This window comes from Podarcis vaucheri (genome assembly GCF_965113315.1).
Source record: "Podarcis vaucheri genome assembly, chromosome: 16".
Classification (NCBI taxonomy): domain Eukaryota; kingdom Metazoa; phylum Chordata; class Lepidosauria; order Squamata; family Lacertidae; genus Podarcis; species Podarcis vaucheri.
This window is the reverse complement of record NC_138754.1, coordinates 2,070,740-2,142,297: the sequence shown is the minus strand read 5'-3', so window position 1 is coordinate 2,142,297 and position 71,558 is coordinate 2,070,740. Positions and strand designations below refer to the sequence as shown.

At 45.9% G+C, this 71,558-nt stretch overlaps 1 protein-coding gene, 2 long non-coding RNA genes and 1 pseudogene across 5 annotated transcripts in view; 2 read left to right on the top strand and 2 right to left on the bottom strand.

The window, feature by feature from the left end:
• Positions 1-15,780: 15,780 nt before the first annotated feature.
• LOC309521418 (uncharacterized protein) lies at positions 15,781-21,031 on the bottom strand. 2 transcript variants are annotated; one of them, XM_082203872.1, is made up of 3 exons: positions 20,882-21,031; positions 17,175-18,048; positions 15,781-17,099 (listed from the first exon to the last, which is right to left on the bottom strand). In XM_082203872.1, exons 2-3 carry the CDS (start codon positions 18,024-18,026, stop codon positions 16,944-16,946), a joined length of 1,008 nt encoding a protein of 335 aa, XP_082059998.1. In that variant the 5' UTR covers positions 18,027-18,048; positions 20,882-21,031; the 3' UTR covers positions 15,781-16,943. The 2 variants fall into 2 exon arrangements, with proteins under 2 accessions (XP_082059998.1, XP_082059997.1); XM_082203871.1 differs by having other exon boundaries at positions 15,781-18,048.
• A 3,988-nt stretch (positions 21,032-25,019) lies between these two features.
• On the bottom strand, positions 25,020-30,956 carry LOC309521648 (major histocompatibility complex class I-related gene protein-like; annotated as a pseudogene). The gene is made up of 3 exons: positions 30,825-30,956; positions 26,205-26,310; positions 25,020-26,098 (listed from the first exon to the last, which is right to left on the bottom strand). The product of its transcript is annotated as a major histocompatibility complex class I-related gene protein-like (transcript).
• Positions 30,957-53,417: 22,461 nt separating this feature from the next.
• On the top strand, positions 53,418-54,325 carry LOC309520816. The gene is made up of 2 exons (XR_014214442.1): positions 53,418-53,662; positions 54,154-54,325. It is a non-coding gene; the product is annotated as an uncharacterized lncRNA (long non-coding RNA).
• Positions 54,326-66,844: 12,519 nt separating this feature from the next.
• LOC309520717 overlaps positions 66,845-71,558 on the top strand; it is a 5,668-nt gene continuing 954 nt past the window's right edge. The window contains exons 1-2 of the long non-coding RNA XR_014214333.1: positions 66,845-67,027; positions 69,266-71,558. The exon at positions 69,266-71,558 is cut by the window's right edge and continues 954 nt beyond it. This is a non-coding gene — a long non-coding RNA (uncharacterized lncRNA). The remainder of the gene's footprint in view (positions 67,028-69,265) is intronic.

The following is a 71,558-nucleotide window of genomic DNA, read 5'->3' as shown; positions in this document are numbered from 1 at the left end:
GAAGAAGAGGAAGAAGAAACTGCATTGGAATGCCTGTGCTCCATCACAATGATGTACCACTTTGCAGAATTAATCTTGGAACCTTTGGATGCAACATAACCTCATGGCATGCCCTAAGATTAGCCACTCCCAGTTAATGGTACATCCATAAATTGGGGCATGCCCATCATCTCTGGAACCCAGGGACCTGAATTCCTGCCTAAGCTCATCCAAGCAAGGACAAAAAGGAGCTAGGGAGGGCCTAGCAGCTTGCTGTGGGAGAGCACATGTTGTGGCACGCAAGGTCTCAGGTTCATCTGAAGTTGAGAGAGGAAAGACCTGTGCCTGAGGCCTTGGTTGGGTACCTAGAGCTGAGTGGGTAGAGCACCTGTCTCATGTTCAATCCCCAACATCTCCAGGTGAGCTGGGAATGGCCCTGTCTGAAACCCTGCCAGTCAGTGTAGACAAAGCCGAGTTAGCTGCACCAATGGCTTAACCTGCTGCAAGGCAGCTTCTTACATCCGTGTTTAAAGTGGTCCAGTATACCTGAAGGAGCATCTCCACCCCCCATTGTTCTGCTCGGACACTGAGGTCCAGCACCGAGGGCCTTCTGGCGGTTCCCTCAGTGCGAGAAGTGAGGTTACAGGGAACCAGGCAGAGGGCCTTCTCGGTAGTGGTGCCTGCCCTGTCAAATGCCCTCCCATCAGATGTCAAGGAAATAAACAACTATCCTATCTTTAAAAGACATCTGAAGGTAGCCCTGTTTAGGTAATAGATAGGTAGCCGTGTTGGTCTGCCATAGTCAAAATAAAAAAAATCCTTCCAGTAGCACCTTAAAGACCAACTAAGTTAGTTCTTGGTATGAGCTTTCGTGTGCATGCACACTTCTTCAGATCTGAAGAAGTGTGCATGCACACGAAAGCTCATACCAAGAACTAACTTAGTTGGTCTTTAAGGTGCTACTGGAAGGAATTTTTTATTCTGTTTAGGTAAGTTTTTAATATTTAATGCTGTATTGTTTTTAACACTCGATTGGAAGTCGCCCAGAGTGGCTGCGGAAACTCAACCAGATGGGTGGGGTATCAATAAATTATTATTATTATTATTATTATTATTATTATTATTATTATTATTATTATTATTTAGAACCATGAGGACTGGAATATTACTCTTTACAGGTCAAGGGCTGTAGCTTAGCAGCAAAGCATCTACTTTGTATGCAGAAGGCACCATTTTCAATCCCAGTATATCCAGGTAGTCTAGAACCCTGGAGGACAACTGACCATCAATGTAGACAAAACTGAGGTGCTGAGAGAACAAGATAGTTGGGTACCTGCATTGCTTTTCACCCAGGAGATACTCAAGAGCATGTAGTACCGGCACCTCTTTTGTTATTAAAAAGTGTGACAGTTACTGTAACAACTTCTTGGTGAGTACCAGAAGCTCTTTTTCTAGAAGAAAAAAACACTGGGTACCTGAGTCTTTGACCTGATCCAACAGGCTCATTTTATATACCTAGGTAGATGGATTTGATATAAAGCATCTGTGTTCCATCCCCGCTGGCTTCAGACTTTATCTAAGTTAAGCATGCAGAACTGAAGCAATCCCTCGCTGCTTCCATGTTGACTCATGGTGACTGGTGCCTACTGGGATTGGTGGGGTAGAAGGCAGGGAGCCCAACGAATTGGTGTAACCAGAGTCAATGAGAACCAAGGAGTTCTAGTTTTGTCCCCATCCTCCCTGTTCAGTTCTACAAGGACAAAATTGAAGCTAGTGGCTGGTGCCCATTATGACAGGTGGGGCATAAAGCAGGGAGACAGTAAGGTAAAGGGACCCCTGACCATTAGGTCCAGTTGTAGCCAACTCTGGGGTTGTGGCGCTCATCTTGCTTTACTGGCTGAGGGGGCTGGTGTACAGCTTCTGGGTCATGTGGCCAGCAGGACTAAGCCGCTTCTGGCGAACCAGAGCAGCGCACAGAAACACCGTTTACCTTCCCGCCGGAGCGGTACCTATTTATCTACTTGCACTTTGACGTGCTTTCGAACTGCTAGGTGGGCAGGAGCAGGGACCGAGCAACGGGAGCTCACCCCGTGGCGGGGATTCAAACCACCGACCTTCTGATTGGCAAGTCCTAGGCTCTGTGGTTTAACCCACAGTACCACCCATGTCCATTTAGGGAGACAGTAGGGGGAGTCAGAAAGCCAATGGTAGGTGGAACCAAAAGGCTTCCTTCCTTCCTTCCTTCCTTCCTTCCTTCCTTCCTTCCTTCCTTCCTTCCTTCCTTCCTTCCTTCCTTCCTTCCTTCCTTTCCTTCCTTCCTTCCTTCCTTCCTTCCTTCCTTCCTTCCTTCCTTCCTTCCTTCCTTCCTTCCTTCCTTCCTTCCTTCTCTCTCTCTCTCTCTCTCTCTCTCTCTCTCTCTCTCTCTCTCTTGCAATTATTCCAATGACTACCATTCATGCTGCAAAGCAACTTGCAACCACTTGCAACTTTTTTCAACTGGACTTTAAAAGCATATATCTCTTTAATCCCTGGGCCCTGTGGTGGCAGGGGCCCATTGGGGCTTGTAGGGTGGAAGGCAGGGAACCCAACAGTAGGGAGCACCAGAGAGCCAATGACAGGTTGCACCAGCTAATTCTAATATTGTCCCCATCTACCTCCCTGATGGGTTCAACAAAGGCAACACTGAGGCTAAGATGCTGATAGTCTGGGCAACCACTTTGGACTGGTTGCAAGACAGTAGGCTTCATCTAACCCAGTGCCCTATAGACCACAAAGATCAGTGATGTGCCCACACAGGAACCAAAGAAGATCCCTGCAGCATCCTGTTATCAGAGTGGCCACATAACCCTATGATCCTAGGAAACTAGATAGTCTGCCTCTGGACTTGGGGATTCCATAAGAACATGAGAACCATGTTGGATCAGTCCAGTAGTCCATCAAGTCCCACATTCTGTTCTTACAGTGGCCTGAGTGGAACAGCACTCTCCTCACTAGTGATTCCCAGCAACTGGAATTTTTCAGAGGCATCCTGTCTCCAACAGTGAATGGAGAATATAGCCATCATAGCTGATAGCCCTTTGCTCAATGAATTTGTCCAATCCTCTTTTAAACCCAATCAACCATGGAGCGAGTCACTGATAGCTGCTGACAGATCTCCTCCATGAATGTGTCAAATCCTTTTTCAGAGCCATCCAAGTTGGTGGCCATCACTACCTCTGGTGGGAGAGAACTTCATAGCATGCACTGTGTGAAGAAGGCCTTCCCTTTGTCTGTCCTGAATATTCCAACATTCAGCTTCATTGTATATCATGAGATACAGTGGTACCTCGGGTTAAGCACTTAATTCGTTCCGGAGGTCCGTACTTAACCTGAAACTGTTCTTAACCTGAAGCACCACTTTAGCTAATGGGGCCTCCTGCTGCTGCCGCGCCACCGGAGCACGATTTCGGTTCTCATCCTGAAGCAAACTTCTTAACCTGAAGCACTATTTCTGGGTTAGCGGAGGCTGTAACCTGAAGCGTATGTAACCCCAGGTACCACTGTAGAGAGAAAAACATATACCTATCCACTTTCTCCATACCCAATCAGCTGGTGACGTAACCTCCAGTCCTGAGGAAGGGATATTTGCACCCAACACTCCCATTCTTGGAGGGAGTGACCTCAGCTTCCAGGTCTCTGTAAGGGCTGAACCCTGATAGGCATGAAGTTGGCAGTCCTCTCCACAAGGGATACACCCAGATTCTGGAACTGAGTGGTATACATGACATCGAGTTGATCTTTAAGCATCATGGTTAAGAGATGAGAGACATCTCCTCTTCCTGCTCCCCCATGAACCTGTCAACTCCTCTGTTAGCATTGTCTAAACTGGTAGGTATTCCCAGCAAGATATGTCAGCCCTCTACTGATGGCAGCCATCAAGAATCTCTTAACAATAGAAGCAGTAGTCCACTTACCCAACACGGTCCACTGAGAAGGATGGAAGAAGGCAGAAGCAGAAGACTGGTTGGTGAAAGCTGGGAAGGGAAGATCTTTTATAGGTCTCTTGACCACTGAAGGAAAGAGATGTGAGTCTCCAGTGATTTAAGTCTGACGTGATGTGACTCTCCAGTGATTTAAGCTCATATCCACCCTGTTGTCACTGATAGAGTTTTATGAGAAGGATATGTTTCCTTTCCTGAAGCAAACACCCTTTTCTATGAGAATGTTCCCAATTTTATGAGAGAGCAGAACCTGCTTGCGAGAGGACAACGGATGAGGACGAGGTCTGGTCATGTCAGGTGATAATGCTGCAGCAAACTGCCATGGCTGACTTTTGCTGGTATCTGAAATATTTGGAGTCTTGTCCCCACAAGGTTATCTGCTAAAGGATGCCCATCTGGCAGAGGTCTTCTCCAGTGCTGGCTAGCTGAGATCCTTTTAAAATTTGATATGCCACTGAATGGACGTGGTACCATCTCCCTGGGTCCTCAGAAATGATATTGTAGAGTTGGGAAAAGAAATTACCAATGACTCCCTGATGAGGAAAGGTCACAACATTAGGGACTTTTTAGTTTAGAGTAAAGGCAAGTAGGATGCGGGTGGCGCTGTGGGTTAAACCACAGAGCCTAGGACTTGCCGATCAGAAGGTTGGCGGTTCGAATCCCCACGATGGAGTGAGCTCCCGTTGCTCGGTCCCTGCTCCTGCCAACCTAGCAGTTCGAAAGCACATCAAAGTACAAGTAGATAAATAGGTACCGCTCAGGCGGGAAGGTAAACGGCGTTTCCATGTGCTGCTCTGGTTCGCCAGAAGCGGCTTAGTCATGCTGGCCACATGACCCGGAGGTTGTACGCCGGCTCCCTTGGCCAATAAAGCAAGATGAGCGCTGCAACCCTAGTGTAGTCCACGACTGGACCTAACGGTCAAGGGTCCCTTTACCTTTACCTTTATCCACTTTGTAGAAAGGACTCAGGTGCAGCTGTGGTCTAAACCACAGATCCTAGGACTTGCCGATCAGAAGGTTGGCAGTTCGAATCCCCGTGACGGGGTGAGCTCCCGTTGCTCGGTCCCTGCTCCTGCCAACCTAGCAGTTCGAAAGCACGTCAAAGTGCAAGTAGATAAATAGGTACCGCTCCGGTGGGAAGGTAAACGGCGTTTCCGTGCGCTGCTCTGGTTCTCCAGAAGCGGCTTAGTCATGCTGGCCACATGACCCAGAAGCTGTACGCCGGCTCCCTCAGCCTATAGAGCGAGATGTGCGCCGCAACCCCAGAGTCAGCCACGACTGGGCCTAATGGTCAAGGGTCCCTTTACCTTTACCCTTTAAAGGCAAGTAAGATGTAACATGATAGGAACTAATGAAACCATGTGTGCCATGGAGGGAGAACTCATGGACATTCAGTGAAGCTGAACCTTGGAAGATTCAGAACAGATAAAAGTAAGTCATTTTTTAATACAACACATGAGGACCACCAACTTGGATGGCTTTGAAAGAAGATTAGACAAATTGATGGAAAGCAAGGCCATCAAAGGCCGTTAGCCATGATGACTATACTCTGCCTCCACAGTTAGAGGCAGTGATGCTTCTGAATTCCAGTTGTTGTGACTGGACAGAGTACAGGTGGGCAGAGCACTGTTGCGTCTCAGATGGTGCTTGCAGGCTTCCCAGGGGTATCTGGAGGGCCACTGTGAGAACAGCATGCTGGACTAGCTAAGCTTTTGGCCTCATCCAGCAGGGCTCTCCTTATATGCTCTTGAGCCAGACCATCTAGCTCAGTATTGTCACTGGCAGTCATTCTGCAGGGTTGGGGGTGGAGGTGGAGAGAGAAGGGGTTGCAGGAAGAGAAAAAGGAAATGGGTGACACATAGAGAGAAAGGGGTGGGGGAGGGAGAAATGGTGTGAGAGAGAGAAGAGAGGAGAGGAGACAGAGAGAGAGGAAGGAAGGAAGGAAGGAAGGAAGGAAGGAAGGAAGGAAGGAAGGAAGGAGAGAGAGGAGAAGAAGAAGAAGAAGAAGAAGAAGAAGAAGAAGAAGAAGAAGAAGAAGAAGAAGAAGAAGAATAGTAGTAGTAGTAGTAGTAGTAGTAGTAGTAGTAGTAGTAGTAGTTTGGATTTGATATCCCGCCTTTCACTCCCTTTAAGGGGTCTCAAAGCGGCTAACATTCTCCTTTCCCTTCCTCCCCCACAACAAACACTCTGTGAGGTGAGTGGGGCTGAGAGACTTCAAAGAAGTGTGACTGGCCCAAGGTCACCCAGCAGCTGCATGTGGAGGAGCGGAGACGCGAACCCGGTTCCCCAGATTACGTGACTACCACTCATAACCACTACACCACACTGGCTGCAACCAGGAAGGAAGGAAGGAAGGAAGGAAGGAAGGAAGGAAGGAAGGAGAGAGAGAGAAGAGAGGAGAGAAGACAGAAAGGAAGGAAGGAAGGAAGGAAGGAAGGAAGGAAGGAAGGAAGGAAGGAAGGAAGGAAGGAAGGAAGGATGCTGCTTACTTTTATTCTTCACCATTTTGGGCTTATTATCCTGCTTATTAATACCGCCAGGGCAATTCACCCCTCAGTAAGAACACCAAAGGTTCTCAAACCCTCTTCTGAACTAAAAATGCCTGAATACTGCAAGACTTGGTACTCTTAAGTTCTTAAACAATTCATTTGCTCCCTGGAGCACTTACCCCACTTCCCACAGACTGTGTCATAGATTTATGTATAAATGCACGAGAAGGCAGGCAGTTTTATTTTGACCTCTGCTTCCCAAACCTGGGCAAACTGAAGACATCTTCCCTAACTCAAGCACTCTGAAATGGGACTATTTTTGCCCCAGAGAGCACCCAGCAGCTATAATCTCTCAGGGTAGTCTCCAACTAGGTTCTGCTTAGACTAGGCCTATTGAAGTTCATAAACCTCAGATTCATCAGGTCTACTCTGAGCAAGGCTAGTGCTGATTTCATCCATTACGCTGCACCCCACCGCAAGCCACACACTTTGGGAGTGGTCCAGTTGAATGCAGCAAGTTCCTTCTTCTGACAGCACTGGGATGGTTCTTCTGCCCATGAGTCCTGTGCCAGACAGGATGGCGGGGTTGTAAATCCTACATGTGCCCTTTCTTCAGGGATCTTTCAAGACATGAATTAAATTGGACATGTTGTTCTTGCAAAGGGTGGTGCCCCTCGTTATTCTTTTCTTCTTGGAAAAAGTAGAGAATCGGGTGAAAAAGGCCCTGACAATGTCAGAAGGGTGGATTCTCCATGTGTCAATCTCAGTTGACTTGTAGGACCAGCGTCATCCTCATTTCCTGATGAGACGGTGCTTACAAGGCCTATATAAAGCCCTTCTTTTCCTCACTTGGAAAAGCACCCAGCTCTCCTTATCAACTCACCGGTGTTGGCATATTGTCGGGTAAGTTGGTTCTTGGCTTGAATTTCCCCGTTCTGATAAGGAAAACATTTTGTCAGCTTCTTCCTGCCATTTCATGGCCAGAATTGGAGGCCGCATGCCAGTTTCTGAAACTTATGACTTTCTGATTCTTAATCTCAGGAGAGAGAACAATACCACTTTACTTAGCTGTGGTTAATCCTAAAATAGAGCATTTACTTTTGAGTAAGAATGCGCCTGTAATTCTCCTCCTCCAGAATTTCTCCCTGGGTTTATTTATTTATTTATTTAAAAAATAGATATGCTGCTATTTCATAGAAGTAGATGAAGCAGAAATGAGCTCAGATGTCTTCTTACTTGTCTGCGTAGGCCGGGTGGAATAGAAAAGTTCTCGACAGGCATTGAAAAGTTGAAACACAATGCCTTAGGGAGAGATGAATATTTGATTTTGGTTTCTCTGTTTCTCATTTCCCCACCACCACCTTTTCTGCACCAGTTTGAAATTTTGTTTCGTTTTTTAAATCCACATGAAAATCCCTACACATTCCTGTGTGCGTTTTTCTTAATACGTCAATTTTTGTATGCAGATATTTGCAAGCATTTTCCGCCAATGTAATGTTTTTTCATATCCTATTTTTACCAAAGTATTTCTTTGTGTACATTTATTTACGTTTTTGTACACATTTTGCTGTTGGCGATCTTGGCATTGCAAAATTCAGAAATGCATGAATTGTAAAGGTTGGCTTCCTTCTGGTTTAATGAGCAATTCCACTTCATCCCCCATCCCTAGAATTGGTTTCTGAAGCTGTGCTGCTACATTGCAAACCCACCAGTGTCCTTTTCGCTTGTTTGATTTGGAAGCTCTGAATTTTGCACAGAACACAGTAACCCATCGTACAGCATCTACTCTGCATGCAAAAGGTTCCTGGTTCAACCAGTGGAGTCTCCAGCAATGCCTGGGAAAGACTCTCAGCTTGAAATCTTGGAGAGTTGTTGCCAATCAGTGTGGCTGATGCTGAGCTAGACAGTGCAGTGCTCTATCTTGGTATAAGGCAGTTTCCTACCGGGCCGTCTTACCCATAGGTGCTAGGGGTGCAGGGCACCTGGGCGCCGGGCTCTCAGGGGCACCAGGCCAAGAATCTGGGGCCCAAGAGTTGAGTCCGGGGAAGAATCCGCCCATCAGTGAGAGCGCTGTGACGGGTTCTTCTGCTGCGGGCAGCTCTGCACCGCGAGGTTGGGGGTGACCAAGCCAGCGAGATGCTGAGGCAGCCGGCCAGCTCTGCCCTTCTGTGCACCTGGGACTGGGCAAGCTGGGGGGGGATCTTAGCACCCCAGCACCACATATGCTTAAGACAGCCCTGGCTTCCTATTTAAATCAGCTCTTTTTTTTCAGAACCTTGAGGATTAGAACCTAACTTTGGGCTCCAAGAGCTTTTCTATGTGCCCTGTCACTCTGCTTGGAAAACCTCACTCTTTGCTGTTGAACTGGAGCAAACGTCATTCCGCAGAAAACTTGACTGTTGTTTGCTCCGATTCAGCGGTAAAGAGCATGTTTTCATAAGGAAAGTGGTGGGGCAAGTGGAAGTGAGGGTGAGCTTTATTTTTCAGGGAAAGACCATAGCTTGCTGATGGAGCACGAGCTTTCCATGGAGAAGGTCCCTGGTTCCACCCTTGGGCCTCTGCAGCTTTGGCAGATGATTTTCTGCTGAGCTATGGCCCTTTACAAGTGCATGGCTGGGGGGGTCACTGCAAACAAAGATAATTTAATTTCTTTCCCCAAGGGGGAGTAAGCAGGAGATCTGGGGCCCGTTGCAAAATAACCCGGGCTCACTCATTTCCTTAAGGAGACCCTTACTTCCAAGGTGACTTATGTCAAGACATAGATCACTGCCTGTGACTGAGAGTCGCTGGAACTTACAACCTGGTTTCATTTCAGGTCTCCCGATATCAGCAGAAGAAGATGTCACAGCAGTGTAAGCAGCCTCCTTCCTGCCCACCGACCTTCTGCGGGGCTCCCTCTTCAGGATGCGGGAAGACGGTCCAAGTGCCAGCATGCCAGGGGCAGGTTGAACCTCAGTGCCCTGGGAACCCATGCCAGGGGCAGGTTGAACCTCAGTGCCCTGGGAATCCGTGCCAAGGGCAGGTTGAACCTCAGTGCCCTGGGAATCCATGCCAAGGGCAGGTGGATTCACAGAGCTTGGGGAAACCCTGCCATGGGTCCGGTGGTGGAAGCCAAGGCCACTGCCAGTCGGCCAAGGATGGCGGCTCTCATCACCAGCACCACCAGCACCACCAGCACCACCAAGACAGCCAGCAAGGGAAACAGTGCTGAAGCCATGGTTCCTGCATTGTGGGTGGCTGGACTTTGGGTCCGTCTCAGCTCTACGATTCTATCATTGTATCCCTCATAGCCAATGCAGTCTTCCAGAAATGAAAGCCTATCAATAAATTGCTTCCTGCAGTCATCTGCCCGCATCTGTGTCTCTCCGCTCTCTGAGTCATTCTTTGCATTCAGCACAGATCTATTTTCCTTCTGCTAGGTTGATTTCATGTGTATGTTATATGGTATGGTATGGTTTCATGTGTATGAAACCCAAAGGGCTTCTGAATTTCAGGGGCTCATCCTACACTCAAGTAGGACACTGGCAGAGACACATGCCCAACTGGCATGTTTCCTCCCTCCTGGTCGATCGTTTGGGAACTTCAAAAGCTTTCTTCTGCCCGAACATCACGGTGACCGATGCCAACAGACACCGGCACACTTAGGGATCCGCAGAGTCTTCGCAACTTGCGTGACATACCTCAGCAACTCAGCATTTTGGCTAATCTACTTTATTTACATATAAACACACATGGAGCACTGCAACATGGCTCCCTCTCTCTCTAGCATCAGGAAGCGAAGAGAAAAAGAGCACAATAGTCCCACTTCACAGAACACAGTAATACAAACATCCTGTCTCCGTCACTTCCCACTCTGTGGAGTCAAAAGATATACTGTCATGTGAAAGACAACAATCCCATGACTGCAATCATGGAGCAGGAACTCTAACACTGCAGACACACCAAAGGACTCTTTTACACACACCAAAGGGCTGTTCTAGATACAACAAAGGGGCTGTTCTAAGCGCAACAAAGCACTGTTCTAGAAACATTATAGGGCTGTTCTAAACATACCAGGGGGCTTCTCTAGCCATACCAAACAGCTATTCTAGGCACACCAAAGGGATACTGTAGCCACACCAAAGGACTCTCCTAGATGCACCTAATGGCGGCTTTCGCCACACCAGAAGGAAGCTTTGGCCACACCAAAAGAGCTACTCTAAACACGCCAAAGGACTTAAGGGCACCCCAGACCCAGAAGGATCTTTACATCTTATTTGTCAACACTCACACTCGATCCCACATTTCCTCTGATTCTGATCCACTCCGTCAGCATTCGTAACAAAGCTTGGTCACTGACTGAACTGATGTTAAGTGTCTGCCATTTAAAGGTATTTCAGACCTTTTGAACCATTAGAGGTTTCAGCTGGAAGCAATGTGTGGAGACTTGCTAATAAGTTTTACTGGTTTTATTAATTATTATTTTAAGAAAAAGCAACATTAGAGCCTTGTTGGATCAGACCAACAGCTTGCCTAGTCCAATGTTAGGAAAGGGCTGAGGCTCAGCTGTAGAACATCTCCCTTGCATGCAGAAAGTCTCAGGTCACAATCCCTGGCATATCTATGTCTGAAACCCTGGGCAGCCCCTGCCAGTCAGTGAAGGCAACACTGAACGGGATGAACCAATGGTCTGACTTAGTATAAGGCAAATTTCTATACTGCCATTGCGTGGCGTGGGTGGCACTGTGGTCTAAACCACTGAACCTCTTGGGCTTGTCGATCGGAAGGTTAGCAGTTCGAATCCCCACAACAGAGTGAGCTCCCGTTGCTCTGTCCCAGCTCCTGCCAACCCAGCAGTTCAAAAGTGCAAGTAGATAAATAGGTACGAATGCGGCGGGAAGGTAAATGGCGTTTACATGCGCTCTCGCTTCTGTCACAGTGTTCCATTGCACCAGAAGCAGTTTAGTCCTGCTGGCCATATTGCCCAGAAAGCTGTCTGTGGACAAACACCGGCTCCCTTGGCCTGAAAGAGAGATGAGTGCCGCAACCCCAGAGTCGCCTTTGACTGGACTCAACCGTCCAGGGGTCCTTTACCTTTTGCACATGCTCCATCCATTTCACACATTCCTCACATCCCAGCACCCAACGATGTGCAGTCAGAGATCCTAGAATCATGGAGCCAGAAGAGTCGTCAGCAGTCAACTGCACTAATGCCTTTCTAATGCAGGAAATTTACAGCTATGTGCCAAATTTGGTGCCCAAGCAGATAGTAAAATATAGACACACTGGAGGAAAGAAGGTACGTTTATGGGGCAGGGTGGTGTCCGTGGGGAAACGTTCAGGGTACCTGAAAGCTTCCTCTCTGTTCCAAAAAACAAAGTGTATCTGAAGAAGTGTGCATGCAGACGAAAGCTTATACCAAGAACAAACTTAGTTGGTCTCTAAGGTGCTACTGGACTATATATATATATATATATATATATATATATATATATATATGCAGGTTTTGGTGTCTTCGGGTGTCTTCCCGTGTAAGAGTCGGGGTGTCTGTGCGACGTTTCGACGAGGTCTCACTCGTCATCTTCAGGCTGGTGCTTTCGGCTTCTTGTTACTGGAACAGAGCAGAGTCTGGTGTTTGAGTTCCTATAAATACTGTTGAGGGGTGTGGTGTATAGCCTCCAACGTTCTGGGCAGAGAGGAAGTTCCTAGATTAGTGTGCCTTTTCTTCTTTTGTTCCTTAATTACTTGAGGGATATCTTGGGTGATTTCATGAGTGATATTCAGAATATCACTGGGTGGGTCATTAAGTGTAGATTAGTTGCTAAAGCTTTCGTGTCTTGACCTCTTGAGCTTGTGAAGAGTTTTTCTGAGAAGAAGGCTGTGCTGCATTTAGTTGTGCTCTGGCTTGGCTTCGTGTATAGGGGCGAGCTATGGTTTTGTGCCTTGTGCCAGCCAGATCTGTGTAGGGATTGCAGGGGGGTGCAGCATCCTAATCTAGACACCAAAACCTGCATTCCTGTACCCGTGAAAATCTACGAAAGCAAATATATATATATATATATATATATATTCCCAAAACACAAAAATTGCCTATAAAAATTCTGTAAGCTCCATAGAACACAGACATCATTTCAGCCAGTCAGTGAGTTAGTTTATTGTGTTTTAGCAGATAACAACAACAACAACAATAATAGAGATTTACATTTCTGCTCCTTAATCTTTAAAGGATAAATCCAGTGCTTCCCCCCCAAAAAAAACCCACAACACGTTTAGGGGTACTCTCATTTTGATTCAAGAAAACCACCATTTTATAGCTCAAATAGGGGAAAATAAATACAGTAAATGGACAAAAGTACCAAGATTCACAAAATGTTTAGGGGTATGCGTACTCCTGCATTGTCCCCTCAGAAAAAAAGCACTAGATGAATCATTTCCCATACCCGCTTTAAGTTTCATAGCATGGATTTGCAGAAGCTTAGCAATAAATCTAGATATTTTGAAGGATATATACTTCTTTACACCAGACAGCAAAAAACAAATCTTTGCTTGGGATGACCTTCCCTTCTGTGATCTTAACAATCCAATCCAGTCTGCTGGTGGGAGAACATTTAATCCGGAGAGGACATTTTTTGCTGCTATTACTCTGCCAAGGGCCTCTACCAGGGGTTCCCAAACTGTTTGGTGCCATTGCCCAACTCATCCCTGGTGTATCTTCCCCTACCCAGAATAGCAGCTTGCATGACCAACTAAAGAATATAATAACTCAAATTCCTAACAGTAGCAACTAATTGCACATTTATTCAAAATCCAGTGAAAACTACTCAGTTTAATTAATTTTTTAAAAAAGAAATATGAACTTGATCCAGTGAGAGCAGCTTTTCAAAGTCTGGTAGTCAATTACGTCTCCAAGCACAATTCAAAGTGTTGGGGCTGACCTTGAAAGCTCTAAATGGCCTCAATCCAGTATATCTGAAGGAGCATCTCCACCCCCATCGTTCTGCCCGGACACTGAGGTCCAGCTCCGAGGGCCTTCTGGCAGTTCCCTCGCTGCAAGAAGCCAAGTTACAGGGAACCAGGCAGAGAGCCTTCTTGGTGGTGGCACCCGCACTGTGGAACGCCCTCCCACCAGATGTCAAAGAGAACAACAACTACCAGACTTTTAGAAGACATCTGAAGGCAGCCCTGTTTAGGGAAGCTTTTAATGTTTGGTGCATTACGGTATTTTAATATTTTGTTGAAAGCTGTCCAGAGGGGCTGCAGAAGCCCGGCCAGATGAGTGGGGTATAAATAAATTATTATTATTATTATTATTATTATTATTATTATTATTATTATTATTATTATTATTCCGGCATCCCCTTCTGCCCCCTTGCCTCTTAGTACCTCCCTCAGATAACCCCACAGCCACCCTGGGGCTCTATTGCACAGTTTGGGAACCCCTGGCCTATATCCATTAACGATGCTGTGCAAAGCAATTAATGCTGCTATGGCTAATGCTTAAGAGGCTAGGCGTCTCTCAAGCCAAAATGCAAGAATCGCTGCCCATACTTGCCCGTTCTTAGAAAGACAGGGAGATGCAGTTAAGAATTTGGAAGATCTAGTGGTTGAGCAGGTTTGGGTAGTTCGGTGGAGTCTTCCTGGAACCCAGCACAAGTGAAGAAGCCAGTTGTCAGCTTTCTTCCTTTCCTCTTGACAAAGCAACTTCTGCCGCCACACTCTCACCTCCCAGTTTTCATCAGGAGAGTATGAGATGATAGGAGTTGATAGGAATCCAGGACCGGAGTAATAAATTGGGTCCACTTCCAGGTGGGGCCGGGTTGTGGTTGGGCCACATAGCCTCCTCCCGTCTCAGCATGAGGGCGGGGCGGTGTTCCACATCCTGCTGGGACAGACCCTGGCCATGTGATGTCACCAGGTGGCCAATCGGGTTGCTTGGGGGCATGGCCGGGGCCGATTTAAGCCACGGTGCGACTCTGAGGCTTCCCTTTCAGCCTTGTGCTGCAGATCTCCCACCCTCCCACCCTTTCTTCAGGTAGCGTCTTTGGCCTTGCTATGGACTTCGATTTGTTGGCGTTGAGGGGCCTGGTAGTACTTTTTCCACTTGGCAAATTGGCACCATGAAGTAACCCCCAAGAAATGAAGTAACCCCCAAGAAATGTCAAGATAGCTGAAGACTTGGCAACTGAATCTCTCCCCTTTCATTTCCACTGGCAATAATTCAGAAGGCTATTGGCACAAGGCAATTGTATATTGCCATTGTCCATGCTTTGCCACACTTTCTCATGCCATTGATTGTACAGTGGTGCCTCGCAAGACGAAATTAATTCGTTCCGCAAGTCTCTTCGTCTTGCGAGTTTTTCGTCTTGCGATGCACGGTTTCCCATAGGAATGCATTGAAAATCAATTAATGCGTTCCTAGGGAAACCGCCTTCAGACCAGGTCCGGGGACAGTCTGAAGGCTGGGGGGGGGCAAGGGCTTTTCTTCCCACCCCCAGCATTTTAAAAAACCCCGGGACAGCGGAGGACTTCTCCGCTGTCCGGGCGATCTTAAAATGCTGGCGTGCGGCATTTTAAAATCGCCCCGGGACAGCGGAGGACTTCTCCGCTGTCCAGGGCGATTTAAAAGCCCCTGGGAAGGCAGGCAGGGGGGACAAAGACTTTTGCCCCCCCCCCGCCAGCCTTCAGAAGAGGTCCTGCCCTCAAAAGCCCTCCGGGACAGGCAGGCAGGGGGGAGCAAAGACTTTCGCCCCCCGCCCGCCTTCAGAAGGTGTTCCCTCCCCCCCGCCCAGCTTCGGAGCACCATTTCACATGTAGGTGAAATTTCCATTATGCAGATCTTCCCCTTTCACGACGACTCCCACCATCCCTGACCATTGGCTATAGTGGCTGACGTTGATTGGTACATGGGAAACTGCCTGATACTAAAGCAGGACCTTTGCTCCATCTAACCCAATATTGTTTACTCTGACTAGCAGTGCCTCTCCAGGGTTTCAGGCAGGGTCCCTTTCTCAGCCCTCACCTGGAGATTGAACATGGATTGAACCTGGAGCCGTTTGCATGCAAAGCAGACTGTAGCTCAGTTACAGCCCTTCCCTCTAATGTTTGCTGGCATCAATGCGGTGCTAAACCAATTGTTATACCAATAATTGTGACCTTGTCCAAACAGTGGGGTTGTCATATTTCAAGAAGTGAAAAGTTGAGCTTTTCTTAAAAAAGAAGTTTTGCCCAAGTTGGAATCTTCTGGAGGGACTGAGGAAGGCTTTCTTTGCATATAATTTATTTTATATAGGTATTTTTTATACTGTCCTTCATACAGTCATATTCCCCACCAAAAACAAATCTCCAGATTCAAATTCATGTTGAGGCTTTTTATTTGTATTTCAGAAGTTCAGAGATTTAGGAACAATCCATTTAATCCCAGAAGAATATACAGACGGATGAATAATAAACAGTAAGATTTGGGACATGTCATCAGCTTCCTGGCAATGCCATGATCACCCCTTCGCAATCACGGCACAAAAGCCATCCAATAAAATCCGCTTCCTTTTGTGTCAATTACCTTAATTAAATTCACAGTAAAATAATACTCGGGCATCACTGGGAACAATTTCTTTTTGAAGTTTAATGTGTCGCCTCAGATGAGAAGCTCTGATTATTACGTTCTCTGCCAACATCTCAATAAGGATGTATTTAATGAAGATAGAAACAGTCCTCGCTATTTGCCTACTATTCATTTGGGGTGGGTGGATAAGGAAAAGTACATGCAGGAAATGGGATTGCTCACAAATGTAAGGAGAACCCTACTGGATCAAACCTAGTTCAGCCCCCTACTTCCCACACTAGTCAATCAAATTCCTTAGGGAAGCCAACAATTGGGGCATGAGTTCAACATCCCTCTTCCACACTTATTCTCCAGCAACTGGTATTCATTTCACCATTCTAGGTAGGATGGGACTTATATGGCAGGGGTCTTCCCTATTTTAAGAACTGGATGATCAACAATATAATCATTAAACAATAATAAATATTGAAGAAACAGGGATACCCAGGAAAGGATGAGATGGCTTCTCCTATCCTTTGTACAGAATCCAGCCAAACTAACAGTTGAATGTACTGACAACAGGACAATGTCCTCCATCACAGAAGAGAGCACCATGCTACATTGGATAAATCAGGGGAAATGGGAGGAACTTTTGCCATCTGAGGCGTCCACCAGGGCCAGCCCCAAGAAGGAAGAAATGAAGAGCTCATTGCATCTCCACCAAAAGCCAAATCTGACAGCCTAATTCCAAAACACTTCCTCTTGAAGCAATGTAAATGTAACTTGTTGGTGGCAATTATGCTATTTACTACTATTATCATATGGAGAACAACATGGGAAATATATTAACAGAAGGGTTTTTAAAGGAATTTAAATAAACAAAAAGGATGAGGTATATTGAAAGCTGCAGGTTGGCAGCTGGACGTGTTGAACATGCTGACTTCCTGCGCCGTTGTTGTTGTTTCTCATGCTTGTTTACTTCTGCTGGTGAGGCCACTGGCAAGGTTGCTTCTTCTGCTGTTGATCGCAAGGGGGTGGGCATTTTGCCTCAGGTGGGCAACATGGGACAGTGGCTGGCTCCTTGCAGGGAGGCTGCTTCTCTGGGCATGGAGTTGGGACAACCACTACTGGTGTCTCCTTACAGGGAGGCTTCTCTTGACATGGTGTTGGCTGAGGGCATGGAGTTGGGACGACGACTACTGGTGGCTCCTTGCAGGGAGGCTTCTCTTGACATGGTGTTGGCTGAGGGCAAGGAGTTGGGACGACTACTACTGGTGTCTCCTTGCAGGCAGGCTTCTCTTCACATGGCTGAGGACATGGAGTTGGACAAATCACTGCTGGTGGCTCCTTACATGGCTGCTTTTGCTGAGGACACGGTGTTGGCTGAGGGCAAGGAGTTGGAACAACTACTACTGGTGGCTCCTTGCATGGAGGCTTCTCTTGACATGCTGTTGGTTGAGGGCATGGAGTTGGGACGACTACTACTGGTGTCTCCTTGCAGGCAGGCTTCTCTTCACATGGCTGAGGACATGGAGTTGGACAAATCACTACTGGTGGCTCTTTGCATGGCTGCTTTTGTTGAGGACACGGTGTTGGCTGAGGGCAAGGAGTTGGAACGACCACTACTGGTGGCTCCTTGCATGGAGGCTTCTCTTGACATGGTGTTGGCTGAGGGCAAGGAGTTGGGACGACCACTACTGGTGTCTCCTTGCATGGAGGCTTCTCTTGACATGGTGTTGGCTGAGGGCAAGGAGTTGGGATGACCACTACTGGTGTCTCCTTGCATGGAGGCTTCTCTTCACATGGTGTTGGCTGAGGGCATGGAGTTGGACAAATCACTACTGGTGGCTCCTTACATGGCTGTTTTTGTTGAGGACATGGTGTTGGCTGAGGGCAAGGAGTTGGGACGACCACTAGTGGTGTCTCCTTGCATGGAGGTTTCTCCTGAGGACATGGTGTTGGCTGAGGACATGGCAATGGTTCTGGTGCTGTTTTGCACAGTGCGGGTGGCAAGGTGGTTGCCTGTTTGCGCTGCTGCTGGTTGTTGAATGATGCCATTTCTACTGATGTTCCAGAAAGCCTGCAGGTAAGAAGGAATGGATTTCCATTGATTTCAAAGAGTCTATGCTGAGTACAACTAACATTGGATACAACCCATTGAATTTAATGGGTCTAAGTTAGTCATGCAAATAATAACATCAAAACAATAAAACTCAAGTTGAATAAAACTATCTTATCAACTAATAAAAGCATAATCTAAAATGACTGAGAAATTTTAAAAAGTTTTAACCTGGTGCTGAAAGGAGCATAGTATTGGCAACAGGCATCCCTCCCCCAGGAGGATATTTCAGAATCTGGGAGCCAGCACAAAGAAGGTCCTCTCTTTTGTACATCAATGATGTATTTCAAGGGAATAATGAGTTTCATCCAACTACATGACAGACCCATTGAAATTAATTGACTTAAGCTAGTCATGCCCATCATGTTCAATGGCTCTACTCTCAGTAGACCTAACACTGGATAAAACTAATTGAAATCAATGGACCTCAGTAATCATGTCCATTAATTTCAAGGGGTCCACAAGTAGTGTTCCTAATGTTAGATACAACCCTGTGTTCCCCCCCACCCCACCCCCCAGAATTTAACTCCTAAAGATCTGGAGGGGTGGGGAAAAGACCTGGGAAATGTCAGCTTTAGCCACCGGAACTAGCAAACATGTTAAGATCGTCCTGCTATTTCCCCCAATCATTCTTCCCCTGGAAGGAAAAGGAAGAACATGTTCCACCCAATACATTGAATATGTAAATTGGGAGTGTTCCTGATAACTAGCGACTGTGGGAGGATGAGCAATTAGCAAGACTTACACAAGGGACAAAGGGCATTGACAAATTCGGAACACTGACGTAATGGCAAGCTACTTTGAGGATGCAACGCCCCAGGTATTTTGACATCTCCAGTGCAGTCCAAAGCCAACACCTACTCAAACCCTCCACGTTGTTAAAATCAATAGAGGGCTCCATCTCATAGTTTTACCGCTCTCAGAACTTCAGGGTGGTGGTGACCTGGGAGAGGGCCTTCTCTGTGGCAACTCCTAGGTTGGAGAATTCCTTCCTCAAAGAAGGACATCTTCACTTCAGCTTTTGGTGAATGCTGAAGAAGCACCTCTTTGCCCTGACCTTTGACCACTCGGTTGTGTGTTTTCAGGGCCCACACCCTATCCTTCCTTCCCTTCCCCTCCCCTTTTTGTTAAGATTACCCGCTCTGGGATCCCACTGCTAATTTTCCCCTGGTCTCCTCGCTGGTGCAAATAGGACGAATTCAGCCAGCTAGCCCTAGTGATCATCTAATGTTTATTGATGGATTTCCCCCCTAAATTGATTTTTGAATTCTGAATTTATTGTTATTCACGTTTTATACTGTATTTTATGCTTTTTTTATTGCTTCAATTAAGTGTTTTAAATTTGTTGTTAGCCGTCCTGAGCCCGGTTTTTGAACCGGGAAGAGCGGGGTATAAATAAAAATTTATTATTATTATTATTATTATTATTATTATTATTATTATTCCTGTGACTGGGGTCTGCTTTAGCTGCTTTTAATTTCTCATTTTTCAATGGTTGTAACCTGCCCTGGGACCCACTGGTGAAAAGCCAGCAGTAAATTCAATAATACATAGAATCATAGAATTGCAGAGTTGGACGGGACCATGAGGGTCATCTCGTTTGACCCCCTGCAATGCAGGAATCTTGACTAAAGTATCTGTGACAGATGAACATCCAATCTCTGCTTAAAAACCTCCAAGGAAGGAGAGTCCACAACCTCCTGAGGGGGTCGGTTCCACTATCTAACACCACTTACTGTCAGAAAGTTCTTCCTGGTATTTAGTCAGAATCTAGACAGCATTATACAGGTGCCTCCCAAATTACGTATGGTCAACTCACACATGACTGCATATGTGTGAAGTGCTGAGAAATAATTTAATTCAAACCCAGAAATGGCAGGAGGGAGCTGGAGAGTCCTCGTGGCTCACGAGGAGACCCTCCCTGGAGCCCAAAGAGGACGTCAGTGAGGGCAGAGGAAGCCCTGAAGAGACCTGAGGTACAGTGGGGTTTTGTTTAGGCTGCTCAGCCTCCCCGCCTAACAGCTGATGTACAGGGTAGCGCAGCAGCAGCAGCATGTGTTCCCATATCCTCCAGCCTCCAGACAACCCCAGAGCTTCAACTCCGGGTATTTGGGTCTGGACTGGGGAGAGAGCAGAAGAGGAGAAGAAAGCGGGCATTTGGAGACTTTTTAGAGGATGCTCTCCACTTTACGCAATTTCAGTTATGAGACCTTCCCCATCTCGTGCTCCTCATCCAAGTTCCTATTCACCCTGTCATTCTCTTCCTAGGATAATTTGAATGGCACCAGCCAGCTGTATTCAGATAATCTGCAGGGGGCCGGGGAAGAACTTTCAGAGCTTGCGGGGAGGATCTCAAGAAGAAACACAATATTTCTAATTAACTGAGAAGCAATAAAGGTGATTGTCTCCTACTGCTATAGGAACGGCTGAAATGTTGGCTTGCATCTCCAATGCTAGAGTAGACCCAATGAAACCAATGGACCAAAGTCCATTGCTTTCAGTGGGTCAACACATAGAAACAGCATTGGATACAGCCCATTAACACTAACATTACTAGTAGTAGCAGTACAACTATGAGTAGTAGAGTACTATGAGGCTGAGGAGAAACACCACCCCTACATTTTATGGTTAGCAGAAAAAAGGCTTTTGGAAATAGCCTTGCTGGTATTACGCTACGATTACAGTCTTATCTAAAAACAGATTTGCCCAAAGCATGAAAGAGACATCTACTACTGCTTTGACTAGTTACAACCACCACCATGCAGATCCTTTGTGTCAGCTGAAAGAGACTTACCCAATTGGTCACTGAGACGCTGCTGGAAGGAATTAAGTGGCTCCAGGAACAGCAAGTGCTTTTTATCCTCTACTGAAGCCCAGCCTCCGGATACAATGTGTAAATCTGGATGACTCCATCCTTACACAATGGAGTAGGCTCATCATGCATTTCTACATTTCCCCCATGCCACTCCTTTCTTAGACTCTGCTTCTGCGATGGCTGCGGGCAATTTCATGCCAATCTCCTCCTTGACTAAGATACGTGGCCAATGTTCTAAAAATAGACTCCCCAATCCCCAAGAGGTCACAATCTTCACGGATGTGTCAGCTGAGTCTGGGTGGTGTCCAACTAAGTCCTAATCAGACCCATTGAAATCAATGGACCTAAATTAGACCCCCCCCCATCTGTGTGATACATTTAGAACAATGTCATAGCACTTTAAACAGTTGTGGCTTCCCCCAAAGAATCCTGGGAGGTGTGGTTTGTTAAGGGGGCTGAGAGTGCCCATTAGAGAGCTACAGTTCCCAGAGTTCCCCAGTGTCAAGGAATGGTCTGAAGATGAGGACTGGGGGATGCATTCTATGGCAGACCAGCTTCCCTCTGTTGGAGAATTGGAGGGGGAAGAGTCACACCCCTTGTTCACAATGTGTTCAGAAGCAGAGAGAGAGACAGAATAATTGGGAGAGAACAATTGGGTGCACTCTTCCCACCTTGGATCAAATATATCCGTCATTTAATTTAATGTAGATGGTCTTTATGTAACTTCATGTATTTGGCTTTTATTTTGCTTGTCCTTAATGGAACACTGCTGGGCTCCATCGCAGAGTTGGGGGCACTGCTCAATTTTATTTGGGAGAAATTGGATGGTGGGGGCTGTTAAATAAACCCACGTATTAATTTTGGTCAAATCGCAAAACAGCAGATAATGGGACAATCACAAAAGAGGAAGTGGCTGGTCTCTCTCCATCCCACCTAGACTTTGAGCATTGGGTTGGGAATGAGTAGATCATCCTCATATTTGGTTGGAATCTACTTTCTTGTAACTTGAAACCATTGGAATGAGTCCTACCCTCCAGAGTAGGAGAAAAGCTTGCTCCTCCTTCCATGTGACAGACCTGGGGTGGAGCTTACCTGCCCCGGCAACCAGAGCGACGCAGAGGTGTGGCTAGCCACCCGTACAGCGAGGGGTGGGGGTGGGGGATGGAGAGGTCACCCGCCCTCACGGCTGACACCCTCCCTGCCCGCAGACTGTCTTGCCAGAGTGGTGCATGCTCTGGTTATCTCCCACTTGGACTACTGCAATGCGCTTTACATGGGGCTACCTTTGAAGGTGACCTGGAAACTACACCTAATCCAGAATGCGGCAGCTGGACTGGTGACTGGGAGCGGCTGCCGAGACCATATAACACCTGTCTTGAAAGACCTGCATTGGCTCCCAGTACGTTTCCGAGCACAATTCAAAGTGTTGGTGCTGACCTCTAAAGCCCTAAACGGCCTTGGTCCAGTATACCTGAAGGAGCGTCTCCACCCCCATCGTTCTGCCCGGACACTGAGGACCAGCGCTGAGGGCCTTCTGGTAGTTCCCTCCCTGCGAGAAGCGATGTTGCAGGGAACCAGGCAGAGGGCCTTCTCTGTGGAACGCCCTGTGGAACGCCCTCCCACCAGATGTCAAAGAGAAAAACAACTACCAGACTTTTAGAAGACATCTGAAGGCAGCCCTGTTTAGGGAAGCTTTTAATGTTTAATAGATTATTGCATTTTAATATTCTGTTGGAAACCGTGCAGAGTGGCTGGGGAAACCAGGGTATTATTATTATTATTATTATTATCATCATCATCATCATCATCATCATCATCATCATCATCGTTTGGGCCCAGTTCTCCAATCTTTTACAGTTATCTTGAATCCTAATTCTGTCTTCTGCAGCACTGGCTACCCCTCCCAGTTTGGTGTCTTCTGCAAATTGATGAACATCCCCTCAATTCCTTCATCCCAGTCATTTATAAAGACATTGAAGAACAGGCCCAGGACAGAACCCTGCGGCACCTCACTTGTCATTTTTTCCCAGGGTTATGAGGAAAAATGAGTACACTTTGGGTTTGGTTAGTCAAATGCCATCAGAAGTCAGTTGTCTTGCCCAGTTAACCTGAACCACCTGTTCATTATTTTTGTAGGCAAACCCTGTGATAGGTCTCAAAGCCTATCAATATAATTTTCTAGTTACAGTGGTATCTCTAGTTACGAACACAGATCGTTCCCGACGTCCGTTCTTAACCTGAAACTGTTCTTAACTAGAGGTGTGCTTTCACTAATGGGGCCTCTTGCTGCTGCTGCACCACCGGCAGATGATTTCCGTTCTCATCCTGGGGCAAAGTTCTCAACTCGAGGTAACTCTTCCAGGTTAGTGGAGTTTGTAACCTGAAGCATTTGTAACCTGAGGCGTTTGTAACTCGAGGTACCATTGTATGGGGCATCCACCAAGAAACCATAGAGCTCCAGGGAAGATGGTTTGCGGAGCTCCAAGCACAATGGTTCTTCAAGTTCCAGGCAAGATGGTTTGTGCATCTTCAGGTAGGACAATTTTGTGGAGTTGTAGGCAAAATGGTTTGCGGCGCTACTTCCATTTGGGTCCTAATTATTCTGAGATGTTCATTTTATTTTATTCAGTTGGAGGCAGTGATGCTTCTGAATAGCGGCTGCTGGAAGCCATGGAAGGCGAGATGGCTCTTGTGTTCAAGTCCTTTTTGGGGGGTTTCTCACAGGTATCTGGATGGCAGCCATGGGAATAGGATGGTGGACTAGATGGGCCATTGGCCTGGTCTAGGAGGGCTCTTATGTTCTCATGAACTTAAGGGTTTCATTGCTACAAGGTATGGTGACAGCCATGAGCTCAGATGGCTTTAAGGAGTTTTTTTTATCAATCCATGAATGGGTGGGGCATTCAGCAGCTCTTAGTCACAGAAGCTAAATGCAACATTTGCTACTTCATGTCAAACAAAAAAAGGGCTGAACCTTTCTCCCATGTCCTTTTTCTGACCTGTCACAGGGATTGGGGCCAGCTGCTCTTTGAAGGAGAACAGTTGACTCTGATCTGATCTGATGTGGGCATTCTGTGGCTTCTGTGCCAATGTCTTCCGCGCAGCAACATACCAAAACGCTACCACCCTGGTTTAACTGGATGAACTGTCAATCCTTAATGGCTTGGGAGCCAACTACCTGAAAGAGCATCTCTCTCTATATGAGCCTGCTCATGTCTTGAGACTGTGACAGATCCAAGGCGTGTAATCTCTCCATGGAGAGGCAGAAGAACATAGTTTTGATGTCTCTTTGCATCTAGTGAACAGAGCGACATTCATGAGTATGTTTGGAGAATGACAACGTGCCCTCCAACATTTCTCTGATGAAAATAGGGACGTCCTATTCAATAATAGGGACGCGTGTGGCACTGTGGGTAAAACCTCAGCGCCTAGGACTTGCCGATCGTATGGTCGGCAGTTCTAATCCCTGCGGCGGGGTGAGCTCCCGTCGTTCGGTCCCAGCTCCTGCCCACGTAGCAGTTCAAAAGCACCCTTAAGTGCAAGTAGATAAATAGGTACCGCTTTGTAGCGGGAAGGTAAACGGCATTTCCGTGTGCTGCACTGGTGCTGGCTCGCCAGAGCAGCTTCGTCACGCTGGCCACGTGACCTGGAAGTGTCTCCGGACAGCGCTGGCCCCCGGCCCCTTAAGTGAGATGGGCGCACAACCCTAGAGTCGGACATGACTGGCCCGTACGGGCAGGGGTACCTTTACCTTTATTCAATAATAATAATAATAATAATAATAATAATAATAATTCTTAATCATTTTTCATTCATTTCATGTTTATACCACTTTATATTTTTATGAAAAGAATCTCAAAGCGGTTAACAACACATTAAACATCAAAGTATACATTCAAGGTAACATAATTAGCAGGAAACTAAAATATTATCTCAAAGATGTCAAAACAAATCATTGCAAAGGAGGTCAACTACAGAATGCATATTTAACACAGAAAAGCTAACAAAAGAAATCAAAAGAAAACATTACCAAAGGAAGTCAAGTATAAAATGCACATTTAAAACAGCATAGTTAGCAAGAGACTAAAATATGACCCTAAGCATAGAATACATCTTCTGGGCAGTGGCTGTGGAAGCTCAGGCTCAATGACCTAGATCTGCACTCAGAGACAGCCAGGACACCATCAAAATCACTGCAAGTCATGCTCAATCTCCTCATCTCTTTTAAAAGCTTTTAGCTGCGTGTATCTGTCACATTTCTGATTAATACAAGCACATTTCTGAAAATCAGCTGGAAAGAAAAATTGGCCAAAGTCCATCAGAAAAACATGATTATCCTCAAATTCAAGTTATGGCTGGAGTCAGAATGGATGGGCGAGGGCCAGAGTTAAGGAACACCATAAGCAGAATTAAAGGACAGCATGAGCTCTGAACAATTGTAATTCACAGCAAACCTTGGGCAGCAAACCTTCTGGTCTCATCCCACACACCAGGCTGGTATGAAGCCCTGGCGGAGCTGGCGGAGCCCTGGTCACTTATTGAGACAGCTTTGTAGGCTGCTTTCTTGCTCCACTTCCGGCAGATGAAAAAGATGACCCCAGATGCCAGCAGGATGGCAGCCACAACACCCAAAATGGCTCCCACAATGAGCCCCAGGTTGACAGATGCTCCTTTGGGCTGTCATGCTCCATGTGGCAACGGTAGCAGTCCTTCTCCTTGGGGTTGATCTTGACACTAAGCAAGACATCGTAGGTTCCATCCAAGTTGGGGGCAACCACTCCTCGAGAGGTGCCCTCCTGCCCGACCTCCCTGACCTTCATCCAGTTGGCATCAGTCTCCTTGGCGTAGAAGCCGAGGACTCCATGCTGTCATAGTCTGCCTCCCTGGTCACCTTCGCCACCGGAGCCACTGTGCTTTGCAGAGTCTCCTTCCTGTAGTCCAGGTATCTCTGCAGCCACTCAATGCAAGTCTCCGCCAGACAGGCTTTCCGGTGATGGTTCTGGGCCAATTCAGGAGCCCACTTCCTCTTGCTCACTTGGGCCTCCATATCAGCTGCCGTCCAGGTGAGGGTCTCCTTGTCAAAGCTGATGAAGTCCCTTCCATCGTAGCGGTACTGCCATTGCCCTCCGTTGATCCTGCCTGGGCTCCACTCACAGCTGCACATATGACTGAAGAGTTGTAGCAATTCCACAGAATCTGCATATTTGCCCTGAACATCAGCCCAGTGCCCTGAATCTTGTGAGTTTGCCTGTGCCAGTACTGAGGATTCACCTTTTCCGCCTTCCTTATCCCTTGGTGTCACTGTCGTACTGAAGAAATTGCTGGTCATCCACGTACCCGACAACAATGAACTGAGGCAGCCCCTGACCAGGCGCTGATACAGCTATGAAGATAAAGGTAAAGGACTCCTGGATGGTTAAGTCCAGTCAAAGGCGACTATGGGGTTGGGGCGCCCATCTCACTTTCAGCCCAAGGGAGTGGTGTTTGTCCACAGACAGCTTTCCGGGTCATGTGGCCAGCAGGACTCAACTGCTTCTGGCACAACGGGGCATCGTAACAGAAACCAGAGCACATGGAAATGCCCTTTACCTTCCCGCTGCAGTGATACCTATTTATCTACTTGCACTGGTGTGCTTTCAAACTGCTCAGTTGGCAGGAGCTGGGACAGAGCAACAAGAGCTCATTCTGTGATAGGGATTCGAACTGCCAACCTTCTGATCGGCAAACCCAAGAGGCTCAGTGATTTAGACCACAGTGGCGCACCCACATCTACAGCTATGAAGAAGTAGCACAGGGAGTGCAAGGTGGCGCCAGCACATTCCTGGAGTAGCAGGTGGGCAGCTGCCCACAGGAAGGGGGGGCAACGGAGGACAAAACCAACATCTGTCTGAGTCCCCAGTGAGATCCTTCTTCCTCCACTCACTCTGACTAATAATAATAATAATTTATTTCTACCTCACCCATCTGACTGGGAAGCTTCCAATATCTATAAAAATATAATAAAACATTAAACATTTTTTTTAAAAGCCTACTCTATACAGGGCTACCTTCAGATGTCTTCTATAGGTTGTCTAGTTCCTTAACTCTTTGGCTCAGGAGTCGCAAAACTCCCTAGCCTACAACATTTCTTCTTTGAAAATAGGGACATCCTAAACAAAAGGACAGATCCTGAAGCTGAGGCTCCAAGACTTTGGTCACCTCTTGAGAAGAGAAAACTCCCTGGAAAAGACCCTGATGTTGGGAAAGATGGAGGGCACAAGGAGAAGGGGACGACAGAGGACGAGATGGTGGGACAGTGTTCTCAAAGCTACCAGCATGAGTTTGACCAAACTGTGGGAGGCAGTGGAAGACAGGAGGGCCTGGCATGCTCTGGTCCAGGGGGTCACGAAGAGTCGGACATGGCTAAACAACTAAACAACAACAACAAACAAAAGCAGGACATTCCAGGATCAAATTGGAAACCGTGATGGCTTCTGTAAATCAGTCCCTGGAAAATAGGGGCACTTGGAAGATTTGTGACAGGTCTGAGTGTTTTATTCATTCATTACACTTAAACCTCACATTTCCCCCAAGGAGGCATGTATAGTTCTCCCCACTCTACATTTCCTCCCCACAACAACCGTGTGAGAAAGGTAAGGGCAAGAGAGACAGGGACACCTAAGGAGCGTCATGGCTGAGTGGGGATTTGAAGTATGGCCTCCCAGGTCTTGTTGTAACTGCTAAGCAACGGCACAGTGGTACCTCTGATTGTGAACGGGATCCGTTCTGGAGGCCCGTTCGCAACATGAAAAGAGCACAACCCACAGTGGTGCGTCTACGCACGTGCGGGTTGCGATTTGCCGCTCCTGTGCATGCGTGTGACATCATTTTGCGCTTCTGCACATGCGCGAGCGGTGAAACCTGGAAGTAACCCTTTCCAGTACTTCCGGGTCGCCGTGGGATGTAACCTGAAAGAACGTAACACGAAGCGTTCGTAACATGAGGTATGACTGTACTACGATGACCTATGTGGAATACCTTTTGCCTACCTGTAGAAAACCACCATTTCAGCCTGTCAAACTTTAGTTTCATAACCTAGTAACCACAAGATTACAATGCACTAATATTTCAAATTTGCCCCAGTCCAATCTGGGGTGATCCCAGGGTTTGACCCAACCTGGATCTGGACCCATAACCAGTGAAATGCCCTCTCCTTATTCCAGTCTCCCTCAACCTGGTGTTTCCTTCCAGATGTTGTTGCTGGACTCCAGCTCCCATTAGCCCCCAGCCAGCCTGGTGAACAGTCAAGGATGTTGGGAGTTGGTGTCTAGAGGCTGGACACGAGAGGTTAGAAGAGGGTATGTTACATGTGCAATGGGCTCAAATGGAGTTGTTTTGATTGTTATCTGAGAGCCTTGCTCCATGGGAGGTCTTAGAGGTGGCAATTGATGACTCCCTGCTTGTGAAATGCTCTTTCCAGGCAGACTTGCCTGGCTCCATCATTATATTTATTTATTTATACAAATATTTAAATAGCACTGTGTCACATGTCCTGCCAACCTAGCAGTTCGAAAGCACACCAGTGCAAGTAGATAAATAGGTACCGCTCCTGCGGGAAGGTAAACAGCGTTTCCGTGCGCTGCTCTGGTTCGCCAGAAGCGGCTTAGTCCTGCTGGCCACATGACCCGGAAGCTGTACGCCGGCTCCCTCGGCCAATAAAGCGAGATGAGCGCCACAGCCCCAGAGTTGGTCACGACTGGACCTAATGGTCAGGGGTTGCTTTATGTTACATGTTGTTTATAGCAGTAAATCATAAATCCATAAAAACCTTACAAGAAGATTAAAAACAGAGATCAATTCAGGCACCGGTAAAAAAACCCAAACAACATTTCTTTCCCACCAGGCCATTGGCTTTTAATTACCTGCACCCTCATTGAGTATGCAGAGTGTTTAAACCCTGCCTTTTAAAAATAGGATGGCTTTTAGATTTTTCTAAAGGCTAATTTTATGTGTTTATTTATTGTTGTGAGTCACTCTGAGCTGCTTTTGTAAGAAAGTGACAAATAAGTTTAATAAGTATTACTACTACTACTAATTTCAGTGTTGGGTGAAGATGTTTTTATTTTCCCAGGCATTTTGAGTTTTGTAATTTGATTATTGTTTCATAATCTCTGTTGTTTCTTTAGCTTCTTCGTTTGATGGTTTATTTTAGTCTGAGCTGTTTATTCTATGATTGGAATGGTTGTTTTAATTATGTGGGCTGTATCCTGCCCTGCTTGTTTCTGTATTGGTGAAGGACAGGGTGTGTATGTGTTTATTACAGTGTCTGACCCCCTCCCCCATTTTAAATTCTTACAGCAAAAAGCTTTGGCTTCTGCTGCCTTCGTTTGCTCTCATATAAGAGCTCAGATGCACCTTCGTTAACTGAAGCCAAGCAATGCAGCAGCAGCAAAAAACACGGATGCAATTCAAGGCTGCTTTAGTTGAGAAGGTCCCTTCAAACTCTACAATTCTATGATTCTGTCCTCTAGGTTGAGACCATGCAGTATTGATATATCCAGTGAGTACATTCCAGAGGCAGTGTGGTGCAGTGGTTAGAGGGCTGGACTAGGACTTGGGAGACCAGGGTCTGAATCCTTCCTGAGCCATGAAACTCATTGGGCCAGTCACAGTCTCTCATCCTTAGGCTACCTCGCAGGGTTGTTGTAAGGATAACATGAGGAGCAGGAGAACGGCGTGTGCCACCTTCAACTCCTTGGATGGAAGATGGATTATAAATCTACAGTCGTACCTCGGAAGTCAAACAGAATCCGTTCTGGAAGTCTGTTCAAATTCCAAAGCACGGCTTCTGATTGGCTGCAGCAAACTCCTGCAGCCAATCGGAAGCTGCGGAAGCCCCGCTGGACGTTCGGGTTCCAAAAGAATTTTTGCAAAACTGGAACAATCACTTCTGGGTTTTGATCATTCAGGAGCTGGAATGTTCAGCTCCCAAGGCGTTCGGGAGCCGAGGTACGACTGTATTTAACAAATAAATAATAATAAACTAACCTCAGTGCTTTCTGATGCTTTCATTACAGTGGTACCTCTGGTTGCAAACAGGATCCGTTCCGGAGGCCCATTCGCAACATGAAAAGAGCGCAACCTGAAGCGCCGTATCTGCGCAGGTGCGTGGCGCGATTTGGCACTTGTACGCATGCGTGAAGCACGAGCAGAGAGACCCAGAAGTAACCCTTTCCGGTACTTCTGGGTCACCGTGAGACGTAACCTGAAACAACGTAACATGAAGCAAACATAAGATGAGGTATGACTGTACTTTCATCTCTCTCTCTCTCTTGCTCTTTCTCTCTCTATATTGGCACAATTGGTCAGTGAATCTGGCCCTTAACCAGAAGGTTGGTGGTTTGAGCCCACCAAGGGACAGCTGTGGTTAGGATTCCTGCATCGCAGGGGGTTAGACTAGATGACCCTCAGAGTCCCTTCCAACTCCACAATTCTGTGATTCTATTATTCTGCGAAATAACTGAGTTATGTGCAATCCATCCATCCACCCAGTCTGAATTCTGCTTCCCTCTTCCATCAAACTCTCTCACTTTGAGAAGGAATCTTCAAGTTCAAACTAATTTCCAAGTACTGGTTATTGGCTGTAATAAAGAGATCGATTGATTACCATTGCTACTGTTTGGTCGTCATTCCAAAATCCCCCCCTTCGCTTTCTCCTTGTTGTATCTCAAGGGGTGGGGAGTATGTAACCCCTCCAAGAGACTGTTGTGCTCCCATAAGTCCCAGCCACCGTAGTCACATGGTCTGGGATGATGGGAACTGTAGCGCTGTGACATATTCATATGGATGGCTACAGGCACGCGACCCGGATGCATCTTCATTAATGTCGTTTGCAAAGAGTGTTTTGCATTTTTCCATACTAGGAGATAAACAATGACCTCACCTGGCGATAAGGGCAGAAATGCGTTTTGCCGCGTATCTGCTTGTGGATGCATTCCTTCAGCTTTTGCAACCAGCTTCCCACGTAGCCCACGAGCACAGCACCGATTCGTGCTGAGTCAACAACATCACCCATCCCCTTTAGGCAAGTCGGTGCAGACAGCGCATTTCTTAGGCCTCTGAGTTTGCACAATGATTAATTAAGCCCAGCTGAACAGTGTTCCCAATCAGCCAACAATATCCGCTGTGGCATTTTTGGGTGAGGATATTTACCTTGCCCAAATCAACTCCCAGACAGGACGTACCAGACTCTGAATTAGGAAAACAAGAGGAAGAGACAGGAAGCAGATTTCTATTGAATGCTGACTGGTGTGGATCATTTGCCTGAACTTCTTTCCAGAATGGAAACAATGATGGATTGAATTGATTAAAAATCCTAGCACTGGAACAGATCGTCTACAATTGTTCTGTTCCTCAGGACTGGGGACAAAATGAAGCTCTAGCTAGCGCACCAGTCCCACCACTAGTGATCATGCGAGGACATAATGTTTGAATTGGACCTCTCTGTGTTCTACCAAGGCACTTACACTCGCGTCATGCAGCTGATTTCCTAGATAATGTCTGGAAAGCCAAGCTTGACCTGCATTGCATTGGCCACAAAATATTTTGCCTTTGCAGGGCCGGCTCCACCATTAGGCTTCAGGCGTCAAACGTTGATGCATTTGATTTTTTTAAAAAAATCAAAAATTTGTATTGCTTTTCCGCATTTATAACAAATTTAACATATAAAAAACATAAAACAAAACACCTTGCAATACTAAAAGAAAAAAGAAAAAAGATTAAAAACAGTCATTACTTTCTGAAATCCAAGTTAACTTTCATTGTAGTCTGACTTCCTCAATTCCGCCCTAACTGAATTTCATTGTATCTCCTTTGTAGCAGTTCTCCAAAATCCTTTTTCTAATGCAATTAACTCCTTCAACTAACTATCTTCATCTCCTTTCTTTTTTGACTTAAATCCATATTACTATACAACATTCGTATTCCAGTCCTAGGCCTATCAGATTCTTTCATATATCTTCTAACTATCTTATATTACAATATTTAGCTAGATAATCTTTAAATTTCTTCCAATCTTCTTGGTATTCCTCTTCTTTCTGATCGCAGATTCTTCCAGTCAAGTCTGCCAGCTCCAAAAACTCCAACATCTTCATCTGCCATTCTTCTACCATTGGTATTTCTTGAGATTTCAATTTTTTTGCTAATAGCGGTCTTGCCACTGTAGTGGCATACAAAAATAATCTAACATCTTTTTTGGGCAATTCCAATCCTATTATTCCAAGTAAAAAGGCTTCTGGTTTCTTAACAAATGTATTTTTCAACATTTTTTTTAACATATTATATATCTTTTCCCAGAAATCTTTCACTTTAGGACACGTCCACCACATAGGATAGAAAGTACCTTCTTTTTCTTTGCATTTCCAACATAAATTATCATTTGTATGATACATCTTTGTTAATTTCACCAGGGTTAAGTACCATCTATACATCATTTTCATAATATTTTCTTTTAATACAGTACATGCCGTAACCTTAACCCGTTTCTTGATGGGTAACAGGATTTGAGCTGGTGCCACAGCACCAAAAGGTTTGTCTGCTGTTAGCAGTGGTGCACTTTGGGTTCTCAAATTTTAGCGGCACCCCGTCTGACGATAAAATTGTGTGCCCCTCCACCTCTTGTGTTCTGTTCTATGGCATTGTTGTGGCACCCCCTGAAGCATGGCGCCCAGTGTGGACAAACCCGTTGCGCTACTCTGAAACCACTTCTGATTTTAGCCTTCATGTGTATGATATAGAACAAACATCCACAAGTATTTGAAACCTGACAAGGTTTTTATCACTGAGGGTTGTCTCCAACTGAGTCCTGGGCAGAGCAGACCCATTGGAAATAATGAACCTAAGCTAGGCAAGCTCATTAATTCCAAAGGTTCTACTCAGAGTAGGACGTACAATGTCTACAAACCAGGGTTGTTGTTTTATTTTTCAGATGGTGGCATTTCTCCACTTCATTTAAAGCAGTGGTTGACATCCAAGCGTTGGTACATTAGCTTTCTAAATATTTTAAGGAATTGCCAGTCAGTTCATAGGGTTTCTGAAATCACCAGAGACTTAACCAAGAGCTTTCAGTTAGCCTTGAGATTTACTGGTATATTCTGAGATTTCCCACTGGCTTTCCTAAAAAATAATTTAAAAAAGGCAATAAGCATGAATCTGCGTGGCGTCAGTGAAAACAGGATGCTTGCTAGATTAGATTGGCCATTGGCCTGATCCAGCCTAGCTCTCCTAACGTTCTTAAGCATGAAGCATTATCACATGGCCCCTAGAGCATTGGAGAAGGGAGAGCAAGGCTCAGGGAATTACTAAAAAAACCAAAGCTTACTCAGAGACATTGGAAAATTATTGTAGACTATCTTAACTCATAATATTGATGTGAGGCTGAAAGACGGAAGGGCCATTTAAACGCTCCTGATATCATTAGAGGAAGAGAAGTATAAATATCAACGTAAGAAGCGGAAGAGGAGTATAAATATTCAAATAACCATGTCAACATTCCTTATGGGAAATGAATAGGTCAGAGCAATATTCAGTTGCTAAATGCCCATATGATCTAGGCTTAACATCCAGCAGCATGCTAATTGACAGGGCACTTAAGCCCTGTAAACCAGCAAACAATCTTAATTTGCTCTCAGTTCAGATACAATCTTTACTCTGGCACATTTAAATGTTCTTCCAACAATGGCGGTGAAGGAAAATTCCATATTATCAACATAAATGCCTCTGTGAATCTGGAGAGGTAGAATCAATATCTTCTGTTCTTCTACATTGCTCTCTTTATCGTGATATACATAAGATTTTTAATGAACTCATTTTTAATTGAAATTCCCAAAATGACTGGATGCATTTTGTGCTTTTTAAAAAACTCCTTTCAGATCAAAAAAACACATCTCCTCCAGGATGGCTAAAGGTTCTACTGCTACCTTTAAAACTCACCACGGACTAATTTAAGTAAACTTATAATTTTACTTTCCATGTCTGATGTTCTATAGCATGAAACACTTCTTAGCAATTTTATTGTAAAGGTAAAGGGACCCCTGACTGTTAGGTCCAGCCACAGATGACTCTGGGGTTGCGGCGCTCATCTCGCTTTATTGGCCGAGGGAGCCGGCGTACAGCTTCTGGGTCATGTGGCCAGCAGGACTAAGCCGCTTCTGGCAAACCAGAGCCGCGCACGGAAACGCCATTTACCTTCCCGCCGGAGCGGTACCTATTTATCTGCTTGCACTTTGACGTGCTTTTGAACTGCTAGGTTGGCAGGAGCAGGGACCAAGCAACGGGAGCTCACCCCGTCGTGGGGATTCGAACCGCCGACCTTCTGATCAGCAAACCCTAGGCTCTGTGGTTTAGACCACAGCGCCACCCGTTATTGTAGTGGTTCCCTATTTTGCTTTGTTTGGTGTTATTGTTGTGGGTTTGTAGGTTCAGTCTGGATGATGCCCTCTTTCAATTCTTGGGGTCCTCTGCTCAAAGAGGTTTAGAATCTAATAGGGGAAGTTGACAAATGGGTCAGACAAGTTTCTCTGTAAGACAATGATCTCAACGGGTCACTTCAATGTCCTCATCAGCATCCCAAAAGAATGAGCCAGGTTGCTGAAAGTACAACTAAGTGTTGGTTACCTCTAGCCAAGGCACATCCAACTCTCAAGAGATGATGATCTCTTCCCAGTATAAAAGAACCTGGCTGTAACTACCCACAGTTGTTGAGGTTTTCTTGGGGTGGGGGCAGAGTTGTTCAGCTTTTGGGGGAGGGAGGCGCTGAAGCCTACTAACGTTTCCACTATCGTCGGCAGCATACGACAACATAATGCACAATTTATGCAATGGTAGGACAAAGAGATGGTGGTGGGGGCAGAGACAGGAATTCAACAATTCCCCCAAGATCAATATTTATCCCGCTATCGGCAGTGATCAACCGCGATCTTCAGGGAATCTACCTGTTGATCGCAGTCGACCGGTTGGACATTGCTGCTCTAGCCTAATGGCTCAGCTGATAGGTAGTGGAATAATAGCCAAGTCACGTGGCTGAACTGAGCTGGAATCAGGCTGGAAGCCGGAGGCACAGAGATGGGCTTGTTCTGTGTTGCACCCAAAGCTGTGACCAAAAAAGAAGCAAAATCCGTTCGGGTGTTAAGGCTGTGAGACCACCCTATGCCCAGGTTGTGTATAAAGGTAAAAGGACCCCTGACCATTAGGTCCGGTTTCGGATGACTCTGGGGTGGCGCCTCTAATCTCGCTTTACTGGCCGAGGGAGCCGGCGTACAGCTTCCGGGTCATGTGGCCAGCATGACTAAGCCACTTCTGGCAAACCAGAGCAGTGCATGGAAACGCCGTTTACCTTCCCGCCAGAGTGGTACCTATTTATCTACTTGCACCTGATGTGCTTTCAAACTGCTAGGTTGACATGAGCTGGGACTGAGCAACGGGAGCTCACCCCATCGCGGGGAATCGAACTGCCGACCTTCTGATCGGCAAGCCCTAGGCTCTGTGGTTTAGACCATAGTGCCACCCGCGTCCCATCCAGGTTGTATATATGTGTAAATAAAACCCTATATTCTAAAGAGACCACCGTCTCCACTGACCTTCATTCCAAGGAACCCAAACCTGGGTAAACGCCTGGAAAAAAATCTCACACTCAGAGATTTAGTGACATGTGATATTGTTTTATAAATTTGTTCAAAGGTTCTGTTTGGGTATGGGTCATCGGCTGCAATAAAGAGATAGACTGATTGAATGAATGTCAGCATTCGTTGGTTTATGGGGAATTACTGCTAACGCAGACAAAATGTACACCGTTTTGTGATAACCATGAAAGGGAATGTTCAAATTGGGTTGAACAGATCAGACTAATTCATGTGTTCGTCAATCAAAGTGTGTGTGTGCCAGTTTATTCATAAGCGTCTTCTGTCTCGTTTTTTATGCATTGATATGTGAATTTTGAGGCAGTGTAGTAGAGTGGCTACAGTGCCGGACTAGGACCAAGGAGACTAGGGTTCATATACCCATGAATGAATGATTTTCTCCTGTGTCCCCATGCCCATGGTATGATAACACAGACAGTGCATAGGTTAGGTGCGCCACCATAGCCGTAAATGTAAATGTTCTGCCCTATGAGAAACCTGATGGAGTATTTTATTTGATGGGTTACTCATTCCTGCCCTGAACTAATGCATTGTTTCACAACTGCTCGGCCTGAAGCCAGCGCATACAGAAAACTCTCAGGTGACTTGCAAATGTACCTACCAGTGAAACAAGACTGGCAAGATGAATTGGGTGGGGCAGCCATGGCCACCCCTGTGAAGGGCGCCTGGTCAAGCTTCCAACTGAGTGACATCAGCTTCCTAGGGAAATGGGAATGCCAGAATGGGGGAAAACACTTTTTGCGCAGCAGTGGGTGAAGGCGATTAATTTCTGGCAGCCCCAAGCAGCTGCTGTGTTTGCTGAATCTTGGCTGCTCCAGAGACAATATTCAGGCTCTGAAGAGAAGTGGAAAATTTAGAAGTGAAGGGACCATTCAGAACAGCAACCGGTGAGAGCCAGTGTGGTGTAGTAGTTAGAGTGTTGGACCAGGACCTGGGCAGAGTTGTTGTTGTTTAGTCATTTAGTCGTGTCCGACTCTTCGTGGCCCCATGGACCAGAGCACGCCAGGCACTCCTGTCTTCCACTGCCTCCCGCAGTTCAGTCAAACTCATGCTGGTAGCTTCAAGAACACTGTCCCACCATCTCATCCTCTGTCCTCCCCTTCTCCTTGTGCTCTCAGTCTTTCCCAACATCAGGATCTTTTCCAGGGAGTCTTCTCTTCTCATGAGGTGGCCAAAGTACTGGAGCCTCAGCTTCAGGATCTGTCCTTCCAGTGAGCACTCAGGGCTGATTTCCTTCAGAATGGAGAGGTTGGATCTTCTTGCAGTCCATGGGACTCTCAAGAGTCTCCTCCAGCCCCATAATTCAAAAGCATCCATTCTTCGGCGATCAGCCTTCTTGATGGTCCAGCTCTCACTGCCATACATCACTAATGGGAAAACCAGAGCTTTAACTATATGGACCTTTGTTGGCAAGGTGATGTCTCTGCTTTTTCAAATCCCCTCTCGGCCACGAACCTGTGTGCGACCTCAAGGGACAGCTGCTGCTGCCTCTTAGCCTAACATACCCCTCAAGGTTGTTCTGGGGGGGTTTAAATGAGAAGAGGGAGAACCACATATGCCACCTTGAGGTCCTTGGAAGAAGAGATGTTATATAAATACAACAAAGAAACAAATTTATTTATTTATTTATTTATTTATTTATTTATTTATCAGACACAACCCCTTCTAAGATTATTTAACCTTCCAAGATCATACAATTATATCTTATAATTACGCTATTATACAATAATAATAAATAGGGATGCATTGCAACACTCAATATAGAACTCCTCATGTTCCCTTTCTGCTAAATCTGCCATGTTCTCTGCACATTCCTGGGCAAACGATTTGGAGTTCTTCAACATCGACTTCTGGAGTGACTTCTAGAGTTGTGTGGATGTTCCAGAACTTTCACGCCGTTCTTTCGAAGCTGAAGCACCTTGTGTTACCGCTGTTCCCAAATGCTTAGCTTTGGAGAATACAGAAAATCTGCTCCTCAGCAGCTTTATTCTTTCCCTCCACCTGTTCCAGAGTGGCCCTCGGAGCCGATCCTTCGTGACTGATTCCACTATTTTCATTTGGATGGGCTCTATTCGGCACAAAGGGTGAGAAGAGTTCCTAGTGACTAAAAAGGTCCCTTTTCATGCTGATCTGGTGGCTGTAAGAGAGTGGAGACAGGGACCTTTCTACATATACCTCCGAGTATAGCACAGTGTATAAATTGAATTATTATTATTATTATTATTATTATTATTATTATTATTATTATTAATATTGTAACGTGTCTTCAACCCCTTGTTCCCCTTGAACACTGCACCACTGTTTGTGCTTATTTTGTCCGTCAATGAAGAACGGAATCTTTAGTTGTCTCTAGCTAAGTTCTACCCATTGAAATTAGCTGAAATGAGTCCTGTCTATTAATTTCAGTGGGTCGGCTCTGAGTAAGACTGTGGGGCTACAACCCAATGTTCCTAAGCCTGCAACCTTAACTGAACGATGACCAGTTCTTTCACCCCTGTCATAACCAGTGTGGTGTAGTGGTTAGAGTATCGGACTAGCACTTGGGAGACCAGGATGTGATTAATAATAATAATAATAATAATAATAATAATAATAATTTCATTATTTATACCCTGCCCATCTGGTTGGGTTTCTCTCTCTTAGCCATGAAGCTCTCACTGGGTGGCCTTGGGCCAGCCACTGCTTCTCAGCCTAACCTACTTCACAGGTGGGTTATGAGAATAATTGAAGATGGGGGGGGGGGAGAGAGAATCGTGTATGCCACCTGGAGCTCCTTGGAGAAAAAGGTGAGATATAGACGCAATAACTAACGAACTAACTAACTAACAAATGCACTAACTAACTAACTAACCAACCAACCAACCATGACTTTCTGACTTTACAATAGCATGCCATGAGATTCTATGGTGACTCAATAAATACTGTTTAAAAATGAGTAACATTTCGGATTTCACTACTTCTTCCTCTTCCTCCTGTCCCTCCCATGCGGCAACAGAGAAACCAGATCTCCAGAAAAGCTAAAAGCCCAGCCCTGCTAGTGCTTACTCAGAAGTAAACAACCACTGATTTTTATGGGGGTTACTCTTTTGAAGAGGTGTGTACAGGATTGCATCTGTCTCACCCACTGAACTCTTTCACCTTCGCCTTGGACAAATCTGGTACCCAGGAGCAGACACATAACATTCATGCTCTTGCACCAGGTTGCATCAGGCAACAGCAGCCATCTATTTAGGTCATCAGATCAGTCATGAACAGTGAAACAATCGCCTTTCTTGATAATGTTATAGGTTTCTAGGTGTTAGCATTTCATTAAGGCTTGAGCGTTAAGACCATGTATCAGACCCCCAAATATAATTAAGACCCGTGTGTATTAAGATGTGTGTTGGCCGCTTTTAATCCTCTGGAATTAGCATGTGTGAAAGGCTGATCAAGCTAGGCAAACTTCTTCAACTGTGTATTAGACAACTCGCTAATCCCTTGGGATCAGCATGTGTTAGAAACTAATTAAGTCAGGTAATTTCCTTTTGAGGGGCGAGCCTGGAGATGAGCCATTTAGGCAACACAAAAGGCTCAAAGTGAATCTCGTTTGCAAATGAGTGGGTTTCCTTCCTCTCTCACCTGAGAGTTTAGTTTAAAAGACATTGCCAGTGTTTGGGGTGAGTGTTTAGGGATGGCAGTGGGGAGTTATGCGAAGGAATAAACAAGCAAGGGGCTGGAGAGAGAGTAAGAGTTTTTCTCTCTTTCTAATTTCCCTCAAGATCTCTTCTGGTCTTTTTCGCACAGAGGAGACAGTCCCTACTCTCCATGCCAGTGAGTTGCTGTTGCAGGCTTTGATCCAGCCAAAAGGCCATGTCATAATCAATGTGGGTGGGTGGGAGAATGGGGAAGCTCTGGGTGGGTTGCAGCATGGAGGCCCATAGGTGGTCCCAGTACACCATTTGGGAAACTCAGAATGGGATCATTGGAATTCCTTCCATCTCCAAAAGATGCTTTGACACGGCATTGAGCTTGAGCAATCATGGAAAGTTGTGAGAGTCAGACTGGTTCTTCCTTGGAGAACATCTCAGAGGCATCCGTAATTATACCCTCTCAGCCAATAGGGCTTGTTCTGTCATGCATTCTGCAGACAAGCACTCCCTCTGGTTTTTGGAAGCCAGTACTGTATTTATAAAACCCACACAGGCCATGCTTTGACCTGGTTGAGATTCCTGCATTGCAGAGAGCCGGACTAAAGGACCCTTGTTGGCCCTTCCAACTCTATTCTGTGATTCTATGTTTGAGCTAAGTTTAGTTTCTTTGCAATTACAACGTAATATCTTCCAGGTGCTTGAATTCTAGGTGTGGAGCACATTACCAATGTGGGAAAAGTATAGGGAAGTAGAAAGTGGCCTTATCATGAGTCAGAAGGTTGGTGGCTCAGTATTGTCTACCTTGACTAGCCGTGGCTTTCTAGGGCAGCCTTTCTCAACCTGTGGGTCCCCAGATGTTGTTGAACTACAACTCCCATCACCCCTAGCTAGCAAGGCTAGAGATCAGGGATGATGGGAGTTGTAGTCCAACAACATCTTAAGAACTGCTGCTCTAGGTTTTCAGGCAGGGGACATTCCCAGCCCTGCCTGGAGATGCAAAATACTGGGACTTTCTGCCACTGAGCGACATCTCTTCCCAGGAACAAAGGAAGCTACCTTCTCCTGAGTCAGACCCCCCCTCCCTTTTTTTTAAAAAAAGCAAGATTCTAGATCTCACGATTCTGAAAAAAAAGTATGATTTAAATAGGAATCTGACTTTATCGAAGTCAGACCATGTCTCAGACTGGCTTAGCATTGTCTACACTCACTAGCTGTGACTCTCCAGGATTTTGGGCAGGGTTTCAATAATGCAATTATTTTCCGAAAGTTAATTTCTTTTTTTTATATTTATTAAATTTTCCATTTTAACAATCCAATAAAACCACATTAAAACATTCCAAATTATAATACAATAAAAAAGCCAAATATTCCATGCCAAATTATGTATCTTTTGGGTGACTTCCCATGCTCTGAAGTTCTGAATGTTAATTTCACTAATAGTAAAGGTAAAGGAACCCCTGACCATTAGGCCCATTCGTGGCTGACTCTGGGGTTGCGGCGCTCATCTCGCTTTACTGGCCGAGGGAGCCGGCGTACAGCTTCTGGGTCATGTGGCGAACCAGAGCAGCGCACAGAAACGCCATTTACCTTCCTGCCGGAGTGGTGCCTATTTATCTACTTACTTTGAGGTGCTTTTGAACTGCTAGGTTGGCAGAAACAGGGACCGAGCAACGGGAGCTCACCCCATCACGGGGATTTGAACCGCTGACTTTCTGATCAGCAAGTCCTAGGCTCTGTGGTTTAACCCACAGCGCCACCTGCATCCCAATTTCACTAATATATTCATTTTAATGAAAACTTCCCACCAATATGTGCATCTTTGTAAGCATTTTTTGTTTAAATTTGAGAACTGCTACGTTCTACCTCCACTGCCGGAATGCTTCTGAGTGCCAATGGCTAGGAATCACTGGTAGAGAGAGTTGCTGTTTTCATAGAATCATAGAATCCTAGAGTTGGAAGAGACCCCAAGGGCCATCGAGTCCAACCCCCTGCCAAGCAGGAAACACCATCAGAGCACTCCTGACATATGGTTGTCAAGCCTCTGCTTAAAGACCTCCAAAGTAGGAGACTCCACCACACTCCTTGGCAGCAAATTCCACTGTCAAACAGCTCTTACTGTCAGGAAGTTCTTCCAAATGTTTAGGTGGAATCTTCTTTCTTGTAGTTTGGATCCATTGCTCCGTGTCCGCTTCTCTGGAGCAGCAGAAAACAACCTTTCTCCCTCCTCTATGTGACATCCTTTTATATATTTGAACATGGCTATCATATCACCCCTTAACCTCCTCTTCTCCAGGCTAAACATGCCCAGCTCCCTTAGCCGTTCCTCATAAGGCATCGTTTCCAGGCCTTTGACCATTTTGGTTGCCCTCCTCTGGACACGTTCCAGTTTGTCAGTGTCCTTCTTGAACTGTGGTGTATGACCTCCAACTCTGGTTTCCATTTGGGGATACAGAGTTGATCTAGAAATTGCTGATGGAGATCAGCATATAGTTGATAATTAAGAATCATATGTGTGAGGGTTTCCACCAGGTGGTCTTCATTTGGGCAAGTTCTTTCTCTTTCCACCCTAGCTTGGAACCTTCCCCAAAGGAGGTTTGAATTAAACCTGGCGAAAATGTCCTTCTTTATCGAGGGTTGGCCACTGTGAGAACAGGATGCTGAGGTAATAAGAGCTTCCAGACGGTGGAAAAGACTGGCTCAGTCTGGTGGGATCTCCGTTCCTGAAGACATTTAAGCAGAAAGTTGCCTTCTGCTGTGTAGCCCCTCCAAAGTTTGTAGGGCTGACTAGATGACATAAACTGAAGTACCTTCCAGCTCGATAATCCCATGAATTCGGATCAGCAAGTACAAGTAGCTGTTGCTGATCGGTGGCATGTATTTCTTCCGAATGTTTAGGTGGAATCTTCTTTCTTATAGTTTGGATCCATTGCTCCGTGTCCGCTTCTCTGGAGCAGCAGAAAACAACCTTGCTCCCTCCTCTATGTGACATCCTTTTATATATTTGAACATGGCTATCATATCACCCCTGAACCTCCTCTTCTGCAGGCTAAACATGCCCAGCTCCCTTTTGCCTGTTTGCAGTCTTCGCATCTAGTTGGCCACTGTAAGAAGAGGTTTCTGGACCAATGGGCCACTGGTCTGATCCATCAGCTTCTTCCTTTGTTCTCATATATACACACCAGTGCTTCAAAAGTTCATTTTAGAAAGCAATTAGTTCCAGTTCCTTCTGCTCTTAATGTGTGTGTTGTCATGTGTGGGCGAGGACACAGAAGTAGACGACCGCCAAATCTCCAAGAAAGGTCTCTGCCACAGAAGCTTAATTAAAATGCACGTGGCTTCCTCATGGCCAGGTCCGTCTAGTTTTGCTAGGTGCACACAGCGCCAGAGAGAAATGGAATCTGGTCCAAAGGATGAGCCACAACAGGTGGAATGCAGGTGTGTGCACCTTGAAGTCATGTTGAACAAATGAGGACAAGAAAGGGTGGGGAGAAGTCAAGGATAATAACAAAAAGGAGAAGAGGGCAACCCATAATCAAGTAATCTAGGGTGAGGCGCGCCCTGGAAAATCTCGTTCCACAGCTCCAGATGGTTACAAGGAAGCTCATTCCAGGGCTGGGAGCACCTCACTCCCTGCCCAGTCCATGGCTTCCCTAAGGGGACGCGGATCTGGATGAAGGTCTGCCGAGAAAGAGTGAGAAGGCCGAAAGGAAGTGGAGGCCGGAAGACAATTTGAGTTATGTCACAGGAGAAGCTTGGTGCTGTTTCGCAAGGTGTCTAGCATTGTTGCGTAGAAAGAACCAGACACACAGAATCGTGGGGAGATTGCCCAAGTCCCGGCATCAACACTAAGGTAGCCTTCCAGGATCAGATCTGGCCCAACATCCTAGAATCATAGCTCACATTCACACTCTACATTTAAAGTGCTGTGATCCCACTTTAAAAGGCTCCCCTCCCCCAGTTCGTAAGTTAATTGTTTTAGCCAAAGGTCAAGATAAACACTATTAAGCAATGGTATTAATAAAATAATACAAAACTTGCATCCATAATATAAAACCTGCAAAGACTTTGAGTCTTAAAATACAGTTTCCCTGGCACATCTCTGACAGCTGCAATTCTGATACTATTTTGCATTTTGAAAATCCAATTGCCAACATCCATGCTGTAAGAAAGAGAAGTTTCCAGAGATGCCAATGAACGCAAATCCAGCTTCATTTCAGATTAAACCTCTGAATCGCCACAACCATTGAAAGCAGCGTTATCTAGCTCCCTTTTCCAGATTTTTCCCCAACCAGTACAGTGGTAGCTCTGGTTACAAACTTAATTCATTCCAGAGGTCTGTTCTTAACCTGAAACCATTCTTAACGTGAGGTACCACTTTAGCTAATGGGGCCTCCCGCTGCTGCCATGCTGCCACTGCGTAATTTCTGTTCTCACCCTGAAGCAAAGTTCTTAACCTGAGGTACTACTTCCAAGTTAGCAGAGTCTGTAACCCAAGGTGTTTGTAAACTGAGGTACCACTGTACATAGAAGGTAACTCTCTGTGTTACAAAGTTATCATTGTCACTCAAAAGAAACCAATCTACAGTGGTACCTTGGTTTACGAACTTAATCTGTTCTGGAAGTCCATTCTTAAACCAAAGCATTCTTAAACCAAGGTGAGCTTTCCCATAGCAGCAGGGGACTCCATTTACAAATGGAACAAACTCAACATGTTCTGCTTCCAAGGCAAAGTTCACAAACCAAAACACCTACTTCCGGGTTTGCGGCGTTCTTAATCCAAGTTGTTCATAAACTAAGCTGTTCTTAAACCAAGGTACCACTGTATTTCTGCTGGGGTGTGCTTGCTTGCTTTGTGTGGACAGAGGCCTCAGAAAGAGAACTCTTGGGTCTCTACATAAGGGGCAGCTAACAGAAGGTCATGTCTGCCACCTGAGGTTGACCACAAATACAAAGTCTCTCTGTGCTTCCTGCAACAGACTCTGGGAAGTGTAGTTTGTTGAAAGTTGTTATGAGACCCTTATCCACCCCCGAAAACTACAATTCCCAGAGTTCCCTGTGAAGAGGGATTGATTGCTAAACCACACAGGGAATTGCAGCTCTGTGAGCAGATAGGTTTTTGCAGCAATTTGAGAACGTAAGAGCCTGCTGGGTCCATCTAGTCCAGCCTCCTGCCCTCACAGTGGCTGACCAGATGCCCTAATGCATCTGTCTCGCCAGAGTGGTGCATGCTCTGGTTATCTCCCGCTTGGACTACTGCAATGCGCTCTACGTGGGGCTACCTTTGAAGGTGTCTCGGAAACTACAACTAATCCAGAATACGGCAGCTGGACTGGTGACTGGGAGCGGCCGCCGGGACCATATAACACCGGTCTTGAAAGACCTACATTGGCTCCCAGTACGTTTCCGAGCACAATTCAAAGTGTTGGTGTTGACCTTTAAAGCCCTAAACGGCCTCGGTCCAGTATACCTGAAGGAGCGTCTCCACCCCCATCATTCTGCCCAGACGCTGAGGTCCAGCGCTGAGGGCCTTCTGGCGGTTCCCTCATTGCGAGAAGCAAAGCTACAGGGAACCAGGCAGAGGGCCTTCTCGGTAGTGGTGCCCGCCCTGTGGAACGCCCTTCTAGCAGATGTCAAAGCGATAAACAACTACCTGACATTCAGAAGACATCTTAAGGCAGCCCTGTTCAGGGAAGTTTTTAACGTGTGATATTTTACTGTATTTTCGGTTTTTATGGAAGCCACCCAGAGTGGCTGGGGAGGCCCAGCCAGATGGGCAGGGTATAAATAATAAATTATTATTATTATTATTATTATTATTATTATTATTATTATTAATGCAACTCTCAGCAGCTTTAATGAACTATGATTCCCATAATTCTTTGAGGGAAGCCATGACTCTTCAACATGGTATTATAGGGCTTCAGGTGTATGGTGTGAATGTGGCCATGGACTCAATGAGTTGCAAGGGGCCTTTAAGGCTATCTAAACCATGGGTAGGCAAACTAAGGCCCAGGGGCCAGATCCGGCCCAATCACCTTCTAAATCCGGCCCACGGATGGTCCGGGAATCAGTGTGTTTTTACATGAGTGGAATGTGTCCTTTTATTTAAAATGCATCTCTGAGTTATTTGTGGGGCATAGGAATTCGTTCATTATTTTTTTCAAAATATAGTCCGGCCCCCCACAAGGTCTGAGGGACAGTGGACCGGCCCCCTGCTGAAAAGGTTTGCTGACCCCTGGAGAGAAGAGATTATTGCGGTCGGAGTAGAACATAAGAACACAGTCGACTGACTCCTAATGACTTGGCCCACAGGACCACCCAACTCCGCTCTGTCTACCCCAGAGGTGGCCAATGTGGTGCCATCCAGATGTTGTTCTTAGACTCCAACTTCCATCAACACCAGCCAGCATGTTGGAAGTTGTAGGTTAACAACATCTGGAGGCTGCTACATGGACTGCCACTGAGGTCCCTCCCCGTTTTTTCTACAATGGTGGCGTTGTTGTTTAGTTGTTTAGTCGTGTCCGACTCTTTGTGACCCCCTGGACCAGAGCACGCCAGGCACTCCTGTCTTCCACTGCCTCCCTCATGTTGGTAGCTTTGAGAACACTGTCCAACCATCTCGTCCTCCGTCGTCCCCTTCTCCTTGTGCCCTCCATCTTTCCCAACATCAGGGTCTTTTCCAGGGAGTCTTCTCTTCTCATGAGGTGGCCAAAGTCTTGGAGCCTGAGCTTCAGGATCTGTCCTTCCAGTGAGCACTCAGGGCTGATTTCCTTCAGAATGGAGAGGTTTGATCTTCTTGCAGTCCATGGGACTCTCCAGAGTCTCCTCCAGCACCACAATTCAAAAGCATCCATTCTTCGGCGATCAGTCTTCTTTATGGTACAGCTCTCGCTTACATACATCACTACTGGGAAAACAATGGTATAATAACTTTATGAAACAAACAAGCAAGTCATGTTAGTCAAATGGAACCTCCATGGCTAGAGATGGTCTACCTCTGCAAACCTTTGAGTGGCGGGTTTTCCTCTGATGTTCTCATGACAAGAATCTCAACTTATTTTTATACAGTTTATTCCTTCCAGCCTCTTTGAATAATTCAAAATATGTGTGTGTTTTCAAAGAAGACCTAGGACTGTTGGGTGGTGGTTTTTGTTTTAGTGGTGGTGGGGGAACTACTGGGTGGGGCGAGGCAGGCTTGACAAAGGTACAACTCAGAGACTTAAGTTTTCTAAACATGCCACACTTGGGAGTTTTCTGTCCTCGGAATGGCCCAAACTGATAATTTGAATGAGCTGATGGGGTTGCAATGCATTCCGAAGCAAAAGGGTATGCTTGACTCATTGAAACGGCACCCCAAACTATATAAAAAGGACCAGTCTCTTATCTTCCCCTCCAGAAACAGCTTTGCAGCGAGAAAGGACTCCCAGTTTGACCTGAGGTTTTGGGTAAGTATGATGCTATATACCCTTTGCCATTTATTCTAAGGTCAACTTTGGACAACCAAATGGGGAGGAGAAGGGAGCAACCCAACAGAGTGTCACTCCAGCCTGATGCCCTCCATATCTTCTTGGACTTTGGCTTCCACCAGCCCCTGCCAGCTGGGCCAACGCTCAGGGATTCTGGGAGTTGTAGTCCAGTGACGTTCGGAGGGCACCGGGTTGTGGAAAGGTGAATTAGACTAGCGCTCTTCAACTTTGGGTCCCCCAAGTGATGTTGAACTATAGGTCCGACCATCGCTGGACCATTGTCTAGAATAGCTGGGGATGATGGGAGTTGTAGTCCAGTGAGGAGCACACCAGGTTCTGGATGGGTGGGCTAGAGCAGAGGTCGGCAACCTAAGGCCCGTGGGCCGGTTCTGGCCTGAATGGCTTCTGGATCCGGCCTGCGGACAGTTCAGAAATCGCCGCATGGTTCTGATTCATATCATTTGGGCTGCACCATTTTTTCTACGGAAGTCGCTTCTGCACATGTCCACAGCACCGGAAATCACTTCTGCGCAGGCGTGAGAGAAAAGGGGGGGGGAGTTATTTTTTAAAAAATCATTTTTTAAAAAAAATTAAGAAGTAATATCTTCTTTTCTGGGTCTCCTCTGTTGCGCGGCCCTGTCCTGATCTCTTGGAGCGCTATCTGCCATGGAGTAGGCTTGGGTCAGGCCTGGGCTTGGCCACATGTCCTTGCCCTCCCAGTGCTCTCCTACCTCTCTTCCTCAGTGGCAGCGGCAGCAGTGCGGCAAGGTCAGGGCTCCCCTCTTTTTTCTCCTTCCTCTTCCTCTTTTCCTTCCTCTTTCCTCCTTCTCCCTGCGTCAGCTCTGGGGTTTTTACTGGCCCTGGAGTGCTGCTGGGCAGTGGGCGAGGTGGCCGGGCGTTCTCACTCCCGGCTCAATTTGGGTAATGGGGTGTGTGTGTGTGTGTCAGCGGTTCCCCCAGTTGACGTGCTGGGCGTCCACGGTTCTACCTCGGCAGTGGCAGTCTCAGCAGCCCAGAGCCAGTCTGGTAGCGCAATTGGTTCTGGCTGGCTTCAGGAGCTGCCCGCTGCCGTGGCGCCCGCCATTTTGCCTCGCCGGAAGTCCCCATATGATGTGCCTTGTGCCGTTGAACCAATCACACAACATTCATTCCCTGCTAATAAATCTACAACACTTAAAATATAAATCCGGGGACATTAAATGAAATCTGGGGATGGATTTTGTACAGGGGCAGATTTGTAAATCCGGGAACTTTCCCCGGGAAATGGGGACATCTGGTAACCATAATCCAGGTAGCTTTGTTTCTCAGCAACTTAAGTTTCTGAACCACCTTCCAAAGCAACCCTGTGTAAAAGGCATTGCAGCAGTGCACTTTGGAGATAACTAGGGCTATAACCCTGGGGAAGGTCTGTAGCTTGGCGGTCAGACATCTGCCTTGCACACAAAACGTCACAAGTTCAATCCCTGGTGTCTCCAGGTGTGGCTGGGAAGTGCTCTTTGTCTGAAAGGCTGGGGAGGCACTGCCAGTCAGAGTAGCCAACTGAGCTGGAGGGACCAAGAGTCTGACTCATCATAAATCAGCTTCTTACGAGGAACTGAGATCAGCTTGGGCTGATCCAGATTGAGCACCTCTAGATATGTCATCGCTCTGCCGAACCAGGTTGGTTGCACGGCACGGTGACATCACCCCGTTCGCTGTGGGATCCCTGACTGGTTGGTATCACTTAAGTGACTAATTTAGGAAAGAGGAAGATGTAGTGTCTCAACAACCTGGCCGATGAGGTTGTTCAGGGGTGGGTGGGCGGCTATTCAGATATCTTAAGGTAATGGTCTGAAGGCAGATGGGGTTATCCTCTTGCTGAAGCTAAACTGGGCTGGGTCTGGTCAGTGCTTGGATGGGAGACCACCTGTGAAGCACATGCATTGAAGAAGGGCAGGATATAAATATAAGGAAACAAAATAAATAAATAAATAAATGTATGTGTGTGTTATTTTGTTAGGAGATACAGTCTCTGTTAGTAGCACATGTTCACACACACACACACACACTCATGAGGTGCTCATCTTTTTGACTCTGGGCAAAAAGATTTTTGCTTTCTAGGATTTGTGGGCAGCACCAAGGACATGTTGTTGCATTGTGACATTTAGTATTATTAACTATTCATTATTAACAATTGATTACTAATTGTTAATTCTTCTTTAATATCCCGCTCAGAGTATGTGCATAGAAACTAATTGACCTATTATTCATGTCTTTTAATTTCAGTCAATCAGCTCCAACTGGGACTAGCATTGTATTAGATCTATCATTATTATTTTTACTTTATTTAGTTGCTTTTTCATGGGGCATGACTCCAAGTGACTTATAAAATCATATAAAAAATTGAAACCGAGTATAAAAGCAACCCAACACTATAGTGTGTTTGTGTGTGTGTGTGTACTAGAACACAACTGATCTACGGGTATAGGGTGATATACAAATTTAGTAAGTAAAAAATATAAATAAATAAAAATTAAACGAGAAGCAAGAAATAGGCTCAAATACTTTCTTTAGAACAATCCTGATGTCATTTTATTATTGCATTTTCACTTGGTTGCAAATCACTTAGAGATGTTTTGTGGGTATGTTGCCAATGGTGGGAGTGATGTCCACATTTAATAAACTAAACTAGCTAAACTACCATATTGATATGACAAGTTTTTATCCCCTCAAAAAACAGATTTGGAAAATATTTGGTGCAGCTATCCATGATTTGCACTGCCCTGCTTGCTCCTTGTGGCAAGATTTATTTATTTTTTACTACCAGTATTTACGAAATGTTGTTGCTGCCTCTTCCAGGCTGAAATAAGAGTTGGAAGATGTCGGCAGAGCAAAGTCATCAGCAGCGGAAGCAGAGCCCTGCCCTGCCCCGTGCCCTGAGCAAGATGGTTCCAGAACCCACCCTAGAACCAGAACTGCTCCACAAACCTGAAGAAGACCAGGAATGTGACCCCCCAGAAACCAAAGAACCAGAAGATCTGCTCCAGGGAGACAAGGAGCCCCAAGAAAGGAAGGAGCCATCTGACAAGCCTCCAACATCTGACATGGTCAAGGAAGATAATCCAGAGTCCAAGCGGGGACCTCCATCAGGAAAGGAGAAGGAGGCTCCCCCGCAGACTCAGCAGGAGCACAAGGATACTCAAGCTTTGCCCCGTGCTCTGAGCCAAGAGTCCCTGAAGCCAACACATCCTCCTCTCCCTTCTCCTAAAGAAGTTGAAGGCCACCTCTACACCCAGCCTCCTCCTCCTGTGGAACAGCACCAGCACCAGCACCAGCAGAAGAAGCAGCCATCGCAGTGGCCCCCAAAGTAGTTCTCCTACAAGGGAAGGTCAACAGAGATCCAATGTACACATTGCGATTTCTGATATGGTTGATTGCCTCTCCTTAGGTGTTCCTTCAACTGTTTTTCTGTTATTGCCATCTTCTTAAGGCAGTGCTGTGGGGTGGGATTTCTGGAAGCTGGTGATGTGGAAAGAGATTCCATGGACAGACCATTCATGGAGCTGTCCAGTGCAGGAGACTCATAGGAAAACCCATACAAGCCAGGGGGTTGTGTGAATCTGATACTAAATGCAAGATTCCACCTTTGGCATACCAAAGTGGAGAACGTTCTCCCCCTCTATTTGATGACTTCTTCTCCCCCCACCTTTTTCCCCCAAGGTGCCCAAGGTGGTATACATGGTTTTCCCCTTCCTCATTTAAACCCCCACAACAACCTGTGAGGCAGGTTAGAGTGAGAGGCAGGGCCTGGGTGGCTTCATGTAGCCAAGTGGGGATTTGAACCCTGATCTCCCAGGTCCTTGTCTCAACACTCTAACCACTGCACCACACTGACTCTCCTACACTACAAAAGCTCTCATAATGGGTTCTTTCACAGGATCTTCTCCAAAACACTCCTTGAGTAGGGAAACTTTACACCAGAACTAGTCTGACATTGCTTTGCTACCTGGCTACCCAACAACCAAAGTAAGTCTCTTTTGAAGAGACCTATGAACAAGGTGGGATTTGACCTCACGGATGTTCAGTTCAGAGCGTGATGCGTTATCTCCCTCTAGTGTCCACAGTGGATAAATTTGTATTAGCAGAATCTACTTGTTGAAACTTATCCCGTTCAAGCAAATGTATTGTGGCACCTGAAAACCGACAGATCAGTGGTGGCCTGGAAATAACTTATTGCGTTAATTTTGAGCTCGGTCAACACCAGTCCCCCCCCTCTTAATTGTGGCCTAAATAAGTTTCATTTTTAGGACTCAATCAAGATCAGGAATGTCTTCTATGGGGTGTTACACTACAAATGTAGCAGTAGCAGTGGTGATAACATTAAAATAATAATAATAGTGAAAACATCTGTTATCACCAATTACAGCTGTTGCAATTGGCTGCTATGCTTCTCTGTTATGTACTTGAACTTTGCATATAAATTGAATAGACATTAGCCCTTGTCAGGCATTAAATAAATGTGTGAGGGATGTACAAGCATGCTAGCTTTGCCTCACTCCTGTTGCAATAGCTCTCCATGATTTGGAGGGTATAGCAGAGACTGATCTGTTAGGACAAATGGGGCACTGCCCCACCAATCTCAGTCTGCCCTCATCCAGACCCCACTTGCCTGCCTCCTGCCTTGCATCCAGTCCAGGAGGTGGCACTGCTGCTCACGTTCCTCCTCCTCAGTTTCAGTGCTGCCCTTCGCAGAACTCAGCACTGAGGAAAGGAGCAGGATGGGGAGAAAACTACAGTTAGTTGGCCCTGCCTGCCATTGGCTTTGGTGCCATCAACTGCCACGCTCCTTTCTCAACACACAATGACTCTTTTTTTTTTTAATGCATTTTTATTGAAGTTATACACAGAAAACAGACATATATGAAAATACAGGAAAAAAATTACAAAAGAAAAAAGAAAAAGAAAAACCACACATCCGAAAAGAGAAAAACACACAATCTGAACTTCCCTCCATCCTTTTGATAAGTATCAAATATCTCCTTCCATTACGTATTTGATTTCCAATCTATAGTCTTAAATTCACTCGCTGGTCGTATTGTTCTAACCCCGTCAATTCACTTTAAGCATTTATTCCAATATATTTCCAAAATTTACTCCAATTTTTCAGAAATTTCTGTTCATCCTGGTCTCTTATTTTACCTGTTAGTTTGTCAAGCTCAGCATAGTTTACCATTCTAATCTGCCAGTCCTTTATGTTGGGGATGGTTTCCACTTTCCAATATTGTGCCAACATAATTCTCGCTGCTGTGGTGGCGTAGAGGAATATCGTCCTATCTTCCTTTTTAATTTCTTTATCCATCATTCCCAACAGGAAGGCTTCAGGCCTCTTGGGAAAGGTATACTTAAATATTTTTTTAAGTTCATTATAAATTAATTCCCAAAAGCCTTTCACCTTTTTACATGTCCACCATAAATGATATAGGTCACCCTCCACCTCGCCACATTTCCAGCATCTCTTATCCTTTAATCTATACATTTTGGCCAATTTCACAGGGGTGTGGTACCATCTATATAGCATAACACACAATGACTCTTAATTGAAAGTAAGGAAGAGATCTTCAGGTTAATAGGAGTATGGGATCAGCAGCAAGTACAAGATACAGAAGTCAAGATTCCAAAGAACATGAGCAAGGCAAGTGGTCCATCACTGCAAAGAAGCTACGAAGACGTCCCAACAAGTTGACACAGCCCTCCAGCCAAGTTTTTGAGGGTGAGCTCACTCTTTCGCCTTATGGTCTTGCTACACACACACACACACACACACACACACACACACACACGTGTGCTCTCCATCTGGATGGATGCATCTGATCTCACCTACAAAGGTTGCACCAGACTGTGTCCTGCCCCTATTCCCCCAGCTCTGTAGCCACCTTCTCCTCCCTGTCACGTGACTCTGTACACTGCAGTAGGGGAGACAGAGCATCAGAACATGATGAAACTTCTGGATCAAACCAATGGCCCATTTAGTCTGGCATCCTTTTCTCATGGTGGCTAACTGGATTCCTTTGGAAAACTTGCACAGGGGCCTCCAAAGGGTTCTGCTCTATGTCTCCCATCTTCTCTGGGACTGATGGAGTTCAACAACACCCCAAACATAATGAAGCCGATGATAAGAGAGTGCTTTCAATTGTTAAACTGGAGCAAGCATATCCTTAGAATTTCATAAAGCACCCTCTACCATCTTCCTCCAGCTCCCCACCCCCCATAATACAGAGGCCGCACACCAGTTCCTCTCCATTAATCCATCGATCCAGAGTGAGGCCTAGCAAATGCTGGTTCATGATCCTAAATGTGGCCTACAATGGGGACAGGAAATTCTGTGGCTCTGCAGTTATTGTTGGACTCAAACACCCCCAGACAGATTGGCCAACTCTTGGAGATTTGTTTTTTAATTACGTGTGTATCCCATAGGAGCCCACAGCTGTACTTTGCTCCTCTGATCAGCAGATGGAGTTGAAGATGGGAGCTGGAGTCTAGCAACATCTGGAGGACCACAGGTCTAGAAGAATCTCTGCTTCACAGATAAGAATGCCCTGAGATGAAGCAGTAGATATATAACCCAGATTTGCAATTACTCCCTGAAGGTACTAGTCCCACAAATCATTTAGTGGCTCATCCACTCGCACCTTCCATTGGTGGCCTCTGTGATTGGTGGTTGCTTGGAGGTGATCTTTGATCTGCGCGGGTGACCAAATTAGCATCCATTCACATGCTTAATAGAACCCCCATTTTCAACCGCCCTTATTGGCTAGATCCAAAGACCGCCATGGGAGATACTTCCATGGGGCATGTTCTCTGTCTCCCACAACACACAGGCAATAAGTGCACAGAGGAACCTGTACTTCAAGGAGAACTTCCTCCTGGCTCTACCTGCTGGTCAGAGGAAGGAACTACAATCCATTCCATCCCGCAGCCCACAAGTCTTTTTGGTCCTGGGAATCAGGTGCAGTGGGAGAGCCAATTGGATGCAACTGAAGGAGTTAAAGACTCACTTATGAAGTAGGCTGTTGTGAGCATACAAGGGGAACACAGATGGAGCAGGGAATATGCAGTTGAAAGGTTTTGACTCCTACAGATCCCAAATCCCCATAATAAAAGAAACAACACACTCCTGGCAGTGGCGGAGCTTCATGCTGGGGCACCGGGGGGCAGAGACCAGGCGGGGGCGGGGCTGGCCCAGCGCAGGTGGGGGGACAGCCACGATGGAGCCCCACTGGGATCACGCTTCCTAGGGCGGTGCGCTCCCCCCGCACTCTTCCAGTGACTTCTGGTTCAGATGACGCCTAATTGAACAGTCCACCTCCCCCCAGATGAAAAGTCAACCCACAAGGTGGACCCCATTTAGCTCCACTGAGATCTATAGAGAACTTCAGCATCATTCTTGCCTCCATATAATTTGGTACCGCAACTCTGACCCACCCCTGATGTTCTGTCTGCAGATGTATCTCTACTAAGTTATCTCGGGATGAACACATGATGACAACATCAGTGCCTTCGTCTCCCCCCCCCCCATCCAGTGTTATTTATTGTTTCCAGTAAGTGTAATCATAAACTCTGTAATTTAATCTACCCTTCCTTCTGAAAGAATGATCAATAAATCACAGAGTATCACTTAGTTTCTGTCTCTCTTTGGATGCATGTCATTGCTTTGTAACCCATGGTCATGCTAAAAGCTTGGGACTCAAGGAACAGTTTTGCTCCTGTTCCCCTCCCACACATTGAGACGGTACCCAGGGGCAGCTTCATTTGAGCATCAGAAGATAAGAGTCTGTTTGGTCACCTGCTGCCATGCTAACCCAACATCCTATTCTTACTGTGCCCACCCATTCTGTGTCCAGGGCAGCTGTCTACCAGCTCCATCTGGTATGCAGGCTGAGATCCTGCCTGCCCACAGACTGTCTCGCCAGAGTGGTGCATGCTCTAGTTATCTCCCGCTTGGACTACTGCAATGCGCTCTACGTGGGGCTACCTTTGAAGGTGACCCAGAAATTGCAACTAATCCAGAATGCAGCAGCTAGACTGGTGACTGGGAGCGGCTGCCGGGACCACATAACACCAGTCCTGAAAGACTGACATTGGCTCCCAGTACGTTTCCGAGCAGAGTTCAAAGTGTTGGTGCTGACCTTGAAAGCCCTAAACGGCCTCGGTCCAGTATACCTGAAGGAGCGTCTCCACCCCCATCGTTCTACCCAGACACTGAGGTCCAGCTTTGAGGGTCTTCTGGCGGTTCCCTCGCTGCAAGAAGCCAAGTTACAGGGAACAAGGCAGAGGGCCTTCTCGGTGGTGGCACCTGCCCTGTGGAATGCCCTCCCATCAGATGTCAAGGAAATTAACAACTATCTGACTTTTAGAAAACATCTGAAGGCAGCCCTTTACAGGGAAGTTTTTAATGTCTGATGTTCTATTGTATTTTTAATCTTTCGTTGGAAGCCGCCCAGTGTGACTGGGGAAACCCAATTATTATTATAATTATTATAATAAATTATTATTATATATGCCTGTGGGAAACCTACAAGCAAGACCTGATCATAAGTGCACTCTGCCCTCCTGTGGTTTCCAGCAACTAGTATTCAGAAGCATTACTGCCTCTTGGGCTTGCCGATCAGAAGGTCAGTGGTTCGAATCCCCGTGACGGGGTGAGCTCCTGTTGCTCTGTCCCAGCTCCTGCCAACCTAGCAGTTCAAAAGCACGCCAGTGCAAGTAAATAAATAGGTACCACTGCGGTGGAAAGGTAAACGATGTTTCCGTGCACTCTGGCTTCCGTCATGGTGTCCTGTTGCACCAGAAGTGGTTCGGTCCTGCTGGCCACATGACCCAGAAAGCTGTCTCGTGGACAAACGCCAGCTCCCTCGGCCTGAAAGCGAGATGAACGCCGCAACCCCATAGTCACCTTTGACTGGACTTAACCATCCAGGGGTCCTTTACATTTTACCTTTACTGCCTCCAACCATGGAGGCAGATCATAGTCATCATGGCCAATAGCTATTGATAGCTTTCGCCATGAATTTGTCTAATTTTATTTTTAATCCCAACTATGTGGCCACTACTACCTGCTGTGGCAGCGAGTTCCATAGTTTAACTCTGTGCTGTGTGAAGAAGTCCTTTCTTTTATATGTCTCGAATCTTCCAACATTCAACTTCAGTGGATGCCCAGAAGTTTTAGTCTTGTGGGAGAGGGAGAAATCATTTTCTTTATGAACTTTCTCCAGGCCAGGGATCACTTTTATAAACTTCCACCATATCAACTGCTTTTTGTCTAAACCAAAAAGTCCTATTGGACCACAGAGCTGGGATCCTTATTTGTTTTTATCTTTTTTTTTTTTTAAGAACCTGCATTTTTAAATTTGTTCTTGACAAATACAAAAACAAGAACTTTTTAAATACTGAAGTTCTTTGGCTCCACCTTCTGTCCAGACCTGGTAGTTGATGTCAGACTGGGATATCTGGATTCCCAAGGTTATGTGGTTGCATCATAATTTCTAATTACTCCAAAGTTGCTGATCCCTTTTTCTCAATTAAAAGGGCGGTGGCAGCTGATGTTCTCAGATCTTGAAGGACATCTCATCACCTTCTGCCACTCCCCTCTCAGGGGCGTTTTCACAGTTTTGCTTCTCATGGTTTGCTCAGAAGCTCAGCTGTGCTTTGATCTGCCTTACACTGGCTGATCTCCTTTTCTCTTGTTGTTGTTCTTTAGTCGTTTAGTCGTGTCCGACTCTTCGTGACCCCCTGGACCAGAGCACACCAGGCACTCCTGTCTTCCACTGCCTCCTGCAGTTTGGTCAAACTCACGTTCATAGCTTCAAGAACACTGTCCCACCATCTCGTCCCCTGTCGTCCCCTTCTCCTTGTGCCCTCCATCTTTCCCAACATCAGGGTCTTTTCCAGGGAGTCTTCTCTTCTCATGAGGTGGCCAAAGTCTTGGAGCCTCAGCTTCAGGATCTGTCCTTCCAATGAGCACTCAGGGCTGATCTCCTTCAGAATAGATCGGTTTGATCTTCTTGCAGTCCATGGGAATCTCAAGAGTCTCCTCCAGCACCATAATTCAAAAGCATCCATTCTTTGGCGATCAGCCTTCTTTATGGTCCAGCTCTCGCTTCCGCACATCTCTACTGGGAAAACCAGAGCTTTAACTATACGGGCCTTTGTTGGCAAGGTGATGTCTCTGCTTTTTAAGATGCTGTCTAGGTTTGTCATTGCTTTTCTCCCAAGAAGCAGGTGTCTTTTAATTTCATGACATCTGGCTAAATCCCAACATGCCAGTTTCCACACAGCCACAAAAAAGATGCGACAAAACTACAAAATGCACAGGGTTTGTTCTCTCTATGGGGAAGGGTCAAAGCTCAGTAGAAAGTCTTTGCTTTCCATGAGGAATGTCCCAGGCTCAGTCCTGGCATCCCTAGATAGGGCTGAGAGAAACCTCTGGCTGGAATCCTTGACAGGCTGTACCACTGAGTGTAGAGAATACCTGGAGATGGTGGGGATTGAACCTTTGACCCTCTGCATGCAGTGCAGATGCTGAACTCTAGCCTCAAGACTTGCAGGACTCCATCCTCCTCTCTGCCTCCACTGCTGTGGTCCCTAATGCTCAGTAGGGTTACTGCAGATGGTATCTTGAGCTGGAAGAAAAAAATCTTCTGCCAGTTTCCCAGCTGGTAGAAACGTGCTTCTTAGTATTTGTACTAGTGATGTATTTGTTAGAATATGTACTTTACAAAGAATAAAGTGTACTGGGTAAAAGAGAACCTATGTAATGTAACAGCTGCAAATCTTGCAACTCTAATTAAGGTCACAGAAAGGCTGATTCATTGCACTGTCAATTTGCTAGCTCTCTTAAAAGTGAGCATGTGTGTGTCATTGGTAGTGGTAAGAGGGGTGGGAGTTAGAGGTTGGCTGGTTGTTCTTAAGAAGAAGAAGAGGAGGAGGAGGAGGAGTTTGGATTTGATAACCCGCTTTATTACTACCCGAAGGAGTCTCAAAGCGGCTAACATTCTCCTTTCCCTTCCTCCCCCACAACAAACACTCTGTGAGGTGAGTGGGGCTGAGAGACTTCGAAGAAGTGTGACTAGCCCAAGGTCACCCAGCAGCTGCATGTGGAGGAGCAGGGAAGCGAACCCGATTCACCAGATTACGCGTCCACTGCTCTTAACCACTACACCATATTGGCTCTCTTTTGCCATTGTTTTTCTGAGTGTGGCGACTCCAACAACACGCTGCCCATAGGAGTTGGTGAAGACAGACAAGCTATAATTTATGGACTGCTTCAAATAAGTTTTGGAAGCAAGAAGCAGGAAAACCCTCTCTTGGGCTCAAGGGCAAGAAGCGCATTGCATCGGACTTGATATGGACAAATAATACTGTTTGTAATAGTTGCCATCCTGCAAGTAAAGAGCCATCATCCACGTCTTGTGTGTGGAGCCTACTTCAGCGCTAGGGCTTCAGGGACAAAACTACTGCATCACTTTGCATGACTCAGAAAAATAGCCAACACTGCTGACCAAACATGAAGCAGACTTCTGGTTGGATGTGGAGAGTGGCTGTGTAGTAGAGCGTTTGTTTTATATGCAGAAGGTCTCAGGTGCTATCCTTCCCATCTCCAGGTAGGGTTGGGAGAGGCTTTCTGTCTGAAATCCTGGAGAGCCACTCCCAACCAGCGTAGGCAGAACTTAGCTAGATGAACCATTGGTCTGACTTGGTGTAAGGTGGCTGACTATGTTCAGAAAGGGTGTCATATCAAGGATTGTTGTTGTTGTTGTTTAGTCATTTAGTCGTGTCCAACTCTTCGTGACCCCCTGGACCAGAGCACGCCAGGCACTCCTATCTTCCACTGCCTCCCACAGTTTGATCAAATTCATGCTGGTAGCTTTGAGAACACTGTCCCACCATCTCGTCCTCTGTCGTCCCCTTCTCCTTGTGCCTTCCATCTTTCCCAACACCAGGGTCTTTTCCAGGAAGTCTTCTCATGAGGTGGCCAAAGTATTGGAGCCTCAGCTTCAGGATCTGTCTTTCAGGACCTGAGTGCTCACTGGAAGGACAGATCCTGAAGCTGAGGCTCCAATACTTTGGCCACCTCATTAGAAGACTTCCTGGAAAAGACCCTGATGTTGGGAAAGATGGAAGGCACAAGGAGAAGGGAATGGCAGAGGACAAGATGGTTAAACAGTGGTAGTGAAGGGGCTTGAATAACTCAGAGAAGGTATGAGCTATGCCGTGCAGGGCCACCCAAGATGGACAGGTCATAGTGGAGAGCTTTGACCAAACGCGATCCACCTAGAGTAGGAACCGGCAAGCCACTCCAGTATCCCAGCCAAGAAAACTCCATGGACAAAGACAACAGGCATATCAAGGATAGAGCAATTTATTTAGCAATGGGACAGTGTAAGCAAACATTTGCAGGGATGAGCTGTCACTCACTGGCACAGCATTTTCCTTACATGCAGAAGATCCCAAAATCCCTGGCTTTTCCAGGTAGGACTGGTTAGGACTGCTTCTGAAACCTTGCAAAGCAGCTGCAAGTCAGTGTCATGGAATCATAGACTTATAGAAACATAGAACCATAGAATTGTAGAGTTGGAAGTGACCCCACGTGTCACCTAAGTCCAACCCCCTGCAATGCAGGAATCTTATCTAAATCATACATAAACGATGGCCACCCAACCTCTGCTTAAACACCTCCAAGGAAGGAGAGACCACAATCTCCCACTGTCAGGCAGCTCTTACTGTCAGAAAGTTCTTCCTGATGTTTAGTCAGAATCTCCTTTCTTGAATCCATTGTTTCAGGTTCTAGCCTCCAGGGCAGGAGAAAACAAGCTGGCTCCATCCTCTATGTGACAGCCCTTTAGCTATTTGAAGATGTCTATCATATCTCCTCTCAGTCGCTTCTTTTCCAGCCGAACATACCCAACTCCCTCAACCGTTTCTCATAAGTCTTGGTTTCCAGACCCTTGGTCATCTTGGTCCCCCTCCTCTGCAAAAAGTTCCAACTTGTCAATGCCCTTCTTAAATTGTGGTGCCCAGTACTGGACACAATGTTCCAGATGTGTCAACAGCTCTGAGCTAGATGGACCAGTTGTTTGACTCACCAAGGAAGCCTCCTATGTTCCTATGAATTTTCAGTCGGAGAAAGAATATGGATAAATGGCCTGAACTTTTACATGACTATGTTCCTAGTGTTCACAGCAGCTGTAGCTCTCACCATCTGCCTGTCCCATGGGCTGGTCTCTCACATCTCTGTCCCTTTTTGTGTCTGAAGAGGGTGCTGGGGCGTGGTACACATTCCACAATGTACAGAAGTCACAGACCCATCAAAACATAAAGGAAAACTGGTGGATCATGTTGATGGCCCATCTAATCCACCATCCTGTTCTTACAGTGACCAACCAGATACCCCTAAGAAACTCTCAAACAGAGGGCTCACCTGCACTTACCTTTTATACTGCAGTTCTAGGCAAAGCACTGTGTTCAAGTGCTCCCCCCTTTTTTGCCACAATACCTTCCCTGCAAAATCCTGCTGTTTAACACTGGATCAGAACAAATGGCAATTCTGGTTTTCTGCAGTTTGCAATTTGCTCTGATTCACCAGTAAAGAGCAGGTTTCCATGGGGAAAGTGATGGCGTGGGGAGTGCTCAGTCACAGTGCTTTGAAGCTTGGATCTGCGTCTAGAAAAGCAGCAGAAAAGGAACTCTGGATGAGCCCAAAGTCGTTTTTTTGTTTCAGTGTCCTTGTCATCTACTGGCAAGAAGCTGAAGTGTGTGGAACTGAATGGAATTGCACATTATTTTGCTTTTCTCTTGTTCTCTCCATCCCATCTCTTTGTTGTCACCTAAAAACACCAGAAGATTCTCGGTGGTTCAGGTCAAAGAGGACCTATCTAGTCCAGCATCCTGTTCTCACAGTGGCCAACCAGATGTCTTTTGGAAGTCCTCAAGCAAGACACGAGTGAAACAGCTCCTAGCTCAAACTCCAGATGTCCCTCAGGTTCATCAGTAGGCTGGTGTAAGAGCTGCAGATCTTACCTGGCAATGTACTCTGTGTGCCAGTATTGTAATCTTAGCTGATGCAACCTAATGATTTGGTTTGCGCCTCACGCCGTGACATGAGATAATGGCAGCTCCTGAGCCACGTGGCCCTTGCATTCCAAACCAGAGCATCTTGGGATGAAGCCATACGGACATGGCAACCATACCACTCAGATAGCATCAATAAGAGGAGGGAGGAAGAGGACAGTTGGTTGTGGGTCAACAGCCAAGCACTTCCTTCCTGTTCTTCTTCAGATCTCTCCTCCATCTGCACATGCAAAAGCAGTGGTGCTCTAAGTAGTGCCCTGCAGATGTTGTTGGATGTCTTCAGCTCCAGTCAGTATGGACAAAGGTCAGGGGTGTTGGTAGTTGGACCCAAAACATTGGGCGGTGGGGGGCAGCAAATGTCTCCCCACATGTGTTCTAGACTATAAATTCCTTTTTGAGATGAGTGGTAGACTTACCTAAGAGATAGTACAGTGGTACCTCAGGTTACATACGCTTCAGGTTACAGACTCCGCTAACCCAGAAATAGTACCTCGGGTTAAGAACTTTGCTTCAGGATGAGAACAGAAATCATGCTCCAGCAGCGCAGCAGCAGTGGGAGGCCCCCATTAGCTAAAGTGGTGCTTCAGGTTAAGAACAGTTTCAGGTTAAGTACGAACCTCCGGAACGAATTAAGTACTTAACCCGAGATACCACTGTAAAGGTAAAGGGACCCCTGACCATTAGGTTCAGTCATGGCTGACTCTGGGGTTGCAGCACTCATCTCGCTTTACTGGCCGAGGGAGCCGGCATGCAGCTTCTGGGTCATGTGGCCAGCATGACTAAGCTGCTTCTGGCGAACCAGAGCAGCGCACAGAAACGCCGTTTACCTTCCCGCTGGAGTGGTACCTATTTATCTACTTGCACTTTGACGTGCTTTTGAACTGCTAGGTTGGCAGGAGCAGGGACCGAGCAACGGGAGCTCAGCCCGTCGCGGGGATTCGAACCGCTGACCTTCTGATCGGCAAGCCCTAGGCTCTGTGGTTTAACCCACAGCGCCACCCGCGTCCCCTCTAAGAGATAGTAGTGTTGACCTATTTCAGTCAGCCACTGACATTATTATTATTATTATTATTATTATTATTATTATTATTATTTCAATTTCTATACTTCCCCTTATCAAAAGATTTCAGTACAACAACAACCCCACAGCAGATGTTAATGCAGGAACAGGCAACCTCTGGACTGCCAGATGTTGTTGAACTAGAACTCCTATCAGCCCCATCCAGCGTGGTCAAAGGTAAGGGATTTTGGGAGTTGTTGTCAAACGAAGAATGTACTCCTTCATGCAGCACATCATTAAGCTATGGAAGTCATTCGCACAGAAAGCAGTGATGGCCACCAACTTTAAAAGATAATTAGAGAAATTCATGGAGGAGAAGGCTATCAGTGGCTAGCAGTCACAATGACTGCACTCTGTCTCCGTGGTTGGAGGCAATAATGCTTAATAATAATAATTATACATTTGTACCTTGGTTGACAAACGCCTTAGCAGTCGAGAATTTTGGCTCCCAAATGCCATAAACCCAGAAGTGAGTGTTCCCGTTTGCAAATGTTCTTTTGGAAGCCGAACATCCGGCGGGGCTTCCGCGGCTTCCAATTGGCTACAGGAAACTCCTGCAGCCAATCGGAAGCTGCGCCTTGGAAGTCGAACATTTTGGAAGTCAAACGGACTTCTGGAATGGATTCTGTTCAGCTTCCAAGGTACGACTGTAATAATAATAAGCCCCCCATCTGGCTGGGTTTCCGCAGCCACTCTGGGCGGTTCTCAACAAAATATTCAAAACACAACAAAACACCAACCATTAAAAACTTCCCTGAGCAGGGTTGCCTTCAGATGTCCTCTAAAAGTCAGGTAGCTGTTTGTCTCCTTGACGTCTGATGGGAAGGCGTTCCACAGGGAGGGTGCCACTACTGAGAAGGCCCTCTGCTGGACCCCTGTAGCTTCATGTCTCTCAGTGAGGGAACCACCAGAAGGTCCTCGGAGCTGAACTTCAGTGTCCGGGCTGGAATACCAGAAGGGGGCAGAGTGTTTTTGTGCTTGAGTCCTGCTTGAGTGTTGTAAACAAAAATCTGCCCTTTCCCCCCTTATGGGGTATCCAAGAGCCCATATAGAGTCCATATGTAGGTTCCCTGTTGGTAGGAGAAAATAACAGAGGCCAAGCAGAGAATATTGAGAAGCAAAGCAGCTAGTAAGCTTGATCTTTATTGATCTGTTGCAACAGGGTCCTCACTCACCACACGCAGGAGGGAGGAGGAACCCAGAACCAAGGTGTGTCCGCTCTTATATAGACATTTTAAATTCCCTGCCTTGGAGCTTAAGACCACCCCTCCATACATCATACATACATCACAGAAGGGGTGCAACCCAAGACCACCACCCCACAAACATCATACTTACATCACAGAAAAAGTGGTCTACAACAGAAATTTGAATGTGGTTTTTCCTGTCTGCCAGGTTATCTGATTGCCTTTCCTGATAGCCTGTCACCCATTAAAATGCTAATTACTCAATTCCTGAGACAATGGGAAGCCTCCCTGACCGCCTCCCTCCTTGCAGAGAAAACATTTGGTCAGTTTGGGAATCAAAAATGGTTTCAGGTCGGTCTTCCTGTGCTGATCTATGTACGTGCTTGGCTGGTACATTTATGAACATCTATTATCCATCTAAGACCTTAAAATTCTTACCACAAGAGTTTCCCATTGGAGTGTCTGCTTGGCCAGGATGAGAGACTAGATGGGTCATTGGACTGGATCCAGCAAGCTCTTTTCTTTTTTTTTTTAATAGATATTTATTAAAAATTTTCCATTTCAAAAAAAAGAAAAAAAAGAAAACATATGCAGTTTAGAACCCTTATTTTTCTATAACATCTTTCCCTGACTTCCCCACACCTCCCCTTCTTATATTCCAGTTCAAATTGTTAATTCAACAAGTTCTTATCCCCAATTTTTAACCTTTTTATATTTAGTTCAATTTAAAAGACCATTTTTACAACATCAAAATTTATGCATCAATGTTCATTCTTGAATCTTAAATCCTTTTTCTAAAGTCAACCCAAATTCCCTTCCACGAATTCCCCACTTTTCATACTAGTAACAAAACAGTATAAAAAGAAAAAAGATGGATTATAATTATGCACCCTTTGGATCCCCAAACCCCACCCCATCCCCTTTTCCGGTTTCAATCCCCAACAAATGTCCATCAGTCTTAATCTGCTATCAGCCTGGAGATCTCACGTCCGAGGCTCTCAATTCTCTCTCAGTTCTTCTCTGCCGGTTTTTTTGATAGTCCTTAGTATTAAACACCAGATCTCGGAGACGCTCTGGCCCGATAGGGACAATGTTTCTTCCAGCCAGACCGCCATACTTAAAAGTGGAGCCCAAATCTTGTTTCAGCAAGCTCTTTTCTTATGTTATGTTAACTTCTGGAGATCACCATGTTGGCTAACCATGCTATATAGATGTGGAGAAGCCCAGAGCAAACACATTCCTCAAGGACTTACTTCAACGCCGTTTAACTGTCGGATTATCCGGATGCCTTTGCCATCCCTCACTCAACAAGGAATACAGTCCCTCTACCCTCAAATTGTGAATAAGCTCTAGGTTATTATTATTATTATCATTATAGCAACTTACAACCAAAATAACAGTTCTGAAACTTCTTGCTCTTTGATGCACAAAGGGCAGCTACTGGATTGGTTTGGCATAGTCTGCCATTGATCAGCCCAACAGACTTCACAAAACGATCCCAGTGGACTGGAATTTTCCAGGGAAGCAAAGGAATGATGGCGGCTCGCCAAGCATGGTTTCATTCCCCTTCTTGAAAAATTGCTTCACATCCTCATCTGAATGTGATATGTGCCAAAAATGGTTGGCACACAGCAGCACAACAAATTGATGTCCCCGCATAATTGCCAGGGCATGAAACTCAAGTTGTAACCCCAATTTAGCATACGGAATAATGTCTCTTCAAGGTAGCACAAGATAGCAGCCTAACTACTGTTGCCTGTGCTCTGGTAACCTCAAGGTTAGATTACTGCAATGTGTTATATGGAGGGAACTTCCCAGGGAAGTCTGCCTGGCGCCTTCATTATACACCTTTAGGTGCCAGGCAAAAACGTTCCTTTACTTGATTTGATTGACATCCTATGCCCTTTTAAAATGTGGGTTGTTTTTTTCCGGGGGGTTGTTGAGTTTGTTTTTTGTTTTTTGGATTATGTAATTTGTGGTTTTATATTTTGATTTTATTCTATGAACCACCCTGAGACTTCTGGGTATAGGGCGGTATATAAATTCAAAGAAGAAGAAGAAGAGGAGGAGGAGGAGGAAGAAGAAGAAGAAGATGAAGAGGAAGAAGAAGGAAGAAGGAGGGGGGAGGAGGAGAATTAGGAGGAAGAAGAAGAAGATTGCCCTCTCTTTGCTTGCACATGTTTCTTATAAATTTACCCTGTTGTGAGAATACCAAATATCCTGCCTTTCAGGATACAAACCATTCAAAGGTATCTATCAAATTAAACTACATTTTTTTTTTAAAAAAAAGCAACACAATAAAGCAGGGGTTGACAATGTGTCAGCTATGGGAGTCAAGGTGCCCACTAGAATGTCCTGGGAAATGTCACAGGAAATAGCACGAGAGACAGTTTGCTCTTTCTTCTAAATTCTGTTAATCCATCTGGGAAAGCCTGTCAGAACAGAAAATATCTTTAATCATTTCCAGAAAACGCAGATAGTCAGTGCCTGCCATCTCTTGACAGGAATGCTGTTCCATAGAACAGGGGCAGTCACACTAAAAGCCCTGCTTTTGTTGTTGCTTAGTGGGCTTCTGAAATCTTTTGAACCTGCAGGAGATACTCTCCTGCAGACAGCAGTGATCTACTGGGTGTATCAACATCAACTTCACTCGACTGGTCATGTTGTGCTGATGCCTGATGATCGTCTTCCAAAGCAACCACTCTATTCCGAACTTAAAAATGGAAAGCGTAATGCTGGTGGTCAACAAAAGAGGTTTAAAGACTGTCTCAAGGCAAATCTAAAAAAATGTAGTATAAACACCAACAACTGGGAAACACTGGCCTGCGAGCGCTCCAGTTGGAGAACAGCCTTGACCAAAGATGTCATGGGCTTTGAAGACTCTCAAACTCAGGACGCAAGGGAGAAAGGTGCTAAGAGGAAGGCACGCTTGGCAAACCCTCACCATGATCAACTCCTGCCCGGAAACCGATGTCCCCACTGTGGAAGGACGTGTGGGTCCAGAATTGGCCTCCACAGTCACTTACGGACTCATTGTTAAAACCGTGTTTATGGAAGACAATCTTACTCAGCTACGAGGAATCGCCAAAGAAGAAGAAGAAGAAGAAGAAGAAGAAGAAGAAGAAGAAGAAGAAGAAGAAGAAGAAGAAGAAGGTTCATTGATTTCAATAGGTCTACAATAACAACAGTCCTGCTGGATCAAGCCCATTGAGTCCAGCATCCTGTTTTCACAGTCGCCAACCAGGTGCAGATGGGAAGCCCACAAGAATGACTGGGTGCGACAGAAGCTTTCTGCATCTGTGCTTGCCAGCAATGGACATTCAGAAGTTTACTGCCTCCGACAGCAGAGGCAAAACTTAGCTATCAGGATCAGTAGCCATGAATCATCCCATCCTTCATGCATTTATCTTATCCTCTTTTTAAAGCCATCCAAGTTGGTGACCACCTCTAGGGTTATCTCTAGGGTTGATGACCACCTCTAGGGTTATATTTTCCAGTTAAGTCCTCCTCAGGTTTGACCCCACTCAAACCCATGGGCATCCCTAATTTAAGGCCATTGGTGCCAATGGGTCTGTTCTGAGTAGGACTTACAGAAAGCAATCAATTCTGATAGATAAATAAGTAAATTAACCGCCAATGTTTGTCTGGGCTGTTTATGGAGTCCCATTGTCTGGAAGCCTTTGATCTCCTGCCTCTTCCTCCTGCTAAACAGCTGCAGGGTGTGACCTCCGCAGCACCTGCCAATTAGCCGTGACATGATAATTAACGATAACACAAGTTGGGCTCCACGTTCTCTCTTGGCGAGTCACTGGGTCTACAGCAGCAGGTAAAAATGTCTGTGTAAGGCTGAGAGGAATCCCATTTGCACATGCAATCATCTCTGCCTCGTGGCCACAAGACCGTTGCAGGAAACTGCATAAATTCTCTGCCCCTTCACCTTGCTCCTCTGTTCTGGTCTGTGTGTCCTGCTCTCCTCTCCTCCTCTCCTCTCCACTGAGCAGGGTAAGTTTGATCTTTCCTCTACTCTTAATTGCTCTTCTGCGCCAGGGAGACTGTTGGATGGGGGTGTGGAGCCGTCCAAGTGACATTTCTGTTCCATTTGACTTTGTAATGTCTGTCTGGAGTTGCAATGAGAGCCACAATCAGATGGGTCTGCTTCCTTATCCACACGAATGCCTTAGACAGAGGTTCCTTCCTCTGGGATAGCCCCAAGCTTCAGGGAAATGAGCTTGTCCAACCGATTATGTATTGGTAGTGGCAAAAAGTTCTGTCACCAGGATGAGTTTTTGTTAATTGGGTTTTTATGACAATGGATTGGTATATAAACCCTGGAAAATATACAAGATAAATAAGTCAATAGGGTGAGTTTGGTGTAAGGACTGGATCCTGCAAAATGATCTTGGGGGTGGGTAGTGATGGAATAAGTTTTCTCCCTGACCTTGGTGTCTTCAGGCATTAAAAATTGCATCTCTTCTCTCATCTACATAGCCCGAGTTTAGCTTCTCTCTCTCTCTCTCTCTCTCTCTCTCTCTCTCTCTCTCTCTCTCGTTCATGCTTGCCCTCCATCATATAATAAATTTAACCCAACCAATGGAATTATATTAATATATTTCTTAATGATTTAGAGTGTTATCCATCAAGTAATTCTCAGGGTAGATTTGAAATACAGTCGTACCTCGGTTCTGGAACAAGTATGGCTTCTGATTGGCTGCAGGAGCGTCCTGCAGCCAATCGGAAGCCACCGAAGCTGCGCCGGACATTCAGCTTCTGAAAATCGTTCAAAAACTGGAACACTCCCTTCTGGGTTTCAATTGTTTGGGAGCCAATTTGTTTGGGAACCAAGGCATTCAAGGCTCTCTCTATTTGTTAGGAAGGCTGGAGAGTCTCTTTCTGTTCTTCCCTTGGGAAATATTAATACAGGGACAGATTTGTCCAGTTTTCTAAGCTATTGCTTGTTTACTGCTTAGACTTCATTGTACAGCTTGATTTCTTTGTGGGAAGAAATGCTGAGTTTACCAGAACAGCGTCCGGGTCTTGACTTAAGAGTTGATGTTCCTTCTATGAAATAAACAAGAGATTGTAAAGAAAAGGACTATGTATATTTCTCTGCTTATCTATACTGCTTATTGTGGTCCTTGGTGATATATTTTCCTGTGACTTTGCATTGTGCTATTATATCACCACCCTCTGCATTGTCTGTCACAGCGCTTCATGGTTTCAGGCAGGTGGTCTCTTCTGGCCCTTCCTGGACGTGAGAGGGGTCCTCCTGGGACCTTCTACGTGCAAGACAGATCCTCTACCACCGAGCTGTGGCCCTTCCCCACTTAATGGCAGATGGGTTTTGTGGGTTGGGAAAGAGTTGATGGAAGATATTGGGGGGGGGGGACCCATTAAGGTGCAGAGAGAGAATTTTAAATTAAAAGAATATAGGAATATTTGCCACCATGTAGTGGGTAGCTCCTAGCTTAAAGGGACCCCTGACCATTAGGTCCAGTCGTGGCCGACTCTGGGGTTGCGGTGTTCATCTTGCTTTATTGGCCAAGGGAGCCGGCGTACAGCTTCCGGGTCATGTGGCCAGAAACTGGTAGTTAGAATCATTACTGCCTCAAAGCATGCAGCTCAAGGGAACCACTTGAAGCATCCATTGCGTTGAGCTGTTTCAATTGCTTTTGTTTGATTTGCTCATTGCAAATAGCTAGAAGTCCGCCCATTTTAATAATAAGCCTGATTTGCAACGGGCTTCGCATAATACCGATTGCAACTGTATGTTCTGACTGCCTCCTGTTTTCTTTTTTTTATATAAATATTTTATTAAGTTTTCACAATAAAAAAGCGTACAAAGACAAAGAAAATACAAAGTCACAAAAAAACAATGCAATACAAAAATGGAAACATTAAACACATCAAAAAAAAACACATATAGTAACAAAAAACAAAAATTTCCCTCTTTCTTAACTTGTTTTCCCGACTTCCTCAAGTCTCCCATTCTTGTATCCCTTTTTAAAAATTAATTCAGCAAATTCATATCCTATTAATTTATCTGTTGTTAATCCAATCTTACATTTTACTTTGTTGCTAAAGCCCCTGCAATTCATTTCAATGTCCTTAACATTCATAAATTTTACAATATTTCTGCAAATAAATTTTAAATTTCTTCCAATCTTCCTCCACTGTCTCCTCTCCCTGGTCTCGGATTCTGCCAGTCATTTCCCTGACTGTCTCCTGTTTTCTCTCTCCCAGGTTGCCTCCCGTTGAACCACCAGCCCCCTAAGATGTATTGCTACGAGCAGCAGTGTAAGCAGCCATGCCTACCGCCCCCTATTTGCCAACAGAATACTGGCATCAAAGGCACGAAAGGGTACAGACCTCAGAGCCAGCAGCCATACCTCCCACCATGCTCTCCCCAGGGGCAAGATTCCTGCAGACCTGGCTACCTCCAGTCCCCTTATGCTCCACAGAGCCCCCAGAGCTATGCACCAGAATACATACAGCCATGCTCTCCTCAGTCCCAGTCATGCTATGAACCTCAAAGCACACAGTCTTGCTCTCCGCAGACCTATGGCGCACCATGCATCCCAGTCTGTTGCCCACAGGGCCAGAAGTGTGCGCCAACTCAAAGCATCCAGTCGTGCTACCCGCCACAGCAGAAATCGCTCAGATCTTCGCAGTGCACCCAGCAGACCTGCTGCCCCCCATGCAAATCGGCCTCTTTTAGCTGCCAGCAGTCATGCGTCACCCAAACCACACAGCAGTGCACTCCAAAAGGCAGTGGGCAGTGGGTTTCCCAGCAGAGCACAATCCAGTGTTCGCCGGCATGCGCAACCAAAGGAGACTGGCTGTGCGCGACCAAAGGAGGCCAACAGTGCGCAAGTCAACCGTGCATCACCAAAGGAGGCCCCTGTAGCCAACAATATTCAAGTCAGTCTTCTTTCTCAAAGGGAAGCTCCGGCTATGCAAGCAAGGGCCAGCAACAGTGGTCAAGTGGTGCGACGAAGGGAGGGCCGGTCTACTCCACAAAGACCGGCCAGCGGTATTCGAGAAAGGGAGGCCAATCGTTTGGGCCACAGCAATGCAAAACCCAGGTGAAAATATCAAGCAAGGGCCAGAAATATTGTTCCGCTGGTAAGTGGCCCTTTTAAACAAAGGCAGGCTGGGAACATTTGCAGTCAAAGGTGGAACACATTACTATGCACATGGATAAGGCTTCTTCTTCGCATGACGCATGATTCGCTTGTGGAACTCAACACCACAGGATGGGGCAACAGTCGCTGGCTTCAGGGTTGTTGTTGCTTTTAAATAAATGAGCATTTTAATAAATACTCATGATATTACAATAGGTTGAAAGCAGCATAAAGTTTATCATTAAATGTATTGTTCTGAAACTTTACAAAAATGTCAATTTTCGCATAAGCCTGTTAGGCTGGTTTCTATGTATTGTTTTCTAATAAGTTAGTTTAATCATAGTTACTATAGTCTAGATTTGGATACAGCAGGAGATATAGGCTTCCCCAGTTTTTAGCTGTCTTAATCTTAGCAGCAGATTAAACACTGCTTCTGACTGGCTTTGGTGGTTTTGAAAAGGGATTTGACAAAGTCTTAGACAGTTTTAAAAGGGAATTAAGCAGATTAATGGCCACATCTTCGTCTCTGTTAGCGGTGATAGTCAAACTGAGCTTCTATGTCAAAAGGCCTGTTACCTTTCATTATCATATGCAGGAGATAACAGAGGGATGACTTGATACTTTCACAACTGGCTTGTGATGTTCCCAGTGGCACTTCTCTCCTCTTATACACACTGTGGCAAGTGGACCTGTGTTAGGAGGGGAAATATGAATTATTCCATTGGGCCATGACAGGTTAGCTCATCATCTAAACCAATAATGGGGGATTTGTGTTCCTCCAGATATTGTTGAACTACAATGTTCATGTAGGGAACAGAGTGACAGTTTTGGTTTCACCATCCAACGGCTGTTTCACCATTGGGAATGTGGATTCCACCATAATAATAATCTATTTATTTATACCCCACCTATCTAACACCCTGAAGAGCTGAAGCCAACCAGTGTAAGCAATACTGGTCTATATGGACCAATAGTCTGACTTGATATAACACAGCTTTCTGAAAGGAGGTTAGAAGATGGAAGGCTATTCTAGGCCTCAGGGGTGGTTAAAAGTGGGGTACACACAGGCAGAAATGGGTTATGGGGTAAAGAAGGAATGTGAAGAGTAAGAAATTGAGAGCTGGTAAAGTCTAGATGTTTTGTATGATGAGATAAGGCATGAATTCAGAGCTTAAGAAGAATTCTCATCTCCTTTTTTGACGTTCATGTTCTGGAAAATATAAGAACGTAAAGACATCCCTCTTGCATGAAAATAAATGCCCTTTTAGTCCAGCAACCTCCCTCCACACTGGCAAAGTAGATTATGGTTACCAGGTTTTTTCCAATGATTCCTGGGACACTTTTTTATTTTATTTATTTTTTAAGCTGAGTAGCAACAGGGAGTCAGTGGTGGGGATGGTGAGGCAAAAGAC

Excerpts from the sequence above, each read along its gene's own strand:
- LOC309521418 (XM_082203871.1), bottom strand. The coding sequence starts at position 18,026 with ATGGCATCATTCAACAACCAGCAGCAGCGCAAACAGGCAACCACCTTG.